At 47.6% G+C, this 72,089-nt stretch overlaps 1 non-coding gene across 1 annotated transcript; it reads right to left on the reverse strand.

Annotated features, from left to right (window-relative positions):
• Positions 1-23,029: 23,029 nt before the first annotated feature.
• TRNAE-UUC (transfer RNA glutamic acid (anticodon UUC)) lies at positions 23,030-23,100 on the reverse strand. The gene has a single exon. It is a non-coding gene; the product is annotated as a tRNA-Glu (tRNA).
• Positions 23,101-72,089: the final 48,989 nt, after the last annotated feature.

The raw sequence follows: 72,089 nt of genomic DNA on the forward strand, positions 1-72,089 counted from the left end.
AGAGCAGGGGCTTAGTAAGTGTTTGTGAGATGACTTACCACCACCCCTCTGTCAGCTTGCTGTACTGCAGTGCTTTGCATGTTGCTTTGATGCTGGACGCTTTGTCACTGGTATTTCAAATACCAGCAGGGACAACTACAATGGACAGATTTTCACGGAGCTTCCAGATTAAGACAGGCTAGGAAGAAGGGCCTGGAGATCTACTTCTGGAAATTAGCTAATGAAATCCCTATGGACCAAAACAGAATATTGTCCAATATAGTGCTGGAAGATGAGCCCTCAAAACACACAGTGGCCACAACAGCGGACTCAAGCCCACCAACTATCTGTTGTATATGGGGTCGCTGTGAGTCGGAGCTGACTCGACAGCAGCTAACAACAAGGTGATTGATTGTTCTCACCGAGAGAAAAGGAGGAAGAAGCTTGTGGCTTGCTGTGGGGCGTGGTGGGCCACAAAGCAGACGAGACAGTGCCTTGGCCAGGAGCGGGACTCACCGTTTGGACCTGAGCCCTATCCTTCCCATCTGTGCAGACTTGTGCACACTGCAGGGTCGTGAGGGAGGCATGGTGGACCTTTCCTGTAAACGATGACGTCGGGCTCCTGAGACCCTCCTCTGGTCCTGGCACAGCAGACCCTAAGGTGAGCAGTAATCGGGTAGGATCCCTGCAGGAGTTGCCTGGTACGGGAATGCGGGATTCATTTCTCTTCCTGCAAACAACATCGATAAGGGGCAGGCATTTATTTTTCTAGAATCTCGAAGTTGCCTTGCGGGTTCGTTCCATCTAAGGCAGCCGCGCCTCATTGCATAGCCGAGGTCCACCGGTGTTTCTAGAAATTTAACGCCTGCACAATTAACCAATCGCGGTAAACAATCCGTTCTTCACTGCTCCCTTTATCTCCTAATTGGGCATTTGTGCTTTCCGTTAGAACGCATTGATTTCCACTTTAAAAAATTCTATTTGGAGTGCAAGCAACATTTTAAGTTTAAAAGTGGGGTGAGGATGGGCAGGAGAAAGCTCTGGAAGGGGCAGTCTGCTTGAGGGTGATCACAGCTGCCTTCCACGGCTCTCCTCAAGTGGCCTGGCCTGGGGACCCACCTTGTTCTCCCCATTTTTGGAGATGAGGAAGGTCGGCCATGGAGAGCAGCACGTGGCTGGTGTGAGCCGAGGTGGTCGAAATTCAAGTCCAGAGAGCAGCTGGGAAGGGCCCGAGGATGGACGGCTTCTGATGTCTGTTAGCTCCACGGCGGTTCAAGTTCACCGCCAGAGGCTGGCTCTCCCTGGCTGTGCATGGCCCCTGTGCCCCCGCAGCCAGGCAGGGGCAGGATTCTGGCTGGAGGGGGCTTGGCTCCTCCTGGCAATCTCTTGTCTCTGAGACACCTCTGCTCACCTCCCAAACTGCCAGCTACGGGCACCAGCACTCAGGACTGCCCACAGACTGCCGGCTCCACTCTGTGATGATCCAGCTCCATGCCAAGCAGGGGGCAGATCGATGGTGAACTCGGGCTCCCGGAGCCCACAGGGCCCAGAAGCTGCCTTCACAGCCAGCCGTCTTCCAGGCAGAGCTACCTGTGGGGAGGGGAGAAGATACGTGAACTAATGGAACCACCTGCGGTTCCCTGCCCGTGCATCTGTGTGTGTGTGTGTGTGTGAGAGAGAGAGAGGGCTTGGCCGTGTTAGTCCTGCATCTGTGCGTGTGGATGTCTGCGGAAGTACAGATAGGTGTGTGTGCTGTCATGTGTATGCAAGTGTGCCTCAGGAGAGGGTCGATGTGTGTGTATCTGAAGATCTGAGTGTGTAGGCATGGGGTGTGTGTGTGACACTGAGGTCTGTATTAACATGTGTGCATGTGTGTGCAGTGCTGACCCATGTATTGGTGTGTGTAGCTGGGCATGTGTGCATGGAGACTTGTGTGTGTGCATTGCTGTGTGGTGTTATCTTAGTCATCTAGTGCTGCTGTAACAGAAATACCACAAGTGGATGGCTTTAACAAAGAGCTTATTCTCTCACAGTCCAGTAGGCTAGAAGTCCAAATTCAGGGTGCCGGCTCCAGGGGAAGGCTTTCTGTCTTGGCTCTGGAGGAAGGTCCTTCTCATCAATTTTCCCCTGGACTAGGAGCTTCTCTGCACGGGAACCTCGGGTCTGATGGACGCGCTCTGCTGCCGGCACTGCTTTCCTGGGTAGTGTGAGGTCCCCCCTTTCTGCTTTCTTCCCTTTCCTTTCATCTCTTGTAAGATAAAAGGTGGCGCAGGCCATACCCCAGGGAAACTCTCTTTACATTGGATCAAGGATGTGACCTTAGTAAGGGTGTTACAATCCCACCCTAATCCTCTTTAACATAAAATTACAATCACAAAATGGAGGACAACCACACAATACTGGGAGTCACGGTCCAGCCAAATTGATACACACATTTTTTGGGGGACATAATTCAATCCATGACAGGTGTGTCTATATATCTACACACGTGTGTGCATGTGTATATGTGCCTTCTGGCTCAGGCAAACGTGATGGGTTTCCAGTGCAGACAGCAGCTGAAAGACACACCCTACACAGGTCTGCACTAGCCATTGTTCTGTGGGTGGCCCACCTGCCCTTCTTGGGCAGACCCTACCTGTGACCCTCACTGCTCTGAGCAGCCATGACTCTTCTGTGTGGCCCTGCCACTCTGCCCACAGCTAATTGGCTTGAAGAGGACATTTGATCCAAATCTATCCAATTTATATGCTGATTAATGATCCCTGGTTCAGAAAGGTGAGCTGAGACCCTGGGATTGTGCTCTGGGAAACCTGACCTCAGGTCTTCTCCACAGATGGTCTTCCTGTCCTGCAGTCAGCTGGCCTCTCTTCTTGTGGTCTGTGAGTCAGGTCAACGAGAAGACTCCCACGAGAAGCCCTGACCCTCTGTGTGAGGTCTGCAGAATTACTAGGATCCCCAAGACCCCATTGGTCTGCAGCAGTCCCTTCCGTATTCTTGGAGTCCCTTAATGCTATTTCCAGTAAACCCACTGTGTTTGAGCTGGCTTGAGCTAGGCCCATTCCTGCAGCTGGAAGAACACTTGAGCTTGTCAAAGAGCCCAACCCCCTCCCTCCTGACCCATCTGGCCTGCAGGGTTGGAGGAGTTTGAGCCTCCGAGGACATCTACACTGCCCGCCATTTCGACATCTCACTCTTCCCTCTTAGACCTGAAAGTGTTTGGTCTTCAGGGGGTCTCTGCTAAGTACAAACATCATGATGAGTGGGGTTGGGGGTGCATGTGGGGACACGTGGACTCCCCAGGTCACAGCACACAGACGCCAGCCTGGGTGAATTACTCCCAGGGCTACTTTCAATGATTGTGTCCGCTGTTGCTTCTCTTGTCTCATTTCTGTCATACAACTCATTTCTCTAAAAATCCAGCATGATGCATGGCCTTCCCCCAAACACCTAAGAAGACAAAGACACACATGCACACATACACACACACAGAGTCAACTCAGCCCCCAAACCTGACACCGGCAGCCAGCAAGGTCACCATCTCTGGAGGGACCTGTCACCCACAGTGCTGCAAGTGGATGGAGTACAGCCCGTGGTGGCCTAGCCATACTCAGCCACTTGCCCACCCCAGAGCCCCACCTGCCTGGAGGAACTCAGAGAGGGTGCCTCCTCCCTGTGGGCTCGCCAGTTCTGAAAACCGACAGCTGTGCTTTTACAGTGCAAGTGCTAATTTCGCAGTCACTAGAGTTTGTCCCTGGCTCCATCTTTCTAAATCTAGGATTAATACGTGGGCAAAATATTAAAAACAAAAAAACTAGGATGCTTGGTAAGCTAGCCATCCCTGCGTGGTGCAATTAAGTGCTCAGCTACTGACCAAAAGGTTGGCTGTTCCAATCTACCCAGAGGTGCCTCAGAAGAAGGGCATGGAGATCTCCTTCCGAAAGATTACAGCCATTGAAAACCTCGTGGAGCAGTTCTACTCTGCCGTACGTGGGGTTGCCAAGAGTGGGGACCGACTTGATGGCAACTGGCCTTTTGGGAAGCTGTCTGAAGGCAAAGCAAGGGGCCATGGGGACTAAGGGGCCATGACCGATGGGTTGGTAGGAAAAGTAAGGGCTGCGAATGTCCGAAGTAGGAGCCATCAAACCGGGAGGTGCCCCTCCTTCTCACGCCCAGGTTGGAAGTGACAACCTCGGCAAGGCGCACTCCGGGCCTGTGTTCCTTTGGCCCCCCAGGCTGTGATGGACAGCTGGAGGGGACTCTCTAGATGGCTGAGTGAGGAGGCCCTGGCCAAGGCTACAGCTGCAAGGTGAAAAGCAGAGCACACCCGCAGAAAGTTCCAGAAGTCAGGAAAGTGCACTCAAGCAGCACGCCCAGGAACTAATCCGAGAACGTGCCCTCCCTCGTCCAAAGGCGATTCCCTCTGCTCCGGGCAACACTCGAAAAGCGCAGCGTTTGAGACCACGATTAGGCGTATGTCTTTTTGCACTGTCGTAATGGAGATGGTTTGTCTGGTGTTAGCTGAAGAAATGCCAGGTATTTTAAACTCATTTTCCTGCTCTGTAGGCACTAAGTTTTCTTGTTCCTCTCAATTACATCTGACAGGGACAGTAATTCATCCCAGATGTGCATGTCAGAACAGGTGACCATAATTTCAAGGAAATCCTGTGTTGTGTTATATGTTTTTCTTTAACTTATTCAAACCTTGTACAGTCTTTAGGAATGATTTAAAAAAATGAATAAGCATGTATGTCCATATGAAGTTAAGAGAGTCAATTGTGTGAAAGGAATGCCCACAAAATTATGCCTTTTTCTAGAACTGTGCCTGCTAAACATTTTAAGGGCAACCCAGAGTAAGAAATACATCTTATATCATGATCAAGTACTCACACTTGTGTAGCTGGAACGAAAATTTAAAAAGACAACACTAACATGGTAAGTTTCTCCCTCTTCCAGATATTTCTCAGGATGCAGACTTGAGATTATGGAGGTATAGAGAAAAGAGAGGCCCCAGTGTGCTCTTTTTAAATTAAACTTGGAATTGGAAAAACCTTGAGGTGTTATTTTCTTCCGATGGATGTTTGTAAGTTAGAAGACTGCTAATGAAAGGCAATCTTTGATGTGCTTTATTCTTTCTCCAGATTGACAAAGGCCGGCACCCCAAGGAGGCCTGGGCATGGGATGTTTTGCTAAGCTCTCTAACACTTAGGTATTGACCTTCCTAAGCTCTGTCTAAACTCTGTGGAAAAGGGGAAGTTCTCACTAGTACCATGGCTGAGTGATGCAAGGCTTGGCAGTAGGGAATTTTGTGTGTGACATAATCCTGACCAAAACCATATTTAGGTAAATATGGGCGCGGTCCGTCCGTCCGCCTGCCCGCCTGCCCACCCACCTATGGCAGCAGCATGATTTTTTTTATCAAGAAAAATATCCAATGTACCTACAAATGTAGAAAATAGTGTGATGAACTCCCAAATATCCATTGCCCAGATTGAAGAGTTACCAAGACTTTGCCTTGCTTGATTTTTTTTTCTGAAGTATTTAAAAGAAAATTCCAAATATTGTCTCATTTTGCTTCTATACACTTTCTCTCACACAGTGCCATTATCCCACGGAGATAAACAAAGAAATAAACATGTCTTTGGAGTCATCGAACTCCGGTCGCTATGAGTCGGAATCGACTCGAGGGCACTGGGTTAATGCCCAATCCACAGCCAAACCTCCTGAGTGCTTCAGGTCTAATTAAAGCTGGTTTGCTTAAATCCAGGTTCAAACAAGGTCCACACTTTTCATTTTGTTGTTCAGTCTCTCGGGTCTCTTTAAATTTAAAGGTGGCTCCTCCCCTCCTTTCTCCCCTGCCACCCACCACCTTTTGTTTTATTTCCTGACTTCCACTTGTGGCAGAAACCAGCTCAGTTGTCCTTTCAGAGTGGGTTGGTCTGTTTGCTCCCACCGTATCATTTAAAGTGTCAGTCCAACCCCATAGTCATCGTATACTGGAAGTTCAGTCCAGAGACTTGATTAGACTCAGGTTCAATGTTTTTGACAAGGTCTTTCATGGGCGACACTGTATACTACACATTCCGTCACATCATGAGGCCCGTGGTGTCTGGTTGTTCCACTCTTAATGACACTTAAATTGATCAGTGAGTCTATGTTATGGTAGCTAATTCCTCCATTGCAAAGTTCCCTTCAACCTTTTACCTGGTGGTTTTCTCTGCAAATGATTGTTTCCTGAGTCAGCTATTTCATCGGGGTTTGTAAAATGGTGGTTGTTAATTCCATCATCCTTTCCGTTTTACCAGCAGGAATTCTTCCGTAAAGAAGAGCTGTAACTCATCAACTAGGTTTATTTGGTTTCTCAAAAATACAGTTCATGTAGGAGCAATTACATACCGTGTAATTTCACTCATTTGGAATTTTCCTACTCAGTGACCAGACATAAGTATTGATGTCTTCATTATCCAGATACTTATAATGTAAACCTGGAATGAGTCATTCCAAGGAGACTGCCTGCTACAGGGCTGGCTGCGTCATTAGGGATAAACATAAGAGCCAGGGGCTAGCTGGCCCTGGGCTGACCTTGCTAAGGTGCCTCCTCCACCGGAGCCTGGACTGCCAGAGTCCCTGCTGACTCCTGTGGTCTGCCCCAGGCAGGTCCAAAACCTTGGGACATGTAAACCCAGTCTTGGCAGCTATCCATGGCTAATACCAATCCTACAGGAAACCCTGTTGAAGGATTTGGTCCCTAGGATGTGATCTCTCTCCCATTGCCATTGAGTCGATTCAACCCTGAGTTACCCCATGTGACAGAGTAGAACTGCCCCATAGGGTTTCCAAGGCCATAATCTTTATGGAAGCAGATTACCACATCTTTCTCCCATAGAGCAACTTGTGGGTTAGCAGCCCAGTGCTTAACCTCTGTGCCACCAGAGCTCCATGTGTTCTCTCTAAACCAAAAAAAGAAAAAAAAAAAAGAACCTTTTGCTGTCGAGTCGATTCCAACTCACGGTGACCCAATAGGACAGAGTAGAACTGCCCCATAGGATTTCCAAGGAGTGGCTGGTGAATTTGAACTGCCAACCTTCTGGTTAGCAGCCGAGCTCTTAACTGCTGTGCCACCAGGGCTCCCAAGGGACTCTAGGAAGAGTCTTCAGTCCAGCTGGTAGAGGGTCTTTCTTCCCTTGTTCATTCACCAGCTACATGAGGGATTCTCTTCATGCTAGTCAACCCACTCACAACCAAAACCATGATTTTGATGGCATGTCCATCTTCCCGTGGTTTTCTTACAAAGGATAGCATCTGAAAACTGATCCTTTAGCTGAAGAAGGTGAAATATCTGCTGGGGAAAAAAAACCTTACCAGTTGGTCCAGAGGGTGGGTCAGTGGTAGAATCCTCTCCTTCCATGCAGAAGACCAGGATTTGATTCTCAGCCAATGCCCCTTGTGCACAGCCACCACCCATCTGTCAGGGGAACTTTGTGTGCTGCTGTGATGCTGAACAGGTTTCAGTGGAGTTTCCAGACTATGACAGACTAGAAAGAAAGGTCTGGCAATCTACTTCTGAAAATCGGCTGATGAAAACCCTGTGGATCACAGTGGTGCGACCCTGTTGTGCACAGGGCCACCATGACTAGAAGGCAGCTAATAGCATTGACAACAACAGTTGGTCCCAAACTGTTGGTATTCATGCTTAACCATGAAATTGGGTCTGAGGTAAGAAGGGAACAGTCTAACAGCTCGTAGTACAAGTCACTCCCAAACACTCCCTGCTCCAAAAAGGTGGTAATGTGCTCATCCACATATACACCAATGACTGAGCCCAACTCGAGTTTTTTCCGAACCCAGAGATAAACGCAAACCATTTGGCTTATCCCCACGAGTGTTCAGCTGGCTGAACTGGAGGAAAGGGTGCTGGTTGCAGGTTCAATTCGACTCTCAACTCACTGTGGGCTGTTATGTGAGAAACAGTCCGACCCAGCAATCAATAATTCATGTATTTACCAGCCAATCTTGGATGAATCCAGCTGGTTGTTTACAACATCACAGGTAGCTTGGCTGCATGCAACCTTCTCTTCCCAGGCTGTATGTACGTGTGGCCTAAGGATGATCTGTGAGCATATCTCCAAACGTTTTTCTTCTGGAATTGACAGGCTCCAGGCATTGGATCAAGTGCCGGGCCAAGGCCGATAGCCCTGTACACATAATGGTTGTGGAGGAGCCTGTTGGGCCTAGTTATTACAGATCCCGTGTAACAGTGTGTAAAATCTCCCGCTGCTCAGAGATTCTTGTACGAAGCAGGTTAATTAAACCTTAATTTGAATCTCCCAACTTATATGGGTCTGGCCTTAAAATTATCCCACCTCGTTCTCTGTCTGTGTGTGCATTAGCCGAGGAGGGAGCGGTAAGGTAAGACATTTTACATGCCTGAGTCATTAAATTGGCTTAGTCTAATCAGTAGGTTGTGAAACAGTTGATGGGATTTGATGGACTTGCCCTCTTAGCAAAGCTAATATATTTAAAAATATTATTTTTCTTTGCAAACCATCAGCTGTAATGTTTTGGGTATGATAACAACTCCTGGTTCAATTCAATTATCCTGCTTCACCGAGGGGTCCCAGGGAGACACAATGGTGTCAGGCACCCACCCTCCAGCTGCGCCACAGGATACCCAATGACGGGAGACAATGGCCAACTTCAGTCTGACTTTGGGGCATATAAGCTACCTTTATGACTCAGAGCATCTGGATGTTTGTAAGCTTCCAAATACTTGGTACAACACAGTCACGGCCTTCGCCCCTGCAGCCATCACTGCTGTAGCTGGCCCCTGTCCCCTGTCCACCACATGCGCCATCACCAAGTGCTGCTGGCGATGAACACAGACGTTGATGTTTACCCTGCTTTTTACCTTTACGATTGTGAAAATAAGTCACTCTGTTGTCACTGATGAGCCCCCTGGGAAATTCTCTGTCTCAGCTCAGGACACTAAAAACAGTCCATGAGAATTGTCCAAACCAAATCACACACTTGTCCTACATCTATTACTAGCCATCGGGCCACAAAACTCTTTCCCTAGAAAGGAAAAGTGAGTGTGATTTCTCCAGCCCACAATCCCCCATTTATTCCAGGTAAGAGTCCACTCTGTATGTACGGAGGATTAAATTCCCATGGTAGCTTCTGTACTTGGGGGCACTCTATAAAATTCTAAACAAGCCAGCCAATGTCTAGACTTCTCCTCCTGACTAGCAGCATCTCAGGGAAGAAATAAAATAAAGATAAGAACATCTTAAGAGTCTTGTAACACAGAAGTGTCTTGGTGGTTGAACTTGAGAAAAGGGTGTGCATTACTAGTGGAACTCCATTCTCAACTCACGACAGGAGGCTGTGTGAGAAAATGGTCTAAAAACAGACGATCAATAATTTGTATAGCAAACACAGTGTGCTGTTAAATGGTCCCATCTTCAGAGCTCTTTGAAGAGAAGGGAAAGTCATAGGAATAACCAGCTAGAAGAAACCGGTGGAAACAACTCATCTGTATGAACAAGGGTCTCTGAAGAAGTTACAAAACATTTGCCACCTGGGTGAGATCCCACTGAGATAAATGGAAGAGAATCTCACTTTTAAGAAAAGAGTCGTCAGCGTCAGCCAGAGGTCTTCCTCCTCCAAGCATTTTGGGAAGAACCAATCCTTGGACCACAAAGGTCGTCAAAGGTGAAAACCGAGGGGGAAGCATCTGACAAAGTCCACTTCTGTCCCAGGTGAGAACACAGTCCCTGAGCTGGGCAGGACCGATGGGTTCATGTTGCCTTGGAACAGTGGTAATTGTGCTCAACAGATCCTGCCATATTTGTTGAGTGATCCCAAATACTCCTGGGTGCAATGGAGAGTACTGAGGCCATTTCGCCAATGATAAATTGGAGCCTTAGGAAGTGAGTTGCCCAGTTGCCTCTTGTTTGACAGTGGAACTTTGGGCTAATATAGTGGCTAAAAGCGTGGACTCTCAAGTCAGAGTTGGCATGTACTAGCTGTGTGGCCTTGGACAAGTCACCTAACCTCTCTGTGTCTATGTGTCTTCATCTGTAAAGGAGCGGGGAGAATGGTTCCTACCTTTAGATTAAACCAAATAGCATATGTGAGATACTTACGGGTGCCTGCATAGTAAGTACAATATAGATAGATAGAGAGACAGAGAGAGATAGCTGTCATTGAGTCCACTTTGACTCATAATGACCTTATGAACAACAGAACAAACTGTTTGTTGCTAGGTCCTTTGTCATACTCATGATCACCGACAGGTTCTAGTCCATCACTGTGGCTATTGTGCCAATCCCTCTCATTGATGGTCTCCCTTACCCTCTACTTCACCAAACACAATGTCTTCTTCCTCCAGCAATTGATCTCTTCTGATGACATGTCCAAAGCAAGTGAGTTGGACAATGTCTGTTGTCATTCATATGGTTTTCACTGGCTCATTTTTATAAGTGGATCGCCAGGCCTTTCTTCCTAGTTCATCTTAGTCTGGAAGCTCTGCCAAAACCTGTCCACCATGGACCACTGCTGGTATTTGAAATACCAGTGGCATAGCTTCTAGCATCATAGCAACCACCAACCACCACAGTACTACAAACTGACAGATGGGTTAGCTACATTGATCCAATAATTGACTCAAACATACCAACAATCACGAATGTGGTGCAGGACCCAGCAGTATTTCATCATACATAAAGTCGCCATGATCAGAGCCAACCCAATGGCAACTACCAACAGTTGTTTTTTAGAACGCTTGTTGCCGCCACAGCCAGCAGAACACCGGTTGCTGCCCTCTGCTGATGCTGTGGGCTTTGGCTGGGGACCCGCCTGGACCCTGTCCACAAGGGCACACTGCTGGACGTTCCCAAACCGTCTCTGCTGTGGTGGGCTGTGACTGGCAGCCGGCCGCGTGGGGAGTTGCTGTCTCTCCTCCGGCCCGGCCCCCAGCCGGACTCAGCCAGGCCTTCATTAGGGGAGCCAGTGGTGTGTTTTCGGGGGTTCCATGGTGGCCTGGCCTGTTTGTCTGGCCAGGCAGTAAATGTGGCTCCCTTTTCCTCCTGCTTGGCCCGCATTGGCGGGCTTCCATTATGCACTAGGGACCAAAGGCAGACCTTCTTCGGGGAACTCTTGCACCTGGTCTTGCCTCTTTCATCTGCAATATTTTTACTTTTTGTTTGTCTTTTGCAGAGCTAGAGATTTACTGGGGAGGCAACCTCTGTATTTAAAATATTAGTCTTCTCAGCAAGTCAGCACTGGATGGCCCAGGCTGAGGGATAAACCATCCATGGCTTCCCTTGGCAGGAGACTGTGTGAATATTTCACAAAATGGCAAACTGAGCTTTATTGAACTTTTTCTGGATGTCTGGGAGAGGGAGGGTGAGTTACCACCTTTTTTGGTTTTGTTTTGGCTGATCCTGTTGGGATATTCTATTCTCTGTTCTAAACGACTCACAGAACAGACCTCTCTTCCACCTGAAGCATACACAATGCCTTTTTGGAGAGGAGATGACAGAATCTTGGCTAAGAAGTTCAAGACTTGGCCTTAAGAGGAGGAATGGACTTCTTCCCCCCTAAATCAGAGCTCCTCAACCTCAACTCTATTCGTATTTTGGGCTGGATGATACTTTGTCAGGGGAGCAGACTGTTCTGTGCACTATAGGATATTGAGCAGCATCCCTGGCCTGTACCCACTAGATGCCAGCAGCACCTCTCCAAGATATGACATCCAGATAATTGTGTGTTGCTTACTGGCTGATGAAAAAAAAAAAAATTTTTTTTTTTGGCTGATGGGGTGAGGCTAAATGTGTCCCTTGCATGTGCTGAGGAGAAAAGGGCTCAGTACCCTTGTGAATCCCAGCCGACCCAGCCTGTGCTCAACCTGGCACCAGGTGGACTTGCGTAGGGTGGGGTGGGGGGTGGTGGGAGTGGATGTGCTTTACTGCACCTAGTGGGAAGGGTCAAGTGTGGGTGCAGGTGTCAGTGGGGGGCCCAGAAGAGGAGGCAAGAAGAGTGCACCCCCAAAGGTCAACGTTTCTCCAGAGTGAGAGCAAAAGCACCTGTGTTTTAGCAAAGGATCACATGTGAACCTGGAACCAGGGAGGTGGGAACCCAGTGGTAATGCTCATTACCTTGTGTGTCTCCCTTGGGAGGAAACTTGGGAATTGCTTCAGTGAATGAAATACTGATGTCCCTGCAGGAAATCAAGAGAAAGGCCTTTTTACCCCTTAAGTGACACGGATAGGTGTTACCATCCCAAGGAGGCCACACCCAGGAGAAAACTGGTTTCCATTTCCTTTAGAATTCCTGACAGCTCAGTTCACCTGGGGTGCAAAGATCCCCCAGGACATGCTCTCTGCCGGCCACACTCACCCATGAAAGCCCCTCTGCCCTGGGTGGTTTGCTGTTCTGAAGGCCGATGACGTTGAACTTTGAGGCAACACTCAATGTGGACACCTTCAACTGATGACTGTCATGATCGTAATTTAGGGATTCAATTTCTCTGTTAAATTTAACCGTGGTCTGGGTCCCTCGTCCCCACGGGCCATGTGCCTTGTATGGGGCATTGTGGGAGTCTGTATTGCATCATTTTAGAATCGCCTTCCCCACAGGGTCCTGGGTTCATGTGGGCCACAGAGACCCTCTGCACCCTGGAAGGAGGCCCTGAGGGGGTGGTATGGAAGGCCAGCAGGGGACACCAGGCGCCCACAGCGTCCCTTCTCTGTGGCTTACCTGGCTGGCACAGGGCAGCAATGGGACCTGCAGTTCCTCTGGAGTTGCCAGGCCCCACTGCTCAGCTTCCCACCCCTGGCCCAGTGCTGGATTGGCACCGTGGTGACAAAGGTGCCGGCTTCTCTAGCAGACGCTTCCAGCATCAAAGTGGGAGGCTGGATGGGGTGGGAGACCGCCCAGGCTCCAGTGCAGCCCACAAGCCCAGCTGGTTCTACTTCCCCTCTGCATGGCCATTTTCCCTCCTGACTGCAGGCTCCTGGACTCCAGCCCCAGAAAGGGCAACAGCCCTCTGTAGACTGAGTGCCCAGCAACTCAGCCTGTGAGGACAACTCGCTCCCACAAACCCTGAGTTACAGAAAACTTCTGTGTGGGACCTCACTGATGAGGCAGGGGGACATGCCGGCAGGCGTCCTCTTTATGCCAGACAAGCCTCCACTCCAGGCCCCACATTGGAATAGGTCACCCCTTTATGAGCTGGCCAGTGTCTAGGGGGTGGGAAAGGACGAGCCGGTCTGCTGTCTCCGGTCCAGCTCCAGCCCTTAGCTCAGATGGTGTGACACCAAGGTTTGTGTTGTTGTTTTGCCATTCCTGGGCAATCGTTGACTGTTACTACATATAAATATGTGTGTGTATGTATATTGTATACATATATGTAAATTTACTCTGTTGAGTTCTCATGATGTTCCAGAAGCTTTGACGGTAGTGTCACATGGAACCACTCTTCATAAATCTTATGACGTGGGTACTGCTGTTGTTAGCTGCTGTCGAGTTGGCTCCAACTCATGGTGACCCCAGGTACAACAGCACGAACGTTGTCTGAGCCTGAGCCATCTTTATGATCATTGGTATGTTTGAGTCCATTGTTGTGGCTAATGTGTAGCACCTGCCAACCTAGAGGGCTCATCTTTCAGGACTATAGGGGACAGTATTCTGTTGTGATCCACAGGGTTTTCACTGGTTAATTTTTGGAAGTAGATCACCAGGCTTTCTTCCTAGGCTTAGTCTGGAAGCTCTGCTGAAACCTGTCCACCATAGGTGACATTGCTGGTTTTTGAAATACTAGTGACACAGCTTCCAGCATCAGCAACACGTAAGCCACCACAGTGCAACAGCCTGACAGGTGAGTGGCGGTTCTGTTGCAATCCCTTTTTAGGGATTTGGAAATGGAGGCACAGGAGGCTGTGCGAACCACCCAGCATCATCTAACCAGTGACGGGCCGAGCTCTGTGAGTCTCTGTGGAAACTGGCTGATGGTTTTTTTTTTTTTAGTTTTATGCTTTTTTTATTTTATATGCCAGTGACCCAACAGAGAGTCCAGAAAGAGAATGAAAATAAGTGTGTGTGTTCTATTAAAAATATCTAAGGGCTAGGGCTTGCTGGTCAAAAAATTCCTTTCAGGTGTCAGGCTATTGTTGGAGGCTTAGCATCTCCTAGTTTGAACTTTTCAAGGAGATGTAACTTGCACTTATTTGCAAATATTTGGGCAGTGGCAGATTGTCATGTTTTGTGAGTCACTGGGTTTTGGGTCCCAGTTAATTGAGACATCTAAAGCCTACCGAGGGAGAAGCTGAGGGTGTCACCCAAGAAACCCGACTTCCCAGCCTGGTGTGTTGCAGGCAGCCTGTGCTTGATTCTGGAGGAGAAGCCAAATGCGTCCCACGTTCCCAGCACCAGCTGGCTAACAGAGAAGCTTATAGGCAGCTCTCCAAGGACAAGCCATCGGGGCTTACCCTCCTGGCTAGCAGGAGATGCTGCCCCCAAGCTGGTGGCAGAGGTGGAGCTGGGAGAGGTGGCTGATGACATGCGGCCATCCCCGCATAGGGAGGTGCAGCCTCGCCAACCCTTGGGTGAAGAGCCAAGAGGAGCTTTGCCAGGAAACCAAAATACATTCTGAAGGCAATGTTTTCAAACTCGATAATTAATTCTGCGTAAATTAAATGTGTGCTTCTTCTGATTCAAAACCTGATGGAATGCTCCCACAATTAGTGTATACTTCCTCTTCTCCTCTGTAATTAATGGCTCCAAAGTGACTATGCAGTGAGGACTTACCTAGAGCCTCCCTGTGCAAAACATATTTACTTTTGCTTCACCAAAAAGAAAGCCTGAATAACTCAAGTCACTTATGTTTATTTGTTTGGTTTTCCCAGCTGCACTTACTCAAATTGTTCATAAGCAAACCAGTTATTAGAAGAAGTGCTGGGGTCTCCATAGTTGTTTTTACCTCTAACAGCAAAATCTTGGGAAGATAGAAAGGGACATACAGTGTATTTCAGATGGAACGGTGGGTTTGTTCTCAGAGGCTGAACTGTGAAGTATTGACGAGCTCCAGTGGGGCTGATTGGCTTTGAAGAGGGAAAGGGAGCCTCACAAAGACTGGAGGACATGGCCAGGCGGGCTCTGCCTGGCTTTATTAACTCATCCGTAATTAGCCCATAGCTTCGATACAATTTAGCTTGTGCCATATGGGCTAATAGAGTACTGAACGGTACCCCCCGTGCAGGTGACAGTCTGTCACATTGAAGGCAGATTAGCATAAAACAAACAACAACACACCCTTAACGACAGAGGTGCCATTTGTAACGCCAGAGTTATGGCCCTGTGAGCACTTCCATTAGAAACTGTTATTTTCAAAGATTTTATAAATTAGTCATTTAAGAAATCACTCTGTGCTGAAATAAAGCCCAACCAATCCGCGTTGAGCCAGGAAGGTTTATGTTCAATGACACTCAGAAAAACATGTGGTGGTCGCCCCAAGTTTTGGCTGCACATCCTCTTCTCTGAGATCTCCTGAATCAAATATCAAATACAATTTTATGTTGAATGACAGAGATAAACATTCAGCACAGGAAGAGAAAAATGTTCTTCTTCCAGGGTTGGACTCATCTGGTGTCACCAGGTATGACCCATCATTTCTTGGACTTTCAGTTTGCATCCTGCAATTAGAGGAGGGGTTGTCTATGCTGGTGTTACTGACCAACTGGGAGTACACAGTGTTTTCATTATTGGGGTTCACCCTAGGAAGGTGGACCCTGGGCCCAATCAAAGCAGGGGGTTGGAGAAGGTGAGAAGAACCGTGCTCAACTACCTGTGAGTTGTCTCTCTTAACATGAGCTCTGAGAATGAAACAGCAGTGAAGAACTCTAGAATTGGTGTTTACCCATCATTCAGGGGTCAACATTGTGAAGGAACTGAGTATCTTACTCATGTTTCCAAAGAGCTATGGACCAGTTGACTGGGCCTTCCTGGGCTGGTTAGGATCACCATAGAATCTTTGCTTCTCATCGTGAAAACTACTACTGCTGCACCCTATGTTTGAAGGACGATTTCAGGCCAAGGCTTTCAATGGATGAAATCAACCTAAAGTTACCCCAGTCCCCAAGCAGCCTTTTTGTATGGTTTTTACCAGAATCTTTCACTTCTTTTTTCCAAAGTCGAAATTCATGCCTTTAGTATTTGGGTTCTGGTTTCTTTCTATTCTGCTCAAAGCTTTCCAGGCACACCACGAGGACCAGGGCCCCCAGAGCTGTGGGGCTTTGCTAGTAATTGGTTCTACTTGTCTTCCTTAGAGGTGCAAGAAGAAGGGCAAGAACAAGTGGGAGAAGGACTCTGGGCTAGCCTGGAACACACAAGATGGAGTTCCAAGGGCCTACGAGTCTTCTTCTCCTCTTCAGCCTCCAACATGTGAGTGACTGTTGAGCTTGGATAACTTAAGTAATCACATCTCCGCTCCTCTCTTCCTGGAGAAAATGAGCAGGATCTACCTTAATTTTGGCAGCATTCCCTACAGCGCACAATGGAGCAAGAGGTCATATCCAGAAGCTGGTGCCATCAGCTCAAGGGGGACAGGAAGGGAACAGCATTGGGTCCGCCGATGTCCAACATGACCCTCAGGCCCGTGTGTGGTGTTTTATAGGTAAGGAGGGAGCAGACATCTGAGAGGTTAGGCACCTCTACTCTAAGAATTGACCTTGGGGAAAGTTCCTGATTCTTAAATGAGGAAACCAACATCTCAGATCAGCCATTTGGCTAAGTTTGGGACCCTTCCTAAGAATTTTGTGGAAGATGAAGCTCCTTGGGCGGTGGGGACAGTGAAAGTATCCAGTGGCTTTTGGTGCACACAACTGTGTCTTGTGGGTCCCCTACTGCTCCTGCCCCTTTGTCCTGCCTCTCCAGCAAGTCCTGTGCCTGGGCTGCGCTGGGGAGGAGGGAGGTCTTTGGGGGCTGGTCCATCCCTGCTCTGCTTAGGGACGTATATCTACTCACTTTTAATAATGTTCAAGTCATGACACAACCCTATATGAGAAAATACCATTTCTTTATTAAAACTGCTTTATTAAGTCTGTTTTTCACCATGGTGTGGTGATGCGGGGTGTGTGTATGTTTTCTCTACGGCTAAAGACAATATAGCCTGGCAAGTTTTCCAGGCTTTTCTTTTGAAAGGTAGCTCAGCTGTTTTGCATCACTGGAACGAAATGAATTGTGCTGTGCAGACAGGAGCTAGGTTTTCCCACCTCTCATTGGCCATTTATGTGACTAGCAGAGTGCTGGACGAGGATGCCAAATGTCCTGCCATTTCATAACCAGCAGCAGACAAAGCAGACAAAATGTCACCGCCTGGCGCATCTGTTGTTATTAAGTAAGACCATCAAATGTTGTGCAGGACTTCAATTTTGTTTTTCCCGTCACTTATTGAGCAAAAATAATATGCAGTTTGCGGACAGTGCTAACGTTTTTGGGCCACTGTGCCAATGGCTGAGCTTTCATGTCCTCATTTATTACCGATTGTAAAATAAACTTGGGCCTTTTTTTAAAAAAATAAATGTTATAAAAATGTCCTGTGAATCGGGAGGGTGTCACCCATTAAGTCCATTTAACATCAACATAATTAAAAATGCGACACTGTTATGTATCCAAGGCTGATGGCCATAAAAGTCCACGGTGCCAGACCTGCAATCTCACTGCTACCTGAAGCCCTTACAGTAAAGAACAGAGAAAGACAAGGCCCCCAACCGCTCTCCCCATGGGATGGGCACACTCACAGCCTCCTCTGCCTTGCCACACACACGTACACACTCACAGCCTCCTCTGCCTTGCCCCGGAAACCCCCAGCTGATTAGATAGCATCTCCAAAGGAATGCTTTTAGCTGCCTCACACTTCTCTCTCCAGGAGAACACAGACGATGACAAAATACAGGCAAGGGCGGCCAAAGACTTAAGACAAGTTCATTTTGGTCAAAAAGTCACAAGAGGAGGAACTGTGATGGCTGAGACATCTGGGGAACATCTACTAGGCAAACGCTCTCTCCCTCCACCCCACGTAACCCCCCAGTGGCTGCGTTTGATATTTGAAATGAAGCAAACCAGAGGGCAGGGAGATGGGGCCAGCCCGCAGGGCCCATCTGGTACGAGGGTCTGACTTGTCTCCGTCAAAACCTCACAGGCTCTGTTTTGAGAGTCTCTTTCTCAAGTCTTTTATAATATTCTTCTTGTGCTGTCTACAGGAAGACAATTCACCTTGGAGATGCCAACTCAGATTAAACGATGCCAGGGTGTCTGGGTGTTTGGCCCCAAGAAGGTTAAGGCTTAGATTTAATTTGACAACGATGGGCACCTAGGTGTGTTGGATGATGCTAAATTGCAAGCATGAGCTTTTTTCTGGTGTTTAGAATATGGCAGGCCTAATCCGAAAGGCTGAACTTTATGTAAATAATAAGTAGCATCCACGTTATCCAACATCAAGCTTTATTTTCAAAGTGGCTCTCTACACAGTTGCTCTTACCAAGACTTCATTTAAGCAAGACACAAAAATTCATCATTTCTTTAATGGTCATTAGAGCAGGAAAAACCTTTTACAATTTGGGGTGCACATTACATCTAGCAGTAGGTCTTCTAGCTAAAGAGGGAGCCTGTGTACATGGGAGATTCCCGACTCTTCTAAGGACCTTGTTCTCTACAGCAGGATTCTTTCCCCTCTGCATGGAAAGTGTAGGATGGGCACTTGGCTCAGGGAGATGGAGCTCCCTTTAATGACCCAGGTTATGTCCTTTGATATACATGAGAATGACCAAAGATGGTGAATGGTGCTGTGTTCACAAGTTCTAACACTGGGGAGTCCTGGTCTCTTTAAGCCACATCAATGCACATATAAATCACATCCTTCATAGAGTGCATATTTCAAGTCACATTTAAAGGACAGTCCATGTGTGTGGTACACAGAGTCCCCAGCACCCAAGGGTGAGTGCATAATTCGCCTGAGGAGCCTCTAAGGGCATGCTCGAGAATCTTCTCTGACTCACCTACTGTGGGCTCCAGCCTCTTCCAGAGACTCATTTTCTCTGTAAATTAATTTTTGCCCTGCGAAGGCACGGCATCATTATCATAACCAACCGGGGGGGCTTCTGCAGCAGCAGCAGCCCCCTCACCCTCTGCGCCACCATGGGGCTCTGCTGCAGCAATTAGCAATGCCCCCTCTGGACACAGCAAAAGTGGGCGTCCCCAAGGGGCTCAGCCCCTCCTTATGGTCGGACCCCTGCTCGTGTGACATGTTTTGTAAAAGCCATCCGCAGATGCCCCAGCCTCTACTTCCTCTCCCCCTCCACCCCGCTCCAGTGCACAGGTTGTCCTGTATCCTGCAGAGAAATATTCTCCATCACAATGCTTGGGGGCCAAGAAGGACCTTCCCGAACATGTACTCCCTTCAGTTAGACAATGAAGAAACTGAGACCCTGAGAAGGGTAAAGCCCAGAGTCAGGGAACCAGAAATAGTCGTGGTCAACCTGAGTCCAGGTCATGCTCTACTGCTTGGGGTTCCCAGTTTGGGGTGTGCTGTCTGTCATTGAGACATCTTATGAGGCATCTTACTTCTCAGAAGTCTCCTTGGCCATTAACATCATTCAACAAGGGATGATTCGTTTTTTCTAAGGTGCTGGTAAGAGAACCTGGCCTTCCTGTCTTCATTCTACCTTCATGGTTAGCCCGGGTCTGGATATGAGACTTGCCTGCTCAAGCACTTGCAGTGGTTTCCCACTGCCCAAGAGTTAAGCTGAAAACCCAGGGTTTATGATACCCTCTGACCTTGACCCACCTCCCACTTTTCATTTCCACATTTTAGCCTCATTGCTCTATCTGCCGACGCTCATTGTCCATCCCTGTCTGCAATTTATATATGTGAGTTTATATTCTCAAAATGCACGCAAAAGCTAGATAGTACAAAAGGAAGGCAGAAGAAGAATTCACACACTGAATTGCAGTGTTGGTGAAGAGTATCGAATAGATCCTGGGTTGCCAAAAGAACAAACAAATCAATCTTAGAAGATTACAGCCAGAATGCTCCTTAGAAAGGAGGATGGCGAGACTTCAGCTCACTTTGGACACATTATCAGGAAAGATCAATCTTTATACAAGGGCATCATGTTTGGCAAAGTAGAGGGTCAGGGAAAACAAGAGAAACCTTCGATGAGATGGGGGAACGCAGTAGCCACAACTATGGGCTCAGACATACTAAGGACCATGAAGCTGGCCCAGGACCAGGCAACGTTTCATTCCGTTACATACGGGGCCACGAAGAGTCAGAGCACGCTCCGTGGCAAGCAGCAACAATTCTCGAAAACACCTCTCCCACACCCCAAGCTCTGGTTCTTCACTTCTTTGTCCTTCATTTCAGAAACCTTCTGTACCTTCTGAAGTCTGGCTGATGCTTCTCCCAAGGTTGCCCTGCACCCTGCTGTCTACCACCAAAGTACCTAAGATCCTGCTGTGTAACATCCTGTTTACTGGTCGGCCACCCCCACTGGGCTTTGAACTTCTGGCGATAAGGACGGCATCTGCTGTGTGCAGCTTTGTAACTCCCCGCACCAAGCAGCATACTAGTTGAATAAAGCTGCAACAAAGGCGACCTTCTCCAAGGGGCCTTTTCCAAAGACCCCAGGCAGCAACCTCCAAGAAAGCACTGAGCTTCATCTGTGCCTGTGTTACGATGCTTACCAATTGGTCCCTTCTGTTGTCGTGACGAACACAGCACCAAGACCTGCAGAGCACTCACCGTGCCTACTTCGACGAGCTCCACCAGTACCAGTTGCACACACTGAGTGTCAGGCCTGGAGAGGGACACACCAGGAGGTGCAAACACTGTATCAGACCAACGCCCCAAGTGACTCACAGATGACTGAGGGATATCTTAGGCTGGGTTCTCTAGAGAAGTAAAACCAGTTGAGCATATAAAGATTTGGTTTATATAGAGATTTATATCAAGGAAATGGCTCATGCAGTTATAGAGGTTGGAATGTCCCAAGTCCGAGGGTCAGGATAGAGGCCTCTTCTGATTCAGGTAGCCGTAGGGACTGGCAAACCCAGGATCTGCAGGTCAGACAGCAGGGCTCTGTGTTACAGGCTATGAAGACCGACCAACCCCAAGATCGGCAGGCAAAAGCGCAGGTAAGCTGCTAGCTCAAGTCCCAAGAACAAGAATGAAGGTGGATAAGTGAATGAAGTGAGGAGGAATAATTGAGTGAATGCAGATGTGAATGAATGAATGGATGAGAGGGCAAATGAGTGAATGAGGCGAGGATAAGGCCAGTTACTCGCTCTCCTGTCCCTTCTCCACCCTCGTTCCACAGCGGGTGACACTTAGCTTCTCAGCCATCTGATAGCACAGGGGCTTATGAGCTGCTGCTCTGCTTCTTCCTCTGTGCTGCTAATAGAAAATACTAACCTCCTTCCGGTGTTTCTGGAAAGAAGTCCTAATTGTTCAAAGAAAGCAAACTCTAGCCAGTTTTCAAACCCTTTTTTTTTCTGCAGAATAGAAACGAGACTTTCATTTTAAATAAATTATTTTAACTGTTTTTTTTTTTTCTCCCCAGCAGAATATAGAAGTTTTTTCATCCTAAAGCCTTCTCCTGGTAGACACAATGCTCCACGTCCATTTGTCTGCCCTTTCCTTTCCTGGTCACTCTAAGGTGTTGGCTTTCCAGCCTTTCTCAGTTCAGAGACTCCTCTGGGTCACTATCACCTGCAGATGCAAGGTGAGACTCGTGACAACAGCCTTGATTGTTTGCCGCCATGTTTATGGACCCAAAGTGGGATTTGTCCTGAAACCCTGAGCACGGCCGATGCCTTTTATTTGAAGTCAAAAATATAGCTGTTTGCAATTTTGTTCTCCTATTTGAGTGTTATGTTTGACTTTGTTATTTAGGGACCAAGAGTTTATAAAGAAGCCTGGCTTGGAGCAGCCTGAGGGTAACTGCCTGGGGGTCCCCTTGGCTCAGAAGAGAAGCTGTTTGTTGTTAGAGGCTTGAAGAGTCCTAAGTTGGGGGGGGGTGTGTCTCCACATTACTTTGAGTTGAGAACGCCTGCCCCTGCTTCCTCCAGTTACTCCATGAGGGCCCTCTTCCTTCCAAGGCCAAGGTGGGATCTGTCTGCACCAGTGAGGGCCACACTTGGTTGGGTGGGGGCAGTGGAAAGTGAGGGGATTGTTAGAATATGGAAAAGAGGCTCCCTTAAGTTAGTTTCACAGGCGTGGAGCAGGAAGAGCGAATATTCCAGGCCCTGACCCCAGCCAGCCCCTCACCAAGGAAACAGGGTCATCTCTACTCTCCAGGACACTCTGGATAAGGCTGGAGAACAGTGTGGCCAACAGCATGGTCCAGGTGTCCCTTCTCTGAGCTGCAGCAAAGCGCAGCCCTGCCAGGTACACCGTGGCTCCCAGGAGCTTGGAGAAACCTGAGAGGCCATGAATGGCAAGAGGGACTCCCCAGAACACACGTAAGTCACATACAGTTTCCAGAGTTGGCAGAATGGATGCATTCCAGTGCATCGGTCAGAAGCTTCCTGCCTCACAGCACCGGAGTAGGAGAGCCACTCAAAGGCAGCTATGGCTACAATCAGAAAACAACTTGGTTTGGAAGTGGAAGGACAGGCAATATCGAGATAGACAAAGCCCCAGGAGAGAAATGAAAATGATGCTGTGGCAGTGGTGGTTGGTGTTATGGTGGCGGCAGGTGTTGCGGTGGCGGCTGGTGTTGTGGTGGCGGCTGGTGGGGCGGTGGCGGCTGGTGGGGCGGTGGCGGCTGGTGGGGCTGGCTGCTGTGGAATCAGTCCCCTACTCATGGAGATCCCGTGCACAGTGGAACAAAATCTTACTACTGTGCTCCATAGGGTTTTCATTGGCTGATTTTCAGAAATAGGTCATAAGGCCTTTCTTCCTTGTCCCTCTTAGTCTGGAAGCTTTGCTAAAACCTGTTCAGAGCCACAGCAACATGCAAGCCCCCTGACAGACGGGTAGTGGTTGCTTATGAGGTACAATGGCTAGGAATCGAACCCAGATCCCCTGCATGAAAGGCAAGAATTCTGCCACTGAACCACCATTGCCTCTAAGCACACCAGATGAAATAATTGAATATTATTAAATACTTTTTTGTTTTTTGTTATTAAATACTACTGAATAGTTGAATTGTATGAAAAAGTGTGTTGTTCTTAGAGTTCGCCTATGCGTATGTGGAATTCTAGTTTTCTCTCTTTTCAGAATGTTCTCCTACAGTAGAAACAAAACAACAGGTCACCTCTCCACCTTTGGCAACTGGAAACTTTCCAAGGTGGGCTAAAATAAGTGATGGATGAGGCCTTGTTCTTCCAACACCGGCAAGAGAATGAGTTGGGTCAAAACTGCTCCCTTACGTGTGAAGAAAGGGGGCCTGGGTGGTAGACCAGCAGTGGCTGGGGTCCAGGAAACTTGGTTTGGTCTTGTCTCCATCAGTCAGGGCACGCGGTCTCCCTGGGACTTTCTTCTCACCTGTAAGTTGAAGCAGTTAGGCTGCTAGCTAAAAGCTGGGAGCCCTCTCTCTGTAGTGCTCCACTTCTCTGTGGTTAAAGAGCACCAGCTCCACATGGCACTTCTCCTGGTCCTGTCTGCTTGGGCATGATGGTCCTAGGGACGCCTGGTGGCAGAACCAAAGACCAGCCATTTGCAACTTTGTGTGTACAATCCCGGGGTCCAGGACTAGCAACGACCGTGAGCAGAGAGGGGACAGGGTCTCGGGGGTACAACCGGAGCAGGAGGTGGTGAACCAACTCTCCTTCAAAGGTCCACTCCAGGGAGGGGCGCTGCTCCTGCAACGAGGGCGGGCAATCCTCACGGCAACGCACTTTTAACAAACTACTTCCAAAGCTGCTTTCAATCACCTACCTGCTTCAATATCCTATCCCTACAGGCGCTCTTCCCCAAATCAGCAAAGCCAATTTGTCATCACTCAGCTAGGTTTTCAGCCTCTGAACAACCATTTTTTATACAAACTGAATGGATTAGCTCCCATCAATGTTAGATTGCAATCAAGACATGTTCATAAACAACGTAAATATATGTACCATGTTCCTTTCTGAGAGGAGCGCCTACCACCACCGAGAAACGGGGGCGAGAGTGAGCCCCTCTGGATGCTTTATGGGACCGTTAATGAGTATGGATTGCTGTGTCTCTTTAATTTTACCTTGGCTTGAGGGAGCCTTATTTTCCTAGGGATTTAGGTTAGCTCCCAGATGGTAAAAATCAGGATCAATCTTTTTTTCGAGTTAAAAAAAAAAACACTCTCACATTCATTCTTGCCATTTCTCCTCTAGGCTCTCATTTCTTACTACCTCGCTAAATATATCTGCCAGTGGTTTGTGGAATTTGTTTGCTAATTCCCTCGGTCCCCAAAAGTACTTGCTGGTGACATGCAATAAACTTGACCACGTCCAATTTCCTAAGTTACCCCGCCTTCACTAGATGTTTCTGAGTGGATCTAGTCCTTCCCAAACTCTCTCAAGTTTACGTGTTCTGTTTTTCTTATCAGACAAAAGCAGTGCAGAATTTCAGGACATCAGGAGGATGGTGTATTTTGCGTCTTGCATCTACTACTTGGGTATCTAGTTGTTGGTGTTTGTGGAGTGCCTGCCATGTATCAGGTACAAGTCTAGGCACTTGAGCTCCATCCACGAAAAAACAAACAAGGATTTCTGTCTTTCTGGAGCATACATTCTACTGGGTTAAGATGACAAAACATAATAAACATGATAAATAAGTGAAGTCTATGGCTTGGTACCACCACCCATCTCTCAGTTTGTCTCACTGTGGCGGCTTGTACGTTGCTGTGATACTGGAAGCTATGCCATTAGGATTTCAAATATCAGCAGGGTCACCCATAGGGAACAGGTTTTGGCAGAGCTTCCAGTCTAAGGCAGACTAGGAAGAAAGACCTGGAGATCTGCTTCTGAAAATTGCACAGTGAAAACCCTATGGATCACAACAAAACATTGTCTGATACAGTGCTGGAAGATGAGCCCCCTAGGTTGGAAGGCACTCAAAATACACAGTGGTCACAGCAATGGACTTGAGCATACCAACAATCATGAAGACGGCCCAGGATCGAGCAATGGATGTTTCGTGTGTTATATATAAGGTCGCCATGAGTTGGAGCCAACTTGAAGGCAGCTAACAACAATAGCATGGCTTGTTAGAAGGTGGTACGTGTGGATGGAAACGAGTAAAAAGAGCATGGTGGTGGCTTTCGGCTGGGCCCCTTGCCAGTTTCTCAAGGTGGGGCATCCCGTCACTTTTCAGTGGCTATAAGCATCCATTCGACGGCACTGGGTTCTGGGTATAAGCATCCATACCTTAGCACCATCCTACCTGTTTCCTGTGTCTCCTTCCTGCGTCTTTCACTCACTCCACACATTGCTTTTCTCTCCTTCTGGCCCTTGCTCCTGCCCCTCACTGCCCTGCGTCTGTCCTGCATCTGTGTGGTTCTCTTCTCTTTGCCCGCTGGTCTCTGGTCTCCCACTGAGGCCCCTTCTGTGGCTGTCTTTTGCTAGTGTGGCCTCTCAGATTTTTGTCTCCTCTTTGTCCAACAAGCAGAACCAATTTCAGGCGTGTTCGGAACAGTGCTCAACAGCACTGGGCTGTGCACTTCTGTTTACCAGGAAAGTTTCTTCCCCTGAAGAGGGGGAGTGGGAACAGCCATAAAATATGGGAAAACCAGAAGTGGTGGCTCTAGAAGCATAGCCACATATATATTCTTTCTAAGCAAGTCAGAAATTCAAACCACTTTTGTTAAAACACATTATACGTAACTGTGTTGAGTAACTTTGGCCTGTCGCATTGAGCCTTCCTTTGTAGGTTTTTGTAGCTGAAGTGTGGAAATGACATAATACTCGCCTTTGTGCCGAGAGAGACGATGTTCTCGGGACCGGAGCAGCATTTGGTAATCTATTACCTAAGAAAAGCTGCTAAATTTTTGTTGGCCCTCAAAAACTAGAGTGAAAAATACTTCTGTGACTCCCTTCCGTGGGACCTGTCTCTCTGGGCCCCTGGTGGTGAGAACCCTGCTTCTCGGCATTTCTCCAGCCCCTGCCTGCTCCCACAATCCTTCACTGCCCCTCCTCCCTGTCTTTATGCCCCATGAATCCCGGGCACCCTGCCATCCCATTACAGAGCCTTCCGCCCCCCCAGCTCCGCAGCCCCCCTTCCTCTGACCTCTCAGGCGGTTCCTGGCGCCCCTCCAGGACCCCCTACCTTTGGCAGTTAGAGTTGCCGAGCACAGCAGCTGTGACCGTTCTCAGCTGGGCCCTGACACTGGCGGAATGGAAACCTCACGTGCTGCTCCCAATGCACTGGGGAAGCCCACGTGTGGGCCGTGGGAGCTGGGAACCCCAGCGAGCCGCAAGGGGACGCTTCCTTCAAGAGGACCCCAAGGAAGCCTGGCCCATGCCCACTCCTGAGCCAGGAAGTCACTCAATCCAGCGGATTCCACCAGAGTCACAACCTCCCCCAAAGGCCAAGGACTCGAGCAAGTTAAGCTGAAGATTTAAGTGTAACTCCAGTGGTTGTCATTCCCTCTGGTTAACTTTGGCCACGTCATAAACTTCAGGTAACAGGCAGGCTGCAGATTCACTCTTCTGGGCTGGAGGCTGTTCAGATCAGTTTGGACCCTCATAGGCCCTGGCTGGGGAAGGAGAAAGGACAGGAGGGGCAAGGCCCTTTGCCCCGTTCCTCCAGCTTCCTTTTAAACTCAAACACCCTAATGCAAAGAACCGTGTCCATGGTAATAAGCAGGCTATCAAGCGAATGCTGGAAGGAAAACTATGAGAACTGAAAACATTTTTCCAGGGAAACTGGCCTGGAATAGACCCAAGGTCACAGTGGTGGATGGGTTAGGTACCAACCCCAGCAATTGCCCGAAATTAAATCCTGGCCCCTCTCGCTCCTGTTCCCTTCCTCCCCTGCTGAACGTCTTTCCTTAGGGGGCTTCTTTTTTGGACTCTGTAATTCTCCTCTTTTTTTTTTTTAAATAAAGAAAAGGGGGAGCGAGGGCTGAGCAATATGATCTTTGCAGAGATAGGAAGCTGGGACACAAGGACCCTTTGTTTCCATTCCCGCAGCCCAAGACTTCTGTCAAAGCCAGGAGGCCTGTGGAAAACGACAGAGCCATTATTCTGCCTCATTTGCATTGCAGCCTGTCTGCCTTCGGACCCGTGTGGAGGGTCGCTTCGCTGTGTAGGAGAAATCTGTACAGAAAAATAGAAATAACGGATCATATTAGCGAACAGATACGATACCTGATACCTGATGACTCCCTTAACTGAACGTGCATGCTTTCGAGCTGTGTCCCGGTACATTCTGAGTGTCTGCTCATTGGCTCTGGAAATTCGAGTCTTTGGCTCGGCTCTGTTGTGTTTCTTTCTCTCCCTCAATTTAGTAGGTCAACATACGCATTCCAAAAACACCTTTCCACCCAGTGCAGGAAATGGGGTCTGAGAGGCTGCCAACAGGAACACAGAGACCTGCTGCAGACGCAGCCAGCCCACCCCTTTGGCCCCAGTGGTTTCTGAGTCTATGTCCAGGTACACCTTCGCCAGGCTGTTTTTCTCTCTGTGAGGTCATAGCATCTTAAAGCTGGATGGACTCTCAGTGATAAAGTTGACAGAGTGATTTTACAAAAAATGGAACAGACTTCTCCAGGGCCTTTTAGACAACTAACTGCTGAGCTGGTCTGACTTTGGGGCTACTTACTTCTGAACATCCATTTCTATCTTTAAGAAACCACACTTGACCAGACATGTTGTGCAGAAAAATTTGCAAGAGTTTTTTTTTTTTCTGTTATTTTGATTGTTTTATTGTAAAATGATCCTTGTTACTTTAAATATTATTTTAGCTGTAGTTTAATGTAATTTTATTTATTTATGGCTTCATAGTTTGGTTTTTTTTTTTCCCCCTTTGAGGACAAAATGTCCGATTTTGTATGCAAAGCTACAGGGACACAGACTACCTTTTGCAGAAATCCGAGTTACATAAAACCTCTGAAATGAATGAGCATCTTGCCACCCCTGATGCCTGACCCCAGATATACACATGGCTGGAGACAATAATTAAAACTGATATTTCTGAAGCTTCTTCTCTGGGCCTGACACAGCTCCTGGCTTCCACACACACAGAGTTGGTTGTTGTTGTTAGTTGTCACTGAGTCAATTCTGACTCATGGTGACCTCATATGTTTCAGAGTATAACTGCCCCACAGGGTTTTTAAGGCTGTGACCTTTGAGAAGCAGATCGCCTATCTTCTAAGGCGCCTTTGGTTGGGTTTAAACCACCAACTTTTTGGCTAGTAGTTAAGCTCTTAACAGTTTGGCCACCCAGGGACTCCATAGCTGGTTACCTTCCAAGAAATCGTATAACCACAGGGGGCATTGAGCTCCAGGCTGCCTGGTGAGCCCAGCCTTGGGGTGCTCCCTGGGAATGTGGCCTTCCTTTCCATACCTGACGACCACTCTTCCCAAAGAGAGGACTTGAGGCCACCACTAGGAAACAGGACAAAGGACACCCCTCTCTTGGCTTCTTTCAGAGTGGCCTCGCAGGTGCCCAGAATATCCGGGCTGGTAAAAACGCTGGATTGAAGTGAAAATGGAAAACCAAGATGGCTGTCTCCAAGAACCCAACAGTCTAGGCCACACAGGAGCCCGGAGCGTTTTCCTCTGAGTCTCTTTTTGCGTGAATTCTCCTCCTCCACGCCGTCCCTGGTGAGAAGGTTTGTGTCTTGAACTTGTGAAATCTTCAAACACATCATAAGAATTAATCGCCATTAGTTCTCTATTTTAACAGCTGCCTGCTAGCTCGTAGCCCACTGCAGCTGTGAGCTCCCTCCCTCTGCTGACATCATAATCCCATTACAGCTGGAATCTCGCAGACATAAAATGCAGATTTAAGCTTATTTTGAAGCAACTTATACTTGTTAATTGCTCCAATCTATATCCCAAGCATAAAATCGCAGCTTCGGTTAGCAGCTCGGCTCCTCCTTGGTGGAGGCAGGAGTGTCCTCCTTCTAGTCTAGGTTAACAGTGGACCCAAAAGTACGGCCCTATTCGGCAGCCGCTAATTCATTTGCACACTTGTGGACCAAGTTTGTTCAGAGTGGTGTTTGTCCATCTGCTTCTCGAGAATCCCTCTCCCCAGATGGCCCCTGCAGACAACAAGTTGGAACCAATGAGTTTGCAAGGCACAGTGTCACTGCAGCCACCACTCAGGGCTGGCCCCCTCCTGTTTCAGCCAGGAAATTTGGGATCATTTTCTTGACTTGGAGTCAAGTGGGAGAAACTGATTTCCTGGTTAGGTCTGTGCACTTTTTCAACAAGACACTGACCTGACCGATTCCACACTGTCCTTGGTGCTTGTGCCTAGCCTTCACATGAGTGGGAACATGACTTGCAACTGGATGTGTGAATTTCTGGGGGCAGGCTTTTTTTTTTTTTATGTATAATAAAAATAATCATGTAAAGATTTTTCGTGTACGTGTTAGTGTGTGCATGTGAATAGTTACAGGGATAGCACACTTTGCATGGGCTCTGAGATATTGGGGGTGAGGCTCTAGGATTAGTGTAATTATAGGGAGTGATTTTGTCTTCTAGCAAATTGTACTGGAGCATGCTTAGAGGAACACCGAATGTGTAGTATTTAAAAACCTACCATGTTTAAAAGGTAAGACCGTGTTTCACTCCTGAGAACATCTGGGAAACACGATTTGCAGATGCTGCGAACATGGAAGAGACTTACTGGCATCTTCAACCAGAAGGAAGAGCTTATTTATATCTGGAAAAGCTTTTGAAGGAATTGGTGTTTAGGTTAAAGGGTTCTTTTTTCCCATGTTTTTTAGCTGGTGATTTTTCTAGCCCCATCTGCTGTCCATTCATGGAAGTGTCTAGTTAAGGGTTATGAAAGGCCTTTTAAAATTTAGTGTTTTTCCTTCCTCCAAGTAGCAGCTTAGGTTTTTTCTGCAAAGATTCATACTAAAGGAATCAGTCGCGATATATATATATATTTTTTGTGGGCAAACTGTAGGCAAATACGGTGGGGAAGTGCTTTGAAGAAGGAGGTACTGAGAAGCTACCCCAGCTTGCCAACTCTTCAGCATCACTCAAGGAGAACATGCATCCTTCTCCTTTTCAGATCACGGATCGTGTAGCAAAGTGTTCACTCTGCGGCTGTGACATCAGAACGATTTCCTGAGCCACTGAAGATGTCCTTATTCCACATTCATCTTGGAGGCCATCGGGATAGAAAATAAGGCTTGCCTCCTTCTTGCAAAAGGGGACTATGACAGGTTTCACCTATCAGTCATGATGAGAGGGACACAGCCCTTGGCTCAGTATTTGACTCCTCCCTGGAAACCTGGGATAAGGAACTCCCCCAAGACAGTACCACAAAGCCGCCCAGATCCCCATCACTGGCTCTCTTCACCACCTGCTGTTGTCACTCTGGAGTTTTTCCAGGAGTGTGGTGAATCACCAGGCCAGTCATGCTCTGATCAAAGAATGTGGCAGCCGATCTGGCCAACAACTAAGTCAGGATTATTGGGCCTGCATTGCCAAGTCTCTCTGACCCCGGCAATATTTAAATGGATGGTGGACTGGGCTGACGCCCCTTGGAAAGCCTCCTCCTGGTCCTTAGGTTCCCAGGCGATTCCGTTCTGTTCACACTATAGAGCTACACTTCACCAAGCAGAAGACTTCCTGCACGTGATGGAAGTGGATAATTTTGTGTTTGTATGCAGAGTTCCTGCTTTTTAAAACCAGCTGCTGTCCTGATAACAACTCTGGAGCTAGAAGAGAGCCGTCTGTCCTAGGATAGAGACATAAACTTCTGGTCTCCCTAATGAAGGGAGAATTCAGCCCTCCATTGGCCGCTGTCTTCTCCAATATCACTGTGAATGCAAGTACAAAGACCAGTTCAGAGACCTTAGCTCACTCTGCCTCCCCTGAGCCGCACGTCTTAAGGGGGATTCTTTAAACCATACCCATCTCGCTCCAAGTGGGAATATCTTTTGGACACAATGGAGGAGGGTCCAGGACTAGGAGTGTTCTTTGCTGAAGCACCGTTCTAGGAGAACGTGTTCCATTGTATCCACACAGACCAGACCAGGTGCTATCGAGTTGGCTCTGGCTCATGGCGACCCCATGAGTGTCAGAGTAGAACTGTGCCCACAGGGTTTTCAATGGCCAATTTTTCTGAAGTAGATCACCAGGCCTCTGCATCAACTGATTGCTTTGGAATGATGGTAAGCTTAGTCTCCACAAAAAGTCCATGTTTATTAAGCCTTCCTAGGTACGCTCCGAAACGAACCAGCTGCACAGTTTCAGCCTGTCTCTGCGCTGCGGTGTCCTCTGGACCACAGAAAAAACTTCCAGGTAATTGGATCCTTGGAGTTCGTGTGCCTGGCCCATTTGCGGTGGTTTGTCTTTTGTGAGTTCCCTGGGCCTCCCCAGGCCCCTTGGGCCCTGTGTTCCTAACCCGGCAGCATGTTCTTCATCCGGCCGGTAAACAAGCGGTCCCTGCAGCTCCTGCACAAATGCCAGTGCAAGGATTGCCCATTAAGACAGCTTGTTAGGGGAGCTGCTGTCGGCTGTGCGGGTGGAGGGACATCCCCACTTGTCTGTCCTCTGCTCCCCTGTCCCAGGGTTGGGACTCCTGCGTCCCTGGGAAGCAGGCTGTTTGGTTTCACCGGTGCACGCTGTAGCTGGTTCCATTAGTGTTCAGTGACTTGCCTTTGAGTACCCATTGATGTCTCAGATTTTATTTCACACTTGAACAAACCGGAGTCCTTGGTATACTCATGACTAGGGGAGAAGGGTGCACTTGGGGACCGTCACAACTTGGTAACTGGAGGGGCCAGGTTCTGTCTGCCTCAGATGCTCTGTTGGTGGGTCTAGGAGTGGGGGACATACTGCCCATGGGTCTGCCATGGGAGAGAGGGTGACTTGGCAGCCCCTGTGACGCCTTGACTGTCTGCCTCTGTGGTGGTCTTGGGCCCCAGAAACTTGACAACAGCGTTTCCAGAAAATAGGTGTCTAGCCACCAGGATTGATCAGACAACATGAGAGACCCCAGTTCTCTTTCCACAAGGTGAAACTGTGCATGGAAGTTCCTTCATTTCAGAAAGAAATGAAACTCCCCTAAATGAAGGTGCAAGCCATGTTTCCAGGAAGGTAATAAAGTTCGGTAGAAAGGAAGACGGGCTAACTTCACAGGTGGATTTGAAAATTAGAAAGGAAGGAAGGAAGAAAAGAGGGGAGGGAGAAAGACAGGGGGAGGGAGGCAGAGAGGAAGGAAGGAAGATTCTGACTGATAACGACCCTATAGGGCAGAGTAGAACTGCCCCATATGGTTTCCAAGGAGTGGTTGGTAGATTTGAACTGCTGACCTTTTGATTAGCAGCCAAACTGTTAACCATAGTACCCCTAATAATCTCCGAAGTTTAAGTTCAGTAAAATTTTATAAAAGTCACAGATTATTAAAACATTTTTTTAGTGATTTATTCTATGTGATTCAAGATTATATATATATATATATATATATATATATATATATATATGCTTAAGTTCATTTTGGCATAATGCTTCATGAAACAATGAACCTAATAAAAATACTGTGTCTCTCCAACAAAGTAGGACAAATCACCAGGACAAAATAATCGCTAACATAGTAACAGAGAAAAATATCACGTATTGCAGTCAGAGACTGTTATTAGCTATACCTCAGGATTTTAGGTACCCTTACCATCAGCCATTAGAACCACCCCGTGACGGTGTCAGCCATCAGAACCACCCTGTGACGGCGTATCCAGCAGACAGCCACGGGCAGGAAGGCCCAGTTTCCCCTTGCTGATGGTGTCCTCCTCTACAGATGAGGACCCTGAAGATCAGTGTCAACCCCATGACCCCTCGGACGCTTGGCTTTCTACCGCCTTATTCTGGCAGTGGCATTTTAGGAACTCTGTGTTAGGCTGAAAAACTGAATAACACATTTACATTTCTATTTTACGTCAGAAAAGTACCAAGAAAATAACACCTGTCACCGTTTTTGCCAGAACTGAGGTGACACTGAGGCGTCCCCGTGCATAGAGAAAGCTTAATATCTGACATCCTTGTACTCGTTCAACACTCATTTCACAGATGTTAGGAGCAGGGGTCCTCCAGTGAGCAAGAAAAACACCCACCCTGTCCTCACAGATCTGCTGGTTGGAATTTTGTTCAACCGAATATTAAGAAATTATGAAAACTAGTACTCCTTATACAATCTCCCCCTTTGATCTTCTAAAAATATGTAATAATGAAATGTTCAATAGCAGATAAGTTGAATCAGTTGGCACAGTACGGAAATCACATTGTGTTGTCAAGCTATCAGACATCTCCCCAACCACCTTCTACATCTTCTCCATAAGACAGCCCAATAAATGTTGAAAACTAGTGTCAATCTCAGTGGATGGAAAGGAATATATAAACAAGGAGGGCTCAGTGCAAAGCAATAAATTGGGCTATGTATTGCATTTTTAGCCAGTCGGGGCCAGGTCTCATAATCTTGGAGCTCCAGTCGGCAGCAGTGTGTGGCTAACTGACCCTGTGCTTCTTTTCTAGTTTGCTTCTTGAGCAAATGGGAGCTCAGGTGTGGTCCGCGGTCAGCCACAGCCTGTTCAGTCCAAGAACGCCCACCCGACACATGTCATGCAAGCCCCCCACGGGCTGCCAAGGGTCCTCACAGGGTAGAAACGGAGCCTGGCTCTGTAGCCCACCCTCTTTTGTGAGCAAGACACTCCAGACTTCCTTGGGTTTTGTCCTGTTTTACATGTTGGGCCACTGTTGTTGTTGATGGAGTTGAAAGGTACCTTCGTGTGGGACTCAGACACCGGAGATCTTCGGGGAAGTTCTAGAGTAAACAAAGCTGACGGTCAGCATGCTAAAGTGTTTAGAAATCTATTTCGCCTTTATTATTGGCCACAGGTTGTTTTTAGTCTCCTGATTTAAAATAGAGGGACTCAAAGCTCCTGCTGCCTTTTGGAGGATGCGCTTGAAAAGACAATCAGATGGCAATGGACTTCATTTTCCCATTCAGTGATGACTTCTCATATGTATGCGCTGATCAAATGCACTTTTGGAGGGGGGGTCTTCTTTTGTCTCAAGAATTTCTGCCATCAAATCTCTTAAGAGGACAAGAAACCGGGCTTTCTTCCCCACAGTCCTCAGCACCACAGGGGAAAGACTTCCCTAGCAGACACACTGCCCGCCTACATTCCACCTGACAAGCCCATCCAGAAGGGTGAACTGTCTTTTTAATATTTTTGAGGACTGCTTTATGGTCCTGTTGACCTGCTATTACTGAAAGCTTAGCTTTCAGCAAAGGTGATTAAATTATAAAATCATTGCTACAATCATCGAACTACCCATAAAATAAGAAATGAAAAAAAAAAAAAAAAACCTCTGAAATAAAAATCTTGCCGGCTTCTCTTCTTGTAATATTGCTCCCTGATGTTAATTACATTTAAATGGGTGAGTACTATTTTGGTATCATTCATATGCCTCCAAAAGTACTTTCCAGTTTATCATACCTGTCAACCTCAGTGCATCTCAGGCTAATACTTTATTAAGAAAAAAATCATTAGGGAACCACTGATCCCATTTAAGTACATTGGGCAGAATGTAAGACTAATTAAAAAGCATATTTTTACATTATTAATTTCTGAGTTTCACACTTAATGAATGTGAAATGACAGGGCTACTATTTTTATATTCAGGCACTCTGGGCATTCTAGTCAGGAGAATTAAATTCTGGGGATTTTTGCAAAGATGTTGCTTGGGAGACGTGTTTTCAAGGAAAGCTAAGGTTTTCAGCAGTGCCTTTTTCCTGGGAAATTATACTAAAACACATAACAGCCACTTAAAAACAGTAGTTAAATAGATGTTATTTTTTTCATCATACTGCTATAAAAGTATTTTAGATGAGGTATAAAATATGGTTTTTAAATGATATTATGATTTGCAAACACTAAAAAATAATTGCAGTGCAGTTGAGAGAGAGAAAACATCTAATCTTTATCGTGTAAGACGATGTGATAAAATATTTTACAGCCAAAATCTCATTTTGCATCTGGAAAATTGTGTAAACTGATGGGGAAAATCTCATTAAAACCAAAGGTTATTTTTTTTAATATGCTCAGAACAAAGCAACACATTACAACTGCGTCTTTCTTTTTTCGTATTTATTAAATCAGACAGTCGAACAAGTATCTAACATTCGACATAAATAAAGGCAGAAAAGGACAAGACATACATGTAGTAGATGCACAGAGATGAATGGTGGCCAGAAGCGGGAATCCAGGAGAAGGCGGACTGTGCGTGCTCTGCAGGGCCGGCTTGCGATCCTCAGTTGCAGGGATACATTGTTAAGTATTAGGTGTTACCTTACTTAAAACCTCCCTGGCTGAACCCTGGCTTCTCTTCCTGAGCAACTGTACACGCTGCCTATTTTTATAGAGCTGAGCGTGGAGAAGTATAGAAAAATCCTTTCTTTTTTCCTTTCTTTTCCAAATGTGCTTACAATTACCTCTCTGTATTTTTATTGTCTTTTTTACAAACCACAAAACTCACACTGAGGCAAGGCTTAACTGCTGAGGCTTTCCTCATGTAAATATTAGGAAATGTCATTTGTACAAACCGCGGGGCTTTGCAATGGGGGCTGGAGCGCCTCCAACACAAATTAATCAGGATAAAGTTGCTCTACGTGGAACACGACCGTAGTTTATTTTCTTAAAGTATTAATTTGTCAACAGCTTCCCTGCACCAAATGTGACTCATTTGTGGGGCAGAGAAGGAAGACACAGATGCGAGGTGGCTGCTTTTCTACCTTGTCGTTCGAGGGACCGATTTCAGTTCAAAACAAAAATGGGCTGAATTCTTCAGTATTAATTTTCATGCAAACATTCAATGGTGCGTGGCAGAAATGCGGATGTATGTGTAGGTACTGGGAAAAAGCTTGTTTTCAGAAGAATGAAAGCAGTTGAGGCTGTTGCTGAATAATTGATGCATGTGTTGTGTTTTTAAGGATTTCCAAAAGAAATGCTTTCAGAGCCTGCCCCTCTGAGTTTCTGTTCTTTTTAATATCCCCTCCATGTGGCCCCCCCAATATTGCAGCCTGAGAGCATCCTCCTTTCCTGTGCCTTAGATATTGCTGTTTTTTTTTTTAATATCTCAATTTTCTTAAAATATTTGTTCATTGTTATGTTTCTGGAAAGGAGACGTGTGTGTAACGACCTCTATTTTTCAGAGTTGCCAAAACAAATTAAGGGAAATGTTCAGCTCTCCCTTTGCCAAATGTTTTAACGCTTTTCCGTGAAAGCAAATCTTATTTGTAATGTGTATTAAATCTGAAGTAAGTAATGTGCCCTGTTGGAGGCAAATGTTACTGTGCAACAGGGAACAGGTACCACTTTTACTTTTGATAAAAATAGATCATATGAAGGACGGCATCACTTAAAGAGCACATATATCTGGGTCGTTTACAAGGAGTCTGCCATGATCCAACACGCCTAACAGAGTGTGACACCCAAGTACCATCAACCGATTGAACCACATACTTATTAGCTATTTCTTGGGGAAAACCCCAAGCATTATATTGAACAGATCTCAAAGCTAGTGCAGATGAACTCTCAAAAATACCGCTTTAATTTTCCCACCTGGGATGAACGTATTATAATAATGGACTAATTTCCTGGTGGCCCCCTTTTTCCTCTCTCTGCCCTCTCCCGCAAACCCTGTTCCATGTGCAAGTACGGAAGCAACAGGCCCATATCCAGAGCTGGTCTTTTTGGGGCGAAGGGCAGTGGTCTTTCCCTGCTAACTCCAGGAAAGCCCTGGCCAGATCGAAGGGCTTAATTTCTGCGCACCACTACGTCTATTTTGCGCGAAGATCGGTTAATAAGAAACAATCCATACATCCGGATTAACTGTTGACTGCACGCTCTTCGGTCTTCTTAGGTTGTTTATATTAACATAGATCTTCAAATATTATTGACACTCTCCTTGTTTTATTAGTTTGCATTTACCTTGTTCACCGTTTTATTATTCAAGATTTCTGTTGTTGCCAAGTATTAATCAATGTATTCTGCCGCTCAGTGGGGCGAGCTGCACAGAGCAGACTGCCCCTAGGGTTAATACAGTCAAGAATGAGAAAAGTGTTTTAGACATGTACACAACATGTGGTTTACTGTTATCATTAAATGAGGTGAACTGGGACTCTATACATATGGATTTTGAATTGCATAAATTTTGATTGATATCAGTTGAAGACTGAGGCTCTGAAAGCCTAGATTTTGTGAAAGACGATACACAGACCAGCTATTACCACATCCAATCATACCAGGAAAAATATCTGAAATGAGCAAGGCAGCTGGCTTTTAAATAGCTAAAACATAACATCAATACTTATTTTGAATAATGGAAAAAAGAGGTAAAAGATGTTGACCCCTGCCTGACAGGAACATGTTCCAAAAGTAGAGCTGGCCCCTGGAGGCACCCCCTCTCCACAGTAGCTGCCAAGCTTCTCTCCTTCTCCCTCTTTCTGCCTCTTTCTCAGTTGGGCCCCTCTTCCCTCCTCCCGCCTTTTCTTTCTCTCAAAAAAAAGTAAATATTTTTTGAGCATTAAGCCACTATGGACAAGCCGCTAGAAAAAGAATTTTCACAAATTCAGGAAACACTTGAGAGGTAAAACCAACATCCTGAGACAGAAGACAGGCCAGCTTTTGACACCAGGTTGGACCTGTGCGGCCTAAAACCTCCAGCCAGGAAGCGCTTGCCACGGGGTCAGGGCTCCAGAGGCCAGAGCAAAGGCAGGAGAGAGAACTTTCCATGCACCATCGAAACCAACAGGGCTCTTCATGGGAAATTGGCTGAAAATCTGCTGACCGGCATAAAAGTTTTATTAGAAGCCCAGAGCAGGAGGCGAGACTTCCAGGGACTGCCGGGTCTGGGATGTTTGGGGAGGGCGCGTCTGGGGAGAGCGCACCGAGCCCCCAGGGCTTCAGTGGAGGGACGCCCATCGCATCCCTGGAGGTCAGCGCCCCGGGCCCCCGCCTGGCCGTACCCCGCCCCCGGGCGCCCCCAGCCTGCTCTCCCGGGCCTTAAGGTGTCCCTGCGATGTGCGCCAGGCCGGAATGCGGTGCCGCGCCCCGGGACCCCGAAACCGGGCGGCGCGGGGAGTGAGAGCGAGCGGAGCCCTCCCTCCCGCCCAGCTCCCTAGCGGGGCAGACTTTCTGGAGGGGGAAAGGAACATAAATCAAGGAAAAAAAAAAAAAAAAGTTTCTGCACATTTTCAAAACCCACGTTGCGCTCTCTGAGGTCCTTTTCATTTTAACCAAATCAGGGGGAACTTGTCCTCACAGCGGAGAGGCAGATGGAGCAATAAATCAGAGGCACCATTGAGGGCCCGCAGTGCGCTCTCCGCAGCTGGCACTTTTTGTCTCTTTGGTTTTAGCTGACATGGTTTGAGGTCCACTGTGAACCAATCTGGACTTTTTTCCAGTCATACCCATCAAAACAACCAGTGGCCATCCGCCTGCTGCGGCCATCGATCCGGTGGCCGGTGGCCGGGCCCCGCGCGCCCCGGGCGCCTAGGTGAAGCTGCTGGGGAGAGGTACCTAATTTTAGCGGATTTTCCCTTTTTTTTTTCTTTTCTTTTTTTGCCTCCAGCTACAGCTGTGATTTTCTGAGCAGTCTTGGCTAACGTTATTAAAGTTGCATCAGGATAGATACAGGGCAAAGCAGATAACAGTCTCCGCGCGCGCGAGCTGCAGCAGCCTGGGGTTGGTGGTGGTGGTTTTTAAGTGCGTGGAGGCGCCAGCGAAGCTCGGAGTTTCCAACTCGTTGCTTATTTTGCAAAGTAAACAAGCAAATTTTATGTGCATAACCTTCGCTGGCTCGCTAAAGGTCAGCGCGCCCCTGCTCCTCTCCCGGGCTGCCTTTTGGGGGCGCTCTGATGCCGGGGATTTCCTCGGGTGGTAGGGAAACAAGACATGCTCGCCCAACAAAGACTCAATCTACAAAGGCTGCAAAACAAAAACCGTGATTACATATGAACTGCAGCGCGGAAGTTTACTTCGGAATGTAAAATATCAGCCCTGGAAGCGCCGAAGAGCCCGCGGACTGGGCCGGGGGCCAGGGGACCAGGGCGCCCTTGGGCACCGCATGGATTTTTCCTGAAGAGAGATCTCCCCTGGCCGGCTCCAGCAATACTTGCCCATTATGGCACCGAAAATTCTCAGGGAGACGAAGCTAGGAGAAAATTCTCCCTTTAAAGTTTCCCTTAAATTCCATTTTCTGCCAAAGTGGCACACCGATTTAAACTCTTTAAAGGGCATTTTCCTTTAAGCAAAGATCATTTCGCATATGTATACAAGTTTGAACTAAAGAAAGAACTGGGCAGGAGAAAATATTTATATATGGGAATAGGGAGAACATAGATACACAATTTAAAAAATTGACTGCTTAAAAATGCGCGGTTAGGTCAGCTTAAATTTATTATATTCTTTTATAGCTGAACTCCATGATTTTGACTCGAGGTGACAGCTGAAACGCACCAGAAACCTTTGGAATTTCAGTACTATATATTACTATAAAGAAGAAAATAAAGTTCTACCATTAGAAGGTAGGTGCTTGCCTTAAAATGTTTAGGAAAAAAAAGGTTAATTTTTTTCCTACAATTTTTTTTTTCTTTTAAAGTAAGGAGGGAGTTAGGTGGGCAGATCAGCAAGAAAATATAGTAAAAATATAGTTGTGAAAATTGTGCCTGGCTTTCTCCAGGGTAAACTTTTTCAAATTACTACAGGATTGCCATAATGCAAGGGGAAAGGGTTTCTCATATTTTTAAGAGAAAACACCTAATTTGCCTAACATGAATCTTTGTCCTTCTGCAGGGTGTTTCCTGGACTCTGCTCTTAGCCACGTCCGTTTGTGCTGTAAGTGCCACTGGCCAGAGGATGTCTGCCAGGGGGAAACATGAATCTTTTCGGCAAGTTCCTATTTTAGATAAGGCTGCCAGTGGCTGTCCAAAAGTTCAAGTCCAAGTGAAACAGGAGAGGAGGGATTGTTCCAGAAAAGCCCCTCCATTTTGAGGAGCCCGTTGATACAGTCCCTTTTTTCCTTTCTCATTAAAATCACCTCTGACTTTAGAAAATAGATTAAATATGGGAGCAATTAAATTCTTGGAATGATACCGGCGTTCAGTGCCAAATGCCTTGTGTTGGGTCAGGCAGGTATCTGCGGTAGATTTTTGTAATTCTTTGTACCTCCCTGAAAGATCACAGCAAAGACAGACCCCCGGAGGCCGTCAGCCGCCGGCCGAAGTTACCACTGGCTGGGCCTGTGCTCTCTGCTCGTTAAGGAATGGGTGTGCAAAGTTGCAGATTCACTGTCGTGATGACACTGGAATGTGGAACGTTACTGCCGTTACCCTGCAGGCCATAGGTACCGCTGGCCGTGCCATCGTCTAGAGTCTTGCCTTCCAAGGATGCAGCCAGCATCTGGCCAAACTGCCGATGTAGTTGTAGGGCAACTACCGTCTTATCTGGGCTACCGTGGAGAAAAGAGAGCCGAAGACCGCAGGAAAACTTAATCTAGCTCCTAACAAAGTAACAAAATTTGTGTGTGCTCCCTAATTTATATTCAATGGGAATCTGGCAGAAGAGACTAGTTATCAAAATCCAGGGGTGCGCCTGCCTGGGGGGCACTGGGTTTCTGGTAGGGGCGATGGGAACATTTGGAAACGGATGAGGTGATCGTTGCACAGCATGTGAACGTAATTAATGTCACCAAATTGTACATGTAAGACGTGTTGAAATGACAAACGTTTTGTTATATATATTTCTACCACCGGGGGGGAAAAAAATTTCAGGGTCAGATCTTGAAGGGCCCTGGCCCTGAGCTACAATATGTATGCATATAAATGCAAGGAATTAATGTTCTATTCAAGGGCAAGGCTGGATAACAGGTTTTGTATTTTTAGCTCTCAGAGTGCATTTGGCACAAAGAGTTGAAAAGAAGGACAGAATGTCTCAAATTTTTGCCCGAAACAACAGGGCTACAGAGCCTGACACCTGCAATCCCAGCAGAGGTTGGGGGGGGGGCGCTGGCTTGGTGGCAATTAAGAAACCTTCTCTTTGGTTTGCATGACGTATTTTTCAGATCATGCTAACTGTTGAGAATAGACCAAACACCTTTGCAAGGAAGTGCAGTTTGCAAATCTGCATCTGAACAGCTCAGTGAGCATCATCGTCAGCTCCAGATAAGATTTTATTTTTCACTGTGACCTGAGAACACTCCCTCCCCGACGACACCTTTGAGCGATAAATCCTCCCTGTGGCTGCTGTGTTGTTTTATTTCTATTTTTTATTTGACTCCAACCCCTCATGCAAAAGGACAGGGGCGACCAGAGAGGGACCGGGGCTGGATTTTTCTTGCGTTTTTCATCCTGACCATCGGAGTCCTACTTGTTCCTTTAACCAAACACTTTTGTGCTTCAGTAAAACTGGAGGGACACTCGTCAAAGAGGATTCTAGTTACTGACAACACCACTTTTCGACATCCAACTGAATCTTGCAGGATCTTTTCTTTAGCTTTTACCTTGCTTTTATTTGCTCGATTCACAACAACAGAAAGACACTATTTACGTGTCTGCACGTCTGTCCATCAAGATTTAGGGCTTCAGAGGGGCAGATTTCTCCTATGTTAGGCTTTCAAAGGAGCAAGAAGAAAAAAATAAGATGGATACTATATTTCCAGGAGCTTTTTTTCTCATGTCGACTAAATCACTCACCATTTATTAACTATAAATCTTTCAGTGTGCTTCCAAGAGTAGTTTCTAGACATGGAAGGAGAAAAAAAAAAAAGGAATTTACAAGTAAGTGTTATCCAGGATGGGAGATTAAGGTTGACCGCAGGACAACAGCGGGTTACACTGACATGTTGTGGGTGACAAGCACAGGTAACCACCTAACTTGAGCAATCTGTCCCCCTTCAGGGCTCACAGCTGGGCTCCGGTGGACCATGGTGGCTTTTTAAGTTATTCATATTACAACCTCTATTGCTTTTAAAGCAGCAGGACCAGCTGTGGTCAGTAATTGGGTGTCCTTGTTCTAGAGGTTTTCTAAAGAGCACATCGACAGGATAAACATGTATTCACAGAGTGTTTTCTATCCGTCCTAAACAAGTGAGCTGCGCCATGGCGTGAATCCTCCGGGTCTGCAAACATTGCGCCTTCTCCAGGAAGTCGGTGGCTGTATTGCCATGAGGACTTTTCAGGGCCTGGAGGTGGGGAGGCTTTCTCTCCGTTCCATGTAAATATCTTAAACAGAGGTTCTCTGTGAGCAAAACAAAAACATGTCATGTGCCCAGGTGACATTTTGTAGCAAACAAGGAAATCACAACTCCAGGAAGTGTTGTATTTTATGCCAACAACAACCTGACAGTTTTCTCTGCAAAGAAAACATGACACTTTTGCAAATATCAGAGGCTGCGTCCACTGCTCAAGGGAGTCCCGTCCTGTCACTGAAATGGAAGGTCGTGGGCTGGCTTCGCCATGTCTGTTTGTACCGCGTTGTGGTGGATGGCTTGCACGCTAAATGCTGTAGGCGAAGGGAAAGCTTCCCCTTCATCTCAGAAAGAAGTGACGCCAGGGAAAAGGTCCTGTGTTGACAGCAGCCACCTCCAGGTTTAAGCTCTGAGCTGAGCCATGGGAAGTGGAGTGACCAATGTTAATATGCTGCTGGGACGGCCCCAGACATCAGAGGGGTGGGAGTGCCAGGCACAGTCCACCGACGCTGGTTCTCCCCTGGACCACGGCATGAGGAATTCTGCTTAAGTGGGCAGAGCAGGTCCCGACAACAGCCTGGACCCAGGTCTCTCCCTCAGGCCTCAGTACATGGGAACAAATGTTGCTCCCTCTAAGCTATATCCTCCAGGTGAGAGGCCAGTCTGAAGAGCCCCCACACTGGATTTCAAAGCAGTTTGCTTTTGGAAACCTCTGTTGAACTGCTTTGGGGTGTCTCAAAGTGCGGCTGATCCTTCCGTCATTTCCCAAAACCGCACTCTCAGAGAGAAGAGCCTTCTGGGGAGAGGGGCATATTCTGGGAGAGATCCTCCCCAGGTAGGTGGGGGGAGGGGAGTGAGTGGTGGGCGAGGAGGGCCACGTCCTGGGAGGGTGCGTAGGACAAGGGCCGGGTGTTAACAAGAACAGGCTCGACAAGGAGGACGTGGTGTGCTTCCTTTCAGAGTGAGGAGACGCCACGTTGAGCCCTGGTAAACGTGGATGCTATGGTTTTTATCTGCTCTCAGCTGTGCCGCGGAAATAAAAAAAAAAAATTCAACCAGTCTCTTCTAAGAGTGGGGTTCCATTTTAATTACTCGAAAGGCAAAATGTTGCTTGGTATGTCAGTGCATAATTCTTTGAGCAAACGGGAAACAGACTGCTGCCTACAAGCAGGAGGAAAATAAAATAATAAAATAAAAGCCCAGGCTGGAGAGGCAGAGAGCAGGATTAAAACCAATTTGCCACCCGAGCACCCCGGCCCCACCCCACCCGTCTCCCTGGCCCTCGGCAGCCCTTCCCACACCTCCGGCTGTAGGTTATATACTTCCTGTTGCCCTTTTTATAAGCAATAAGAATTTAATAACTGAGGGCAACTCTATAGCAATATTTATATGGGTCAAGTGGCTTAAAAGTATGCAATAAATGTAAAGTTATGAACCACATTGCCCCTTTTTAAATAATGCAATGAGCACGAAGATATTATGTTTCATATTCTGGAAAAAGGTGTTTTGGGCTAAACTGTTGGTGTGCAGACATGAAAAGTTACACTGAGCCCATAACAAAGTCACTGCCTGTTTAATATGGTGTGCTATGTCGAGCTCCTGAGCCTAATCGCAGCCCACAGCAAGCGGGTCCCAGATGGCATCAACAAAACCTTAGCTTTCTCATTAGCAATCAGCAAATTCTCCTGGTGTCTGCTAGTTTCAAATCAGGGCAAGTGCCTTCGCTCCTGGTGCGAAGCCCCGTTGGATAATAGAAATAATGCTGACTGATCAGTGGTGAGCACTTGGGACCCCACGTTCATAACAGGCTGGGGTGGGCTTGGTTCAGCAGCTTTTACCAAGTTCTTGGGGTCCCAGGACCCTGCTGTGCGACATGGTGGCAAAAGGTGCAGGCTGAGGACGCACAGCCCTGACGGGGATCTGGATGGTTCCCACTCACCCAGAGACCCTCTCAGGCCATCATGAAGGGCGGCTTCTTCTTGTTCCGAAGAGACTGCCAAGTTTGCAGGAAGTGGGATTTTCTGAGCATCCTAGCAAGTCTGAGTGAGGCGAGGCCACCTGGGGTGGGCCTCCTTTGTCACTGTGTGGTGCCACAGTGGTGATGCTGTCTTGTTGCTGCTAGCTCCTTGCGGACCAGAATGTCTTTCGTGAGGCTGTTGGTCTGGATGGCACTACCCAAGCTCCAGGAGGAACTTGAAGCGATTCCAAGGTGGTATAGGTGGCTCCCCCCAGTGAAGCCCCCCAGGGGCATGAGTTCTCCATTTTGCGGGTCAAGGGGTGTGAGGTACAGTTCATGCACCTGATGAACCCCTCGATTAGGGCTATCCTCAGGGAATGAGCCAGACTTGGGTTTCAGCGTCCCTCCCACCCACCCATCCCAGGGCTCCCAAGCTGACCAGCACGTTTCACATGCTCTAAAGCACAAAGCCCTTTGTGTAGATGCTGAGGGGTCCTGGCTGGAGGTGTATCCACTTTGTGAAGAGCACAGGTCTCCATCACATCCTTCTCAATGCCCCTTCTTCAGCAGCTGCCCATCCCCTGGCGCACAACTTTGCTGGACCCATCGTATCTTGAGGGTCTGTTCTCCTTGCCTGGGTCTCAACAGCCACCCCAGCCTGAGGAGGGCAGTGCCTACCATGGTGAAACTTCTTCTTTCAATGAAATGGAGTAAAATAAAATCAGTACCAGTGTTCCCCAGGACGAGCAGGCCACACATGAGCAGGCTTCAGCATAGACAGACTTTTCTTGAACCAGACAGGTGGCCTCCCCACCAGCAGGCTTCTAGCAGAAGAGATCCCACCCAGCACCTATCCAGGTCTGACCATAGACACCAGGTCAGGAAGCAACTCAGAAGGTGGGTGACACTCTCTGAGAAAGGAATCCTGCCCACTCACTTGCCCTCTGGGGCCAGCAGGTGCACCAATGAAGAGCCCTACTGTGCTTCCCTTTGGAGGGCTGGGGCTCGACTGTATGCCAGCTCAGTTGTCCTTGCTGTACTGCAAGGTGATGGGCCAGGATTCTAGCTTCAATCTGTGGGACTGGGCACTGTCCCTGGGGCCTGTGTATCTGTGCCGTGGCTGTCTTCTCATGGTCAACATGAAGATCGTCTGCGATGGATTAGATGCTCGGTGGACTATGAATGACAGCACAACTGACTCCCTAGCTGGTTCCTCACTGATACTCATCCCTCAGCTCTACACTTTCCAGCCTCTACAGTAAGGGCAAGGGAGCTCATTTGAGCAACAGCCTCTGCCTGGTATAATTTGGAAGGTGTTGATGTTGATAAAAAAATCATGGCTCGATATCCAGGTCTGCAGTGCTCGGTTTTGTATTGTTTATTGTTACATATTATATAAGAAGGGCCAGTGCTTCTGGTGCAGAAAGGAGGCCTCCCGTCTTTGTGCACTTTACGTTCTTCACACTCTTAGCCTCTTCATAGCAAGGAAGTAGGAATGAATGAGCGAGGGAGGGAGGAAGGAAGAAGGAAGGGAGGGAATAAGGAGGAGAGAAGAAGGAGCAGAGCTTCAAGTTCTTAGCTACATCACAACTTGACCCCTTACCAAGGTTTTCTTTTTCAAGTAGTTAGAAATAATTCTACTTGTCCCAAACTCATCTTTTTTTTTTTTAAACAGTAAGATTTTCAATACCAAATAAAAATCTAGTGTTTAAAAACAAAGCTCCACTTTTTTTTTTTTTTTTTGAAGTAGGCAGATGTAGGAAATGCCTGATGTGTACTCAACACATTTCTTCAGGCAGAAACCCCCCCTGAGCTGCATGTGGACTAGAGGGAACAGAAAGTGCTGGAACTCAGAGATGATCTCTCGTCATTACTGAGCTTCTGAGAACATCTGCGATAGTAACGAAGCTTCCGGAGATGCCCCTGTCCTTCAGTGAGTCAAGTCCAGTTTGTGGTCCACCTCCACCCTGAGGTAGAGGTCTCTCCAGGCCCGGGGTCTCACTGTGGGCCTCCCTCCCTGCTCACTCTCCTGTGACAGATGTCTTCCTCACTTACCTGTGAGCTCCTTCAGGGCAAGGACCAAGGCACTCAGGAGCGTGTGTTGGTGTCTGACGCGTAGACCAGCGGAGGCTCGAGATACAGTTCTTACACTTCGTTGTGGGGTGCTTTGGAGTCGATTCCAACTCAGCAACCCCACGCAGTGGAATAGAACTGCTGCACAGGGTTTCCTAGGCTGTAATCCTTACGGGAGCAGATTGCCAGGTCTTTCTGTGGCAGAGCCACACTATAGGGGCCCCAGAACCCCCGGAGGTGTGTTTTCTTCACGTGGCTATTGGACTGCAGTTGTGGGAATCAGTTGTGAAGGTGGTGGTGAGCTGGAACTCACCAAGGGGGTTTCCACCCTGCACAGGTGACAGGTGAGGAGGACCTGTAAGTGGGAGGGGCCTTGTCCCAGTCCCAGCTTCTGTAGCTGAGCAGGACAAAGGCGTGCTCGGGGCCTCTGATGCACTTGGCTGGGGTCCAGTCCCAGTTCTGCTGCTAACTCACGCCCTTTCTCAGAACCTTGGTTTCCCCAGGTGTAAGATGTGGACGATGCAGACGTCAACCTTAGGGGTTAATAGAAGGATTACCCGAACTAAGTCAGGAAAGGGCTCAGCACAATCCCTGCCCTGGAAGGCCTCTGTGACACTAGTTCTTAGAGTATTCGTTTAGTAGTGGGGTTAGTCAACTTTTTCGGTAAAGGGCTAGCTTTGCGGGCTATGTGGTCTCCGCTGCAATTACTCGACTCTGCTGTTGTACCAGGAAAGCAGCCATAGATAAGCCGTAAATGAATGGGTGTGACTGTACACCAATAAAACTTTATTTACAAAAACAGGTGGTGGTCAGATTCAGCTTGTAATTGGAGTTTGCTGACTCTTGATTTAGTACGTTATTACTAATACCACCACCATGCCAGATAAAGAACCACAAGCTGTCTTGCCAGTGGCCCAGGGCCAGTTTTAGACAGCGTGATTCTTTCATGGGGGATTTTCATTCTCCCCAGAGACTGGCCTCGCCTTGCTCTCAAAACACATTTATTTTGTATCTACCTCAATTCAGTTTTAAAAGTACCATTGTAAAAGGAGAGAGTACTGATACTACTGATAATATTGTTAGTGATACAATAATGTCACCACCGCTTAAAGCTCTGGCCCGAGCCCGCTGCCCGCTTGATCTTATTTGAGTCCTTATTAAACCCCAATTATCACTGACACAATGAGGAAAAAGCTAATTTGGAGGAAGAGCTGATATATCTGACAATTTCCGGGTCATTCCAGAAATGTAACCTGCCTAAAGAGAGTTATCACCGTGTCTGTCTTTTTGTCTAACGTGTCCCTAATAAAGCAACCTGTGCCTTCCCAAAGCCCCACTGCTGGGTGCCATGTGAATGCTGGCTCTTCAAGCGGATTGAAGTGTTGTTGATCACAGACTTTTCCATGGAGTTTTCCAACTAACTGCATTGTGGTTATTTTATTTTTAAGTGAATGCAGCAAGAGGCCCCAGCTGCAAACGCTGGTAGGTAGCGGATTTGGATGGCCCCCATGAAGGACCCTGGGCCCAGGAAGTTGCAAGTTTAAGCAACAATCGCTCAGCAAACATGGACTGAGCATCGCCGTGTCCAGGGCGGTGTGATCACCCTTGTCGTCCTGCAGAGAAAGTGATTGATATGCCACTTGACCGAAGATGGAAAATCATTTTCCCCCACGCTGGTGCAGATTGATGGATCCTGTGCTGAGGAGGATGGTGGGGCTGTGCTCCGTTTCTGCTGAGAGAGTGTCGTTATTGATTCAGTGTCTGGGGGTAGAGGACGGCCTGTGACCCGTGTGTCAGGGCTGCCCTCCCCCGCCAGACTGTTGGATCCTCAAGAAAGGGTCTCTCTCTCCACCTTTTGCCTGTGTGCCCGGCAAGACGCCTGGGGTGCAGCTGGTACTCGGCCATGTCCATTTGTTGGACCTGTGTGGTCTGGGCACCCACCCGCACCTGGTAACGGGTGCACAGATTGTGGGCGATCAGCCAGGCGAAGCCCGCTGCCCCAGGAAGCTGGCCCCACAGAAGCCTGCACTTTCTAGATCGCTTGCTCCTAAGAGGCTTCGGGTATAGGTGGCACACTTTGAACCTGTGGTCATCCAAGCCCCACCTCTTGGCCTGACTCCACCCTGCAGGTACTGGTGCCCCAGACACATGAAACTTGGGCTGAGAACAATTAGCCATCCTGCCCCGGCCTCATGAGCCCAGGTTCAAACCCATCATCCTGACTTCAGAACTCATGCTTGTGAACATCCGAATGGACCTTTTGCCTGAATATCACAGAAAAGGGGCTGATCTAGCTCACATTACCACCTATGCTTATGGAGATCCTGGACTTCCCTTAAAAGCTTCTTTGCATAGGCTGAGCATGCTGTGTTTCGGAGCTGAAGTCAGCTTTCCACATTTAGGCTGGAGTGGATGAGTTCTGGAGACCTGCTTACCCCTCTACCTGTCCACTTAGACCAGAAAGGGCACAGAACGGGTGGATTTGAGTGTCTCCGTCTGGGACTGGCCACTGTCATGTAGACAATGAGGATGTGGCAGAGGAGAAAGGTCCAGGTAGTGCTGGTAGACAAGAATCCGTAGCCTTGCGCTCATTCCATCCATCTTAAGTGTTGACTCATGGTGGGCAGTGGGTGCTCAGTGGTAGAACTCTGGCCTTCCATGCTGGAGACCGGAGATCAATTCCTGGTCGATGCATCTACCGTGCAGCCGCCACCCATCTATCTGGCAGTGGAGGCTTGTCTGTTGCTCTGGTGCTGAACGGGTTTTCAGTGCAGCGTCCAGACTAAGGCAGGCTAGGAAGAAAGGCCTGGAAATCTACTTCTGAAAATCAGCCAAGAAAACCATATGGATCACAATGGCAGCTGATCAAGGGAATGGTATAAGATTGGGCAGCATTTTGTTCTGTCGTGCATGGGGCTGCCATGAGTCGACGCCATGTTAGCCGACTCGACAGCAGCTAACAAGAACGACAAGTGTTGACCCAGAATGTCCTTGGAACATGAGCTGTGGTGGCTCAGCCCTTTCATCTCGAGTTGCCAGAGGGGAAGGAGCACAGGGCTAGCAACCAAACCTGGTTTCATTTAATGCTCTGCTCTTTCTAGCCAAGCAAGCTTGAGCACCATGTCACTGAATGAATTCACTGATCACATTTCATCTCTCTGGGCCTTGATCATATCTCCCCCAAAATAGAGAATTCTACCTGTCTGAGGGTAGGGGATTGGGCCCCTTTTTTTTAGCATGTGATTCTACGCATAGATGCATGTACAATATCTCAGTGGACCTCTTCCCCCTTAATTAAATCTAGTGAACTCTTTCAACTTTCTCCTTTTAAAATGACGGTTATCATTCTGACACAAAACAGACATGAGAGAAAAATGGCGTATTCAGTCCCTTGTACAGAACTCCATTGATGCCAGGGAACGTTGAAGCAAGTCCTGAAGAAGAGAACGTGGTCTGGTCAGTGTCTGTGCCCGGGAGAGATGGGAGAGATTAATGGGCACGAGGTAAATTGCACATTTTGACAAAAGAGGGAAGTGGCTCTGATTGTGGCCACGGAGCTGCGGGCTGGGTGCACTCCACACTAATTGCTAGAGAGAGACCCCCAGACTGAGCGACTGAAAGGGTTATTTGGAAGTATTGCTTCAACCAGAGAGATGAGACCGTTGGGAAAAACAGGTCCCTGAAACCAAGGAGTGGCTGGGTCTGGGGAGTGAGGACCTCATCCTTAAATAAAGAGGAGCAAATTATTTTGGACGGGAGGAGAGAAACACGGTGGGGTGGGGCGGGGCGAGTGGGCAGGAAGTGCTGCCTCTGCTCTTCAGACTTCTAAGAGAAGTAGTTTGAGGAGAACGAAAACAGTTTTATAAACGGGAAAAGGTCTTGCTAATAACCTGTTGACAGTTCACGCTGGCCAATTTCTCAGCTTCTGAATTGTTTAAGGACAGTTTAACAAAATAGTAAATGCAACCCACAGCTTTCAAGATATCAAAGTTAACTTCTTAAAGCCTCGGATACTGTTTTGAACAAGGCACTTCTAACAGCTGAGCCCAAGTAGCCTGGGTAAACACGGGAGCTTTTGGCATGCGCCATACAAAGACGCAGCCTTTCAGGGTGAAAACCTTCTGAGCTGTTCCTTCTTTTTTCTTCATCAAACCTAAAACATGATCATTAGTAACACACTGATGGGTCCCTAAATTTGTCCTACTTCACAGGATTCCTTCCTGAGGAATTTAGAACAAAACTTGTCCAGCACTTGCTCTGTTCTTGATTTCACGAAATGTCATCTTTGTCCACAAGAGTCTGCAAAACATGGAAAAGAGAGAAAGGAAAGAAACTTAATTTACATAAATGTCTTTCAACTTAACAGCCACCTCACAGAGCAGGGCTGAGGAGTGCTGTGAGCCCAAAGCAAGAACAGCTACTGCTGGTGCTGAGCTGGACGGGGTTGTCCGTGCCAGGAATTATCACTCCGATGCCCTGCGGGGTGGCTCGAGCCTTCTTTCCAGTGTAGGCATGGACCTTCAACTGGAGGAAAAAACAAAGAAACAAACAAACAAACCAGTTTCCGTTGAGTTGACCCCAACTCATGGGGACCCTATGTGTATCATAATAGAATTGTGCTCCATAGGGTTTTCAATGGCTGGGTTTTAGAAGTAAATTGCCAGGCCTTTCTTCTGAGGCAGCTCTCGGTGGACTCAAACCTCCAACTTTTCATTTAGCAGCTGAGTGGATTAACTATACCACCCAGGGATTCCTGAGTTGGAGAAGACAACGCTGAATTCTTGTGAACAACAAATCTAGCAAAAGCTATCGCAGACCATCGGGTTAGGGTGTTCTGTCTCCACTGATGCTGGGATCGCTGTGGTGGAGACAGCAAAAGTCCCACCAGTGAAATAAACATATTTAAGAACACTCATTGGTTGGTTCTAATGGCGGAATTGTCACGAGGATTTGTCAACTTAAAAGGGGAGAGCCAGATTCAAAGCCATCTGTGTGTCCTGATGACTGGACAGTGACTCTGCCCTGAAAGGTGTCACTGTCACCCCTCAGACACTGCAGCCGATGGTAAGGGGCCACTCCCAGCCCTGCTGCAGGAGTTACTGAGCAGTGGGGTGGCCGGGAGACCCTGTCTTGGGGGGGGGGGTCACAGCACAGAGCGGCTGGAGAGGCCCTCTTTCAGAAGCACAGCATGCAAAGCTCAGGATTAGACAAACATCCCATGAGAAGGAAATCCCATCAGACAAGGGGCGGCATACCCATGCGGGGCACTTCTCTGCCCGGCTTCCTCCCACTTCAGGTATTGAGGTGCTGTGTTTTCTGCAGGAGACAGAGTGCAACCTCTGGTGTGGTGATGTGGTGACGAAGGTCCCCATATAAAAATGCACAGGCCCCTCATTACGGGGGTCTCCAAGTGCCAGCTGTCATTCTCCGCCCGGCCTGCCTCCTTACAGCTAACCTCTCTGTCACCTCCGCTTGTCTCTCTCACTTGTCCTATTATGCAGAACCAAGCTGAGTCATTGTTTCAAGCAGGAGGTGACATGTTAATAGCTTAATAATAGTATAATCTCACAAATAATAATATGCTGTCACCCTGTCTGAAGCACAATGTTTACAGGAGACGTGGTAATGTATGATGACAGTAATTTGAATAAAAATGAATTTACTGCTCTTGTCTCATTTGCAGTAAATTTTCACATCTTTCATGCACAACTGGTGCTCCATGACCTCCCTCCGTCATTGTGTTCTCGGCGGTGGCAGCAGCTGCCTTTAAAGTGAAAAGCGGGTGGAGGAAGCAGAAGCCTGCAGCTAATAACTAACTTCCAGAAAGCAGATTGCACTGTGGCTTCTGGAAAAATCTTCTCTTGTTTATCAAGACGAGGCATCGTTGTCAGCAGGGCTGTTTAATTAATACAAGTGAAGGTGCCCACCATGGAGGGGGCATGGACAGGTATGAAGGTCTATTGACGGTTTACAGAGTTATTGCCATGAAGCACCTCAAGGGTAGGGGATTGATTGGAATATGGAGGGACGGTTTGAGATGGTGTAGACGAGGCAGATTTCAGTAGGGGCCTCCACCAATCAGATCACTCAAAGGGCTTTGGTTCTCATTTCCACGGGAGCATTGCTGCTTGCTACGGCATAATAACACACCCCTGGGAATACCCTACACCCCCCAAAGCTTAGCTTTCTGCCACCCAGTGAGGACTGAGTGGCCCAGTGTGGTCTGCAAAGGTGTGCCCCAGCCAGTGGTCACCTGCCTGTGCTCTCTTAGACACCGTTTGCAAAGACTTGCTCCTGGAGGCCACTGGGCTGCCCTGGGCTGCTGCCTTCTTAGTGGAGGGAAATTATCATGTGAATAATTGGTCTCAGATGAAGCTGGGAGTAAATTATGTAGAGTGCAGAGAGAAGAAAGTTATGACATGCAGCTGACACGCCTGCACCGAATGTAATTTGATGGAATGAGGACAACAAATTGGAATTTGCTGGGACTTAAGCAGTGACAAGGAAATGTTTCCAAAAATGTTCCAAGCTTTAGGCATGCACAGTGGAAGAGCTGGCAGAGGCGCGGCTGGCGGTGGGGCATGGTGGGTCTGGGGAAGCCTGGGCCCAGCTGTGGCACACAGACGGGTACAGCTCCCCTGCTCCCCCTCCCCCACAAAGAGCAAGGCACAAGTGCTGCAGGTAAGGTGCTTCCTTCTTTTTGTAGTTAGTTGCCCTTGAGTTGGTTCCAGCTCATGGTGACCTTATGTACAACTGAAGGAGACATTGCCTGGTCATGTGCCATCTTCATAATTCTTGGTATGTTTGAGTCCACTTAAAAAAAAACAAAAAAGCACTGCCGTTGAGTTGATTCCAACTCATAGTGACGCCATAGGGTTTCCAAGGCTGTAAATCTCTACGCAAGCAGACTGTCACAGCTTTCTCCCTCGGAGCCCACTTCTAGGTGCAGATAACCGTACTTCCTCTGAAGGTGGGGAGCCTCTGCAAGGCATCAGAGGATGCCAGTGCTTGTGCTCTGTGCAGAAGCAGGGCCTGGGAGGGGGTGGAAGCTAATTCATTAGTTGTGGGCTCTTGTTTTGACATAAGCACCCATGTCATTTAAGAGTTTTTGAATATGCTTGTGGAAAATGCAAAAAATCATTTTGTAAGTATGCGAAAAAGCAAATCTCTCGCCGTCAAAGCTGGGTGAGAGATAATATAGTCACAGGTTAATACTAGAGGGTCCCAGAAGCTTGAAAAAGTTGTCCCAAGTGCAGCATGCCCATCTTGTATCCCTGGAGTTACAGCAACGTCCGGCACATTGCCCGGAATTACTGCACCTGGGGTTACCAGATGCAAACACCTGGGATTACCAGATGCAAACACCTGGGATTACCAGATGCAAACACCTGGGATTACCAGATGCAAACATCTGGGATTATCAGATGCAAACACTTGGGATTACTGCAACCCAACCAGCGTAGGTTGTCCCCAGAAAAATGGTTTCCTGAGATAATCATTGCCCTCTCCCCGTCTACCCCCTTGCTCCCCAAATCCTGCTGTTTCTTCCAGAAGAACAAACGGCACAATTGATAATCAGATAGATAGAAATACATAGACAGCAACATTTGTGCTGCTATTGTGGCACATGTAATAATGGCTGCTTAGATTTGTGTGTAAGGGGCCCCCGTGGTGCAATGGTTAAGCCCCTGGCTGCGAACTGAAAGGCTGGCAGTTTGACCCCACCCAGTGGCTCTGTGGGAGAAAGACGTGGCGTTCTGCTACCGTAAAGATTACAGCCCGGAAATCCCTATGGGGCAGTTCTACTCTTGATGACACCTAAAAACCACAAGGACAGGTTTAGGTTTACAGGGGGCGTCAGCCCCACAGTTTCACTGTGTTACCAATCACGTAACATCTAAAATCACAGTGCGAATGTCTGTAACTCTGGAATTATTGCAAGTTTTCAGTTCTTTATTTTCAGCTACCTGATTCTTCTAGAAAATTTCACAGACACTACTGATGTTTTACTCACCGTAGTAAATCACTTGATCATATTTTCAGTACCCACTTTAAAAAATGAACAGAAAGGTAAAATGCCTGATTAAGAGCTGGCTGTCCCTTCGTTCACTCTGTCCTATTGGTTTTTGTCCCTTCATTGCAGCAGGTGAGACGTAGGTTCCTGTCCCATGAATTTGTTAACCTTGTGCTAAAATAACCCTTTCAATCTGACTTCTGAAATAACTCCCGTAAAGACGAAATGCCTTACGAAAATGCCATATCTTGCAAATGCCCCTTGTCTGCTCTCTGGTTTGATGTTGTTGGAGACGTCTCAGGGTTCCGTTCCTCCTCAGCTCCAGGGCATCGTTGTCCCCCTGTTTTCTTCTCTCACTGGCTGTCTTTTTCTCTGGCTCATCTTGCTGCCGTTGTGCCGAGGGGACCTTCTTTCCCAGGCTGTGTCCCCGGCTCCATTTCCCACCTCACCCCTGCTCACTCCGGGCTTCTCCAGTTCTGTAGCCTCTGAGGCTCCTTCTCCACCAACATCTCTCAGGCCCAAAACCCACCTGCCAGCTCTGGAGGGCTCATCTGTCCCCGCCATCATCCGGAGTGGGACTGTCAGACCAATCACGCTCCAATAATTACTTTAATTCCGTTTTCTTTTCCTGGCAAATGGGAGCCTTTGAGGGCTTTTGGGAAGACTGCTGAGACCTTGAAGCAGGATAAGGCTAACCTCCACTTCTTACCTATACTTACGTTGTTTTTGTTGTTGCATTGTTAGATAATTTCTGCATTCGGTTGGTTTACCTTTCTTTGGAATAGGCAAAAATATGGATCTCTTCCAGTTGGTTGGCCAGGTAGCTGTCTTCCAAATTTCTTGGCGTGAATGAGTGGGCACTTCCAGCACCGCATCCATTTGTTGACATATCTCAATCAGTATCCTGTCAATTCCTGGAGCCTTGGTAGGTAGACCAAATCTGTGAATTCCTTCCCCTATTGTTGGTGGTTAGGCTGATTCCGAATGTTTGCGTTTGTAAATAACTCTGCACTGAATGTGCTTAGACATAAACCCCTTTCTGAATTTCAGATTATTTCCGTAGGACCAAAAACAAACTGAACCAAGCCTGTTGTTGTCAAGTTGATTCTGACTCATAACAACCCTATAGGACAGAGTAGAACTTGCCCCATAGGGTTTCCAAGGAGTGGCTGGTGGACTCAAACTGCCAACCTTTTTGTTAGCAGCCATAGCTCTTAACTACTGCAACACCAGGGCCCTCTTCCATAGGACAGATTCCCAGAAATCAAATTGTAGGGCCAAAGGAAAAAATATTCTAAGCCTAAGGATAAACCAAAAAACCAAACCCAGTGCTGTCGAGTCAATTCCGACTCATAGTGACCCCTATAGGTTAGATGCTGTCAAAATGCTTTTGAAAAAGGTGTACCAATATATACCTTATTTTTATGAAAATAAGGTATTTTTCTTAAGTGCACTACGCTAATTGTTTTTACATGTTGCTGTAAAAAAAATTAGCACAGCACGCAGCACGCTTGCAAAAGCACCTGGGGGGGAGAGTGAGGTTGGTGAAAAAATGTGCATCACTGCTGTCATTGGCGTATATATACAGTAGGCCCAGCAGCCTTGTGAGAATGAATATGAATTTACTTTTGTATCTGGAAGGCTTATTTTTCCTAACTCTTGGTGTCCTGGCCATTAGTAATATTTCTTTTTCACTGCCATATCTTTTTTAAGATTCATTAGCGGTTTGTCACACTGTTGTTAGGTGTCGTGGAATCTGTTCCAATCCATAGTGACCATATGCACAACAGAACGAAAGAATGCCAGGTCCTGTGCCAACTTCACAATCATTGTTATGTTCGAGCCCGTTGTTGCAGCCACTGTGCCAACCCATCTCATTGGGGTCTCCATTTTTGTCCCTGGCCTTCTACCAAGCATGATGCCCTTATTCTTGGACAGTTCAAACCAACTCAAAGGCACCTAACAACAAAAACAACAAACCACTAATTAACTTCACAAAAAGATATGGCAATGAAAAAGAAATATCCCTAACTGTCAAGACACCAAGAGTTAGGAAAAATGAATCTTCTAGATACAAAAGAAAATTAAGTCATATGCATTCTCACAGTTATGGTGTTGGTGAAGAATACTGAATATACCATGGTCTGCCAGTTCTTCTTTGGTCTTCCTTATTCATTGTCCAACTTTCACATGCATATGAGGCAGTTGAAAATACCATGGCTTGGGTGAGGGGCACCTTTGTCCATAAAGTGACATCTTTTCTTTTTGACACCTTGAAGAGGTCTTTTGCAGCAGATTTTGCCCAGTGCAATGCATCTTTTGATTTCTTGACTGCTGCTTTCATGGGTGTTGATTGTGGATCCAAGTAAAATGAAATCCTTGACAACTTCAATACTTTCTCCATTTGTCATGATGTTGCTTATTGGTCCAGTTGTGACGATTTTTGTTTTCTCTATGTTGAGGTGCAATCCATACTGAAAGCTATAACCTTTGATCTTCATCAGTAGGTGCTTCAAGTCCTCTTCACTTTCATCAAACAAGGTTGCATCACCTGCATATCACAGGTTGTTAAGGAGTCTTCCTCCGATTTTGATGCCACGTTCTTCTTCATATAATCCAGCTTCTCGGATTATTTGCTCAGCATAAGACTGAGTAAGTATGGTGAAAGGATACAACTCTGATACAAACCTTTCCTGAATTAAACCATGCAGCATTCCCTTGTTCTGTTCCAATGACTGCCTCTTGGTCTACGTACAGTTCCACATGAGCACAATTAAGTGTTCTGGAATTCCCACTCTTCCCAATTTTATCCATAATCTGTTATGATCCAAAGTCAAATGCCTTTGTATAGTCAATAAAACTGAGGAAAACATCTTTCTGGTATTCTCTGCTTTCAGCCAAGATGCATCTGACATCAGCTATGATATTCCTTGTTCCACATCCTCTTCGGAATCTGGCTTAGACTTCTCGTAGTTCCCTGTTAATGTACTGCTGCAAACTGCTTTTGAATGATATTCAGGGAAATTTTACTTGAGTGTGATATAAATGATAACGTTTGATAATTTCCGCATTCATTTGGATCACCTCTCTTTGGAATGGGCACAAATACGAATCTCTTCCAGTCAGTTAGCCAGGCATTTGTCTTCCAAATTTCTTGGCATAGACGAGTGAGCACCTCCAATGCCACATTTGTTGGTTGAGACATCTCAGTTGGTATCCCCTCAATTCCTGGAGCCTTTTTTTTTTTTTTTGCCAGTGCCTTCGATGCTGATTGAACTTCTTCCTTAAGTACCACTGGTTCATGATCAGATGCTACCTCCTGATATGGTTGAACTTGGACAATTTTTTTTTGGTACAGCGGCTCTGTGTATTCCTTCCATCTTCTTTTGATGCTTCCTGTGTTGTTCACTGTTTTCCCCATAGGATACTTCAGTATTGCAACTCAAGGGTTGAATTTTTTCTTCAGTTCTTTCAACTTGCAAAATGCTGAGCATGTTCTTCCCTTTTCATTTTCTATATCCAGGTCTTTGCACATCTCATTATAATACTTTGTCTTCTCAAGCCACCCTTTGAAATGTTCTATTCAGCTCTTTTGCTTCATCATTTCTTCCATTGACTTAAGCTACTCTGTGTTCAAGAGCATGTTTCAGGGTCTCTTCTGATATTAATTTTGGTCTTTTCCTTCTTTCCTGTCTTTTTAATGACCTCTTGCTTTCTTCATATATGATGTCCTTGATGTCATTCCACAAGTCATCTGGAATTCCACTATCTAGGGAAATTGGAAATTATCAAAAATGAAATGGAATGCATAAACATTGATATCCTAGGCATGAGTGAGCTGAAATGGATTGATATTGGCCATTTTGACTGGGACAATCATATGGTCTACTATACGTGAATGACAACTTAAGGAGGAATGGTGTTGCATTCATGGTCAAAAAGAACATTGCAAGATCTATTCTGAAGTACAACACTGTCAGTGATAGGATAGTATCCATATGCCTACAAGAAAGACCAGTTAATAAGACTATTACTCAAATTTACACACCAACCACTAAGGCCCAAGATGAAGAAATGGAAGATTTTTACCAGCTTGTGCAGTCTGAAGTTGATCAACATGCAATCAGGATGCATTGATAAAATTATTGGTGATTGGAATGCAAAAGTTGGAAACAAAGAAGAAGGATCAGTAGTTGGAAAATATGGCCTTGGTGATAGAAACGATGCTGGAGATTGCATGATAGAATTTTGTAAGGCCAATGACTTCTTCATTGCAAATACCTTTTTTCAGCAACATAAACAGTGACTATACACATGGACCTTGGCCAGATGGAATACACAAGAATCAGATCAACTACATCTGTGGAAAGAGACTATGGAAAAGCCCAATATCGTCAGTCATGACTGTAGAACAGACCAGCAGTTGCTCATATGCAAGTTCAAGTTGAAACTGAAGGAAATTAGAACAAGTCCACAAGAGCCAAAATACAACCTTGAGTATATCCCACCTGAATTTAGAGACCACCTCGAAAGAGATTGGACTCATTGAACACTAATGACCGAAGATCAGACGAATTGTGGAATGACATCAAGAACATCATACATGAAGAAAGCAAGAGGTCATTAAAAAGACAGGAAAGAAAGACAAGACCAAAAAGAATGTCAGAAGAGACTCTGAAACTTGCTCTTGAACATCAAGCAGCTAAAGCAAAAGGAAGAAATGAAGTAAAAGAACTGAACAGAAGATTTCAAAGGGCGGCTTGGGAACACAAAGTATTATAATGACATGTGCAAAGAGCTAGATAGAAAACTAGAAGGGAAGAACATGCTCGACATTTCTCAAGCTGAAAGAACTGAAGAAAAAATTCAGGGCTTGAGTTGCAATAGTTGAAAGATTCTATGGGGAAAATATTAAAAGATGGAGGAAGCATCAAAAGATGATGGAAGGAATACACAGAGTCATTATACCAAAAAGAATTAGCCAATGTTCAACCATTTCAGGCAGTAGCGTATGATCAGGGACTGGTAGTACTGAAGGAAGAGGTTCAAGCTGCACTAAAGGCATTGGCAAAAAAACAGGCTCCGAGAATTGATAGAATGTCAATTGAGATGTTTCCACAAACGAATGCAGCGCTGGAGGTGCTCACTCATCTGTTCCAAGAAATTTGTAAGACAGCTAGCTACCTGGCCAACTGTCTGGAAGAGATCCATATTTATGCCTATTCCCAAGAAAGTTGATCCAACCGAATGTGGAAATTATAGAACAATATCATGAATATTGAATGCAAGTAAAATTTTGCTGAAGATCATTCAAAAGCCACTTCTGCAGTATATCTAAAGGGAACTGTCAGACATTCAGGCTGGATTCAGAAGAGGACATGGGATATCACTGCTGATGTCAAATGGATCCTGGCTGAAAGCAGAGAATACCTGTGTTTTATTGACTATGCAAGGGCATTTGACTGAATGCACGGATCATAACAAATTATGGATAACATTGTGAGGAATGGGAATTTCAGAACACTTCATTGTGCTCATGGGAAACCTGTACATACATCAAGAGTCAGTTGTTTGGACAGAACAAGGAGATACTAATACTGTGTGGTTTAAATCAGGAAAGGTGTGCGTCAGGGTTGTGTCCTTTCACCATACCTATTCACTCTGTATGCTGAACAAATAATCTGAGAAGCTGGACTATATGAAGAAAAATGGGGTATCAGGATTGGAGGAAGACTCATTAACAACAGTTATGCAGATGACACAACCTTGCTTGCTGAAAGTGAAGAGGACTTGAAGCACTTACTGATGAAGATCAAAGACCACAGCCTTCAGTATGGATTACACCTCAACAAAAAGAAAACAAAAATCCTTACAACTGGACCAATAAGCAACATCATGATAAACAGAGAAAAGATTGAAGCTGTCAAGCATTTCGTTTTACTTGGGTCCATGGACAACACCCATGGAAGCATCAGTCAAGAAATCAAAAGACACATTGCGTTGGGCAAATAGGCTGCAAACGAACTCTTTAAAGTGTTGAAAAGCAAAGAAGTCACCTGGAAGACTAAGGTGCGCCTGACCGGAGCCAGGGTGTTTTCAATTGCCTCTTATGCATGTGAAAGCTGGACAATGAATAAGGAAGATGGAAGAAGAATAGATGCCTTTGAATTGTGGTGTTGGCGAAGAATATTGAATATACCATGGACTGCCAAAAGGACGAACAAATCTGCCTTGGAAGAAGTACTACCAGAATGCTCCTTAGAGCAAGAATGGTGAGAGTTTGTCTCACATACTTTGGACATGTTGTCAGGAAGGACCAGTCCCCGGAGGACATCACGCTAGGTAAAGCAGAAGGTCAGTGAAAAAGAGGAAGACCCTCAAGGAGATGGATTGACACAGTGGCTGCAACAATGGGCTCAAGCATAACAATGATTGTGAGCGTGGTGCAGGACTGGGCAGCGTTTCATTCTGTGGTACACAGGGTCGCTATTGGTCAGAACTGACTCAACGGCACCCAGCAACAACATGTTTATGCTACAGAAAAGCAGTGTGCATAGTGGTGAAGAGCACGCACCTTGTTTAAACCATGCCTTCTGTGTGAACTGGAGCAAGTCACTTCACCTCTCTGTGGCTCCATTTCTCCATGCGTGAAATGGGAATACTAGTGGTACCTACCTCACCTTAAATACTAAATCAGCAATACATCTAAAACTCTTAGAATAATGCTTAGTACATAGTAAGCACTCAGTTACTGTCAGCTTTATGTTATGATGAATGTACATGTGAATTACTTATGGTGAGTTCGTAAATGACGAATTTTGCTGATGTCGCAGTGTGGATGAATTATTTCTCTCAACCAACAGCAAAACTGAGCTGTTTCTGGACAGGAGCTTAGGAGCGCTAAAGTTGAGAGTAGGCAAGGGTGGTCCTTTCTGGAAAGGAGTGAAGAGATCACAGAGTGTCTTGACCAGCCATGAGCTATCTGACTCCCCAAATTCAGCTGCTCAAGGACTCCATGGCAGAGTGAGAGAATTTAGCAAACAGTAGGTAAGGATGCAAGGAACCTTGGTGACACAAACGTCTAAGTGCTTAGCTGCTAACCGAAAGGTTGGTGGTTTGAACCCACACAGCTGCTCCATGAGAGAAAGTCCTGGCGATCTATTTCCGTAAAGGTTGCAGCCAAGAAAACCCTATGGGGCAGTTCTACTCTGTCACACAGGGTTGCTATGAGTTGGGATCGACAACAGCAACCAACAACACATGGGGTTGCTATGAATCAGAATCAACTTGACAGCAACTGACAACAACAACATCTAAGAACACGTTTTTATTAACTTGTTTCCTAAGTCCGGGTTCTAAAGCCTGATATTCCCACGGCGGGTGTCTCTCCATTTCATTATTTTTAGCTAGTGATTGCTGGAATTTACATTGTACATGTGTTTGGCAGCTAGGTTTTACAAGATAGACACGTCAAGCATAGGAACATCATGGTGGGGTGTTGCTTTGGGGGGCTTGGGGTGCTGGGCATTTCGGGTGCTAGGTAGTGCTCCTGTGAATCCCCTTGTTCTCTAAAGGAAAGAGATACTAAACAGGAACCATCTGGTAATGCATTCTGTACCTCTTAATTAGACTGGTTTGAGTGGCACCTAAATAAATTTCATTTACAAGCACGTGACTGCTTGTCAAAACTCTGTTGATAATTTTATTATTGTAATATACTTTCTTCCTTAATTATTTAGTTCCAGTAAAGTCAGGAATATTAATTTTTATGGAAATTACCTGTGCACACAAACCTAAGCCACAAGCCTGTTTTTATTGATGTGTGTGCATATGTATGTATGTAATGTACCTATCTACCCAGGAAGCAATCCCGCTAGATCCTGACGTCCATTCAAAATGTCACCCTCGTCTGATTTCTTAAAGTGAAACAGAGGTTGGAGTTGGGACTTGCTCATGATTTGGGAGTTTGTCAAAAAGTCTTTGAAGACAGAACCTTGCTTCTTTGCTTTGTTGTTACAGAGGACCTCCAAAGCCTGCTCACTCAGCCCAGGACCCCAAAATACATCTACCTGGGTGAGCCTGAGGTTTTCACAAGCACCCCTCGGAAGGATGGGTCACTGTGTCGGTATAGACTCAGATGCTGTGGTGGCAGGAAGGGAAGGGAGCACTGAACGTGGTTTGACAGGGGGGTGAGGTTTAGGCGGAATGGTTTGAGGTTGAGTGCTCAGTGGTTTACATCCCTGAGCCAGCCTTCACCTCTGCCCACCCTGTTTATTCACTGCATTTGATCATAAACAAATGTGAGTGATGTGGTTGGAGCCTGGCCCACAGGGAATACTTACCCACACTATAAAATACCACAGAATTAATACTGAGGCTGTCTCTGGTGAGGCCAACAGGGAGTCGGACGTGCCCTGGGAAGCCTGTGATATCAGCGTCCTGCCCCACACCGGTGGCATCAGGATCCAAGAAGATTTCATGTGAATGCCGGCTTTGTTACCCACTGGAGAGGGTTCCCTTCCCCCTTGGTGGTAGCTGTTTGCTAGAGAAGTCTAATGAGATGGGGTTCGTACACATGCAAAGTAGAGTGTCTTTAAGGCTGCAATCAGGAGCCAGAGCTGGGACAGGTGTGCATGCAGGCCACACACACCACACACACACACACAAGTACACATGTACATAGACACAGCATGTATACGCACACACAGAGGCATGCACGTACACACCACAGTATGTATGCATGCACACAGCATGTAACACACACGTAGGCACACGTGTATACACCACAGTATGTATGCACACACACAGCATGTACACACACACAGGCACCCACGTACATATCACAGTATATATACACACACACAGCATGTATACACACACAGGCATGCGTGCGCACGCACACACACACACACACGGTGTGCACACAGGCTAAGAAAAAAAGTCTTAGAGCCTGAAGTGGCCCTCATATCTCAGCCCTTGACCCCTGTGTGGTTCTGGGGTCCCTCCTGTGCACTGAGGCTGATGCAGGAAGTAAAGAAACAAGGCACGAGAAGAGAGGCAGTGGTGGAGGGATGACCGCAGCAGGACCACTTGTCCCCACTTGGGCCATTGCACTGTTGCTTCCCTTGTGGGTGGTGCTCCCGATTTGCTCCTTTGCGACTGTGGGAGAAGCCGGCAGGAGGCCTGGTGAGAGGCACACTGGGTTGTACTAAGATGCAGGCAGCTGCTCTGGGCCCTGGGCTTCCTGGCCCATCTGGGCAACTCCCAAAGCCCACCACGCCCGACGCCTGGCAGGCGGAGTGCCCTGGGACTGCGGGCCCGGGGTGGCAAAGCCCGTTCGAGCTGCCACCCCTACAGCAGAGCCTCCTCCAGGCAGTGCTCAGCCGTGGAGATTAAAGGCAAACACCTACTTGGGAATAAAGCTGCGCTGTGTTTTGCACCTTTTGACACTCTTAGGTCATTAAAAAGGAGGCTAATTAAAAATGAAGGAAAACAAAAGAGTCCCTTGTCTAGTATGAGGTTGGGCTCCTTCTGCACCCCCAGCCCTGGGGAGGGGGCACCCTCCTCCCCGCCGCCACCCCTGCCCACTTAGAGCCAGCTCACCGAGGCCGTGGGCTGCCTCGTAAAGGGGAGAAATCACTGTCCTCAAATCCAGCCAGATCTGGAGTTTACATCCGTGGAAATTTTGGTTTCCTCATTGTCCTTGGAGACTGGACATAGAGAAACCTTTCACCAGCTGCGGTTAAAGGAAGTGAAGTTCCATAAATGCTGAGTACTTCAGCAAGAGATTTCTGAGCAAACTCCATGCCCACTAAGTGACGTTTTATAGTCACTGTGATGATTGCCAGGTCCTACTTTGCAAGACACAGCCCTGGCCCGCAGAAGGGCCAGTGGTGCAGACCTGCCTCACAGGACAAGGAAAACAAAACTGAGAACGTGACAAGGACACTGACGTTCCCTGAACCACTTTTCACAATAGCCAAAAGGTGGGAACAACCAAAATGCCCATCAACCGATAAATAGATCAATAACTTGCGGTACATACGCATGTGACAGAGAAACAAAGCCCTGCTGCACGCCACAGCACACAGCATGGACGAACCCTGAAAACTCTTGCTGAGCAAAATACGCCAGTCGCAAAAGGACAAGTGTTGTTGGATCCCACTTACCTGAAATTGGCCAATATTCAGAAACCAAAGGTTGTTAGCGGTTACCAGGGCGGGGAAGAGTGGGGAAAGGAGAGTGACTTTTTAGGGGGCACAGTTCATGTTAATGGTGGTGGAATGATTTGGAAAAGGATAGTGATAAGGGTTACACAGCACGAAGAATTTAATCAATGTCATTGGATGATATGCGTAAAAATTGTTGAATTGGAAAATATTTTGTTGTGTATTTTTATACCACGAAAAAAAAAAGTGCAAATTTGTCTAACATTTAAGCAGTCCCTGTTCTTGAGGGCAAGGGGATCTTGCCACAGGGGCTGGGAGCGCTGCACTGTGTGACCTGGCCTTGACAGTTGGGTGTTTTCAGGAGAGGAGGTATTCCAGGGGACAGCCAGAATCCTGAAATCCTCTGTGTCCTTGTCCCTGTGAGCTGCCTTGCCCTGTCATAACCCTATTACTGGGATCCTATGATGGTACCTTTCCTGTCCTCCCAGACTTTGGGGGTGCAGCCCTTGTTCCCCTGCCTGTTCCCAGTCCCCGAACAGGCAAAGTCTTCTCTCTGGCCTTTCTTTAGCATCCCTGGAGTCCTTTTCACCAACACTGCCTGGGTTTGGGAGGGTTCCAGGGCCTGGCAGGCCTCTCTCTACTCCCCAGTTTGGAAGTATATTGCTAGTAATTTGGAGGCTCTGGGAAGCCACCTATTGGCAGGGGAGGAGAGCCCCACTTTGGCACTGTTCTAAGCTCGCTCTAGCAGGGGAGGGAGGGCCAGGGTGATGGTGGATAGAGACGCCTCAGGAAATACAAGATTCAGATAACTTTATGCAGCCAGTCAAAGCACTAGTCTGTCGTTTGGTTACAAATAAACCAGGAACAACCTGGCCACGCTAGGGAGCACATGGCAGGGGGGCGAGGGGCCAGGAAGGACGCAGACCTGGCCAGTGAAGTAGCTGCCCTTCGGCCAGGTCTGGGTCTCCTCAGTACCAGCACCCGGAGCTCTGGGCTCCCAGAAAGGCCTGAGGAGCAGGACAGAGGTGCCACTCGGTGCCCAGCTTGATGCCTCTGCCCCCCAGAGCGCTGCGAGCTTTGGATACAGGAATCAGCGCTGGCTAAGACAAAGCAACTGTTGCTGGTGACTTGCGCTTTGTGCTGGAATCTGGCTGCGGCCACACCATCCCGCAGGAAGCAGCCACTTCCAACAAATCATTTTGCGTTCGGGAGAATAATGAACACATCAGGCCCAGTTTCGCCCTGCCTGGGGCCAGCTATGACAGCACCGCTTCCCGTTGGCCGGGCCTCGTCCAGGAGCTGGGCCTCCGCGACTTCCCCGCCAAAGTAGCCCATTCAGCTACAGCCCTTCAGACCTGTTCGTGCATATTCATGGGAACAGGAAATAATAACAATATTATTGTGCTTGAAAGCTTCAGGGACAGGTGCTGCTAGTGAGCAGTGATTTAGATAAGGTTCGCCCTCACCCTTGCTCCCTGAGGGAGCCCTGAAACACCTTGGCAGTTGGGGGCCAACCTCGATTCTCTGTGTGTTTTCTCTAAAGCTACAAACGCACAACACTGGAATCTTACTTACAGAGCCCCCATTATGCACCAGCCTCCCAAGCTGCCTTGATGCTATCACCTCTTACAGGTGGCAGAAAGAGTGCAGCAAACCCCTGAAGTCTCAAGTCACTGCAATCATCTTCAACTCCCAAATTGTCCTGGAAGGAGAATGGGATCGGATTTGTCTTCGGCTGTTTGGCCAAACTGGGGCACAGATGGGATAATGACTTTTACAAACAGCATTTTGATGAGAGGAGGGGAGAAAGAATCATATGTAAGATGCACAGAGGCTGCATAAACACACTGATGCCTGCAGCTGGAACAAACTAAAAAGATGTTTAATAATTTAGAACCAAGCAGGCAGGGCCTGTGCAGCTGTTGTGTGCAGGAGACCATGAAAGTCTTCCATTTGACAGCTGGCTTCATCTTCCCCCAGTTGCTACGTGAAGAAGAGAATGCAGATCTGGGATTAGCCAATCCCCGTTACCCTGGCCCATCTGCCACCAAGACCCCCAGCTCTGCTTCTCCTCGCAGAGAGGTGCATAAAGAAGGCCAGCCTCCCCGGCATATGCAGGCGTCGCTATTAGCCGTCAGGGCCTCCGCTCCCAGGATCTGTTGACACGCCGCCAGTACACGGCTGCTGTTGGTTTTGCTGGAGGGCACATTTTGCATTTCACACATTTGCAGAAATACAAAATGCTGTTGGATGCAAACCATTCAGGGCCTAATTGGCTGAATTACTTCACTGTTACCTTGTGTCCCCACCTGATTAACAGAGCTCAGCTGGGAGGCCTGGGGAAGGAGGAGGAGAGAGGGATTTGGGGGGCAGGTGAAGCTGTGTTTGCCCAGGGAAGCGAGATCCTTAGCGAGATCCCAGCTGAGCGTGGCCTGCTCAGGCAGATAGCGGAGTGTGGGAGGGACCGGCAGGGCGCATTCTTCCATGGGACACGGGGAAGATAGGTATTTCGGGGCACAGAAGAGGCCAGCCGTTGGGGAGGAACGGGGGCAGTGTCCCTTTTGTGAAGCGTCCAGGGTTGGGCCACCTGACAAGGCAGCCAGCGAGGCAACCAGAGCAGGTGCCAGGAGCGCAGGCACACAAAGACAGCCTGGCAGCGCCCACCGTTGGCTCCACCGCCCACCTCCGGCTCCACCGCCCACCTCCTCTCCCTGCCCGGCTCCCTGCCCCTGCCACGCTTAATATGTTTACTTAGATTTAAAAAAAATTTTTTTTTTGTACTTGTTTGGCTTATTTAAAAGTCGAAAACCCTGCTAATCTCAATTCCACATTACTCTCGCACTGACGAAAACCAGCCAGGAGTTCGTGATCGTTCTCAGAGAATATTCTGAAGCGGCACGCTGTTTTTATTGATGAGGCAGATTAGCATTTTTTCATTTTTAAAAGAATTTGGAGAGCTTGGGAAGGAGGTCAGAATGGTGACACTGAGATGGATTTTTTTTATTCCAAAGAATAGGCGCTCTCCAGTGAATTGTAGTGTTTGCATTCTTTTCAATAAGTCATTGTATTTACATAAGTAAATTTACCTGTCTAAAACGCTGCAAGGAAATCTCGGTGACCAAACTGCCCAGTCAGTGTCAACGGTGGAGACGCTTTTGTAGAGTGGCGTGAAGTCATTTCAACCTAATTTTAAGTCTCTTTATCACTTAATGTGGTGTCGCTGGGCGGTGCCAACAGTTAACATGCTCGGCTGCCTAGCAAAAGGTTGGAGATTCAAGGCCACCCATAGGTGCCTTGGAAGAAAGACCCGGTGAATACCCAGCCATTGAAAACCCTGGGAGGCACAGTTCTGACACCCGCGGGGTCGCCAGGAGTCGGAGTCGGCTTGCTGGCAACTGGCTACCGGTTAACGTGAACATTTTGGCAAAGTTCTATCTGCATTCTAACCTGAGGCTGCTCCGGGACTTTGCCACCTAGTTTCTCCTTGAATCTCTGCCAGCAGCTGGCCTATGCGCTGGCAGGAGTCTTCCCTGCCGCCAATCCGTGTGCCTTTAGCCAGAAGTCTAGACAAACCCCATGAATTTGTCACCTGCCCATTAAGTGTTCCGGTCCCAACACGTGCTCCAAATGCCTTTTTCCGTCTTTATGGAGGAATTCCTTCTTCACAGCTCATAGTTTCATGGCTTCTGGAGGTGAATGACCTAAGGCAGAACAGAATCACTGCCTCAAAGAACAGCTCAAGCCAGTAAGGGGGCTCTCCAGAGCCCCATGAGGAAGTCAGCTTCCTAAGGGCGGCCGCCCCTCCAACACCACATTGCTCTTCCAGAAAGGGTGTGCGGGGCAGCCGAGCCAGGCTTCCCTCTGCACCTTTGACGGACCAAGATTCTGCTAAGCCTGTGTGCTGTGTAGAAGGGATGCAGGGGTAGGGGACACTCTAAGGCTGCTGGGGAGACAAGCCTCACAGCAAACACTCAGGTCCTCCTCCTGTATCTGGTACCTAGAGCAACTATAACCATGCTGAGCATGCAGACAGGCTCCATCACAGTGGACAATTGCAGTTTAGGATTATGGAAGTGCCAAGTGTTTAGAAGCCAAGGTCTTGGAGCTGGGATATCAGGCAACAAAGATCCAGAACGTTAGCACTAGGCTGAGCCCTTTCCTGGACTCCTGGTGACATGATGCTGCTTTTCTTTAGTTTGGTTCTAGAATTCAGATGTGTGCTCTCTCTGATTGCTGTCTGCACCTCACCTCCCAGCAGTGTCTGCACAGATCAAAGCTGGCATTACCAGTCCTGTAGCATGTGTGTTCTCCAGGATGGCGCAGGCACCAGGAAGGGGCTCAGAGGCCTTGGGAACCCCTTTCTCCAGCAGCTGCTCAGGATTCATCCTTCAAGTGGAGTCAGGACAGCTCTGGGTGATTCTTTTGTCTGCTCTTGGAAAGCACCCAGTTGAGGCAGCATACAGGAGCATGGTCACCATGTGGGGGGTTCCATTTTAAGGGTTAAGCGAAGATGCCCCATCACCAACCCTACATCTGTGAGACATAGCCCTTGAGGGTGTGACAGTTAATGCCAGAAGAGTGGGTCCTGGGATCCCCTTTATTTGTGTTTCAGACAAGCCTCTTTCCTTATGATTTGCTCAGTGGGCCATGGGTTTATAGTGAAGTTCCAGAAAGCACATTGAGGTTGTGGCGCAGACAAATGCAAGGGACCTGAAGTTAAGGGGGGAGGAGGCTGTCCTGTACCCATTGCCAGCTTGCTCTCTGCTGCTGCTTTTTCTCCCCACAAGAAACCAATCAGGAGGAAGTGAACAGCCAAGCTGGGGAACCACTGATGACTGTGGGTGCCCAGGGGTGCACTTCCTTCCACCTGCAGGCTCCTCTGCACCCCAAAATCAATAGAACGTCTGCTCAAGGAAAAACCTGCCCTGTCTGATTTTCATCTTATGAAAATGTCATGAAGTTGTAACAAAACATTTAAGTTTCAAGAAGCAGCTCAGAGGAACAAGAGGAAAGGCTTTTTGTATTTGTCGTGTTGCTGTTGTTATTAGCTGCCGTTGAGTTAGCTCCAACTCGTAGCATCATACGTATCACAGAAGGAAACATTGCCCAGTCCTGCACCATCTTCATGATTGTTGGTATATTGCTATCCATAAGGTTTTCAGTGGCTAATTTTCAGAAGTAGATTGCCAGGCCTTTCTTCCTAGCCTGCCTTAGTCTGGAGCCCTGGTGGCACAGTGGTTAAGGGCTTGGCTGCTAATCAAAAGGCGAACAGTTTGAATTCACCAGCCACTTCTTGGAAACCCTATGAGGGCACTTCTAATCTGTCCTATAGGGCTGCGATGAGCCAAAATCTACTCAATGGCAATGGGTTTCGTTTTTTGGGGGGAGGGAGTTTTGTCTTAGTCTGGAAGTGCCAGTGAAGCCTGTCCACCATGAGTGACCCTGCTGATGTTTGAAATACCGGTGCCTTGGCTTCCAGCAAAAAATTAACGTAACGAAATTAAAATAAATTAAGTTGAATTTAAATTAAATTAAACAACTTTACTGAAAATAGATTATTAAAATAAATTAACATAAACTAGTGAAACTATGCAACCAGACGGTTTTACAGGTATATTCTTCCTCTTATGCATTTATTCAGGAAGTATTTATTTCGGGTCGAGTATGTGCCCGTTACATGTATGTGTACATACATGTTACATGTATGCTTGCAAGCACTGTGTGTGCAGTTGTTCTCCACAGCTTATCACTTAGTGTGTGTGAAGCTCATATGCAGATGGTCTCTCTTTCCCCAAATCCATCATTATCAGGTGAGTGGAGTCACGCTTAAACCATCAGCCGCTTGAGCGCTTGGGATCATTGGAGCGCTTTCAGCTTTCTTTTAAACAATTCCAAATATTTCACCCCTAACAGTGCCAGTTCTCTTGACCCTTCTTCAAATTCACATCATGAAAATTATGCTTAAAACCCTGGGGTCTGACAGGGACAAGGGACAGAGCTCTGGGCACACACACCCTACAGGGGTTTGAAGGCATCATTCCACGGTAGTGAGAGGCCCCTTGAAACCATACCGAAGCTGCGCTTGACAGGGCCTGGGTTCTCCCCACCTTGAGCCTCCTGAGTTGGCCATTGCTGCAGTAGGTTCAGCGGCTTCCAAAGAGGAGGTGCCCCTAGTGGTGGCTCTGGGTGAGTTAGTGTGTGGCCACCACGCAGCAGAGGATGCAGTGTGGGGTGGGGACCGGCAGCCTGGGCGTGGGTGCAGTCCTGACACAAAACAGCAGCCTCGGTTTCCTCCTTGGCAATTGGGGTGCAGATGTTGCTCTGACTCCTCACTTGCTGGGTGTGAGGGCCCCATAACACAGTGTCTTTCCAGTCTTAGCCTCTGTGCTGCTTGGCTCTGGGAGGGCAGCTGCCTGTCCTGGGTGAAATGGGCTTCCAAGATGGGCACTCAGAGGGTCCGGCCTGGTGGGCTGGGGTCCCCAGGAACAGGAGCTGTGGCTTCATTTCCTTCTGGCCCTGTGTTCACATCCCCGGACAGCTCTGCCTTCTCCTCCTTCTGACTATCACCAGGATCCTAAGGCATAGCCAGCAGACGCCCAGTGGTCTCCGCACCCCCGGATGTCTCTAGTGGGCAGGGTAGAGGGGCCACCACCAGCCATGCGGCTCCCTGGCCGTGCACCCCCCAGGTGGCTTCTGGGCCTGGGCTGCCGCCCTGACAGCACTGTATGGGGGACCTCTCAGCTGGGGAACCCACGTGTGCAGAGGAAGCTGGGGACGCTGAGCAGAGGGATGCGGGCGGCAGTGTGGGGCCGTCTGGGGTCCCACAAACCTCCAGGGCTGAGGTCTGGGAGGCAAACAGGTGCAGGAGAGGCAGAGGAGGAGGGAGGCGCTTTCCCAGGAAGCATGGATGAGATTAGAACAAGATAGAGACTTGGGCAGTGGCTCCCTGTGACTGCAGAGGTATGGATGCCTAGGGGTGCAAGGCCGTGGGGGCCGGCTGCCTGGAGAGGTGGCTTGAGGACTTCAGGGGAAGGGCTGGAGCTCAGGAAGCCAGAACCTTACTGGTGTACTGCTATGGCCTTTGTTATTGTGTCATCGGAGGGGAAAATCACAGCAGGCAGTGCACAAGCCCACAGACCCCGCAGACCCCTAGGCCAAGGTCCCGGTCCTGTTGCAGCCATACATTTGAACTTCCACGGACCAGCTGCAAGTTAACGGTGTCTCCCACTGACCCCGCTTCCTCAGGCACAGCATGCACAGCTGGGCACAGACAGCAGCTGCCATCCGATCAGAGCAGGGTTGAGAGACCTCTGAATTCTGTGTCTCAGGGACTGTGCTGCTGCCTGGGGCTGGGGGGGCGGCACTTTCCCCCAGCCTGAGAAGCATTCAAATGCAAACCGGCATAGCAGGTTTCAGAGTGTGGGCAGGGCCGAGGGGCAGTGCCACTCCTTGGCTCAGCTGGGCCTGGCCCCTCTGAGCCCTCCCATAGTGGGTG

This window comes from Elephas maximus, chromosome 16 (assembly GCF_024166365.1).
Source record: "Elephas maximus indicus isolate mEleMax1 chromosome 16, mEleMax1 primary haplotype, whole genome shotgun sequence".
Taxonomy (NCBI): domain Eukaryota; kingdom Metazoa; phylum Chordata; class Mammalia; order Proboscidea; family Elephantidae; genus Elephas; species Elephas maximus.